At 34.4% G+C, this 72,089-nt stretch overlaps 1 protein-coding gene across 5 annotated transcripts; it reads left to right on the top strand.

The window, feature by feature from the left end:
- The first annotated feature begins 53,175 nt into the window (after positions 1–53,175).
- On the top strand, positions 53,176–56,948 carry LOC127848877 (uncharacterized). 5 transcript variants are annotated; one of them, XM_052381541.1, is made up of 3 exons: positions 53,185–53,345; positions 53,627–53,702; positions 55,673–56,948. In XM_052381541.1, the coding sequence occupies exons 2-3, from the start codon at positions 53,643–53,645 to the stop codon at positions 56,663–56,665; spliced, it is 1,053 nt and encodes a 350-aa protein (XP_052237501.1). In that variant the 5' UTR covers positions 53,185–53,345; positions 53,627–53,642; the 3' UTR covers positions 56,666–56,948. The 5 variants fall into 5 exon arrangements, with proteins under 5 accessions (XP_052237505.1, XP_052237501.1, XP_052237504.1 ...); XM_052381540.1 differs by having other exon boundaries at positions 53,198–53,238; XM_052381545.1 differs by lacking the exon at positions 53,627–53,702 and having other exon boundaries at positions 53,176–53,238.
- The last annotated feature ends 15,141 nt before the right edge of the window (positions 56,949–72,089 follow it).

Here is a 72,089-nt window from a genome sequence, read left to right as displayed (position 1 = left end):
CCTGGGGTCAGTGGTTTAAATTAAGTCCTGTTGTGGGTTACCTTTTTTTTTCTTTTTAAAATTTTATTCTTGATTTTTTACTGATTTTTTTTTCTCCAATGTTTACATTTATCAATAAAAAGCATTTAATGACAAACTTCAATACATGCCAAAATCTGTGAAAAGGCCCTTTTAAAACCCAGGGGGATGATTTGCAAAAACTAAGTGGTAGAGGACCACAAGACATTGTTTAAAACCAAATATTATAGCCCTTAATTTGTGATTTCAGAGAAGATTTTACAGTTTTAATTTTTAAAATCTACTTTATGCTCTAGTGACCTTCATATGCAATGGACTGGACCTATTTAAATAACTTCCCAAGGTCACTCAAAGATCATCTGCATGAAGTTTCATAAAAAAAATCTGCCAAGCAGTACAAGACAAGTGTTTTGAACAAACCCACACATGCACACACTGAAGAACTATGGAGAACACAGTACCCTAAAAGCTCCCCTTAAACACTAAGTGTTCAGGTGAGCTAACAATAAGAGGCCAAGATGTTCAGACTTCCAAAGTTCTAATGTTTGCAATGCTTAAATTCAGAAAAGGAAATATAAGCTTACCAGTTGGGAGTGGTGGTAGTATTGGTTCTGCCATGTCCCTTTCACATGGCGCTAGGGGTGGAGGGGGTGGTGGTGGTACACTGCAGTCTGATTGGATAGCGCAAAGACTAGATATTGGCATCACCATGTCCAGAGATCGGTGTGTGACAGGAGCTGGGGGTGCACGGGTCTTTCTTTCATCATCAGAGTCAGAATCACTGGATTGGGAAATACATGTACATTTAATTTAAAATAACTTCTAATCAGAATTTAGAAAAACATTGTAGTTCTACCAAAACATGTTGATGAGGCCAGTACTTTATTAACTGCTGTGATGTCAGTTCATCAGAATCATGCAAAAACTAAATATATTGAAAGGAATTCATTGTTTGCATCAGTTTGTAACAGTGAGCTTGACCCAACTGGCCATAGATGCAATCTTCAACATCACATCATATAAGCTTTCTACAAACACATATGGGCCATGCTCTGTGTAAAAATGGTTTAATGCATGTGCCTTAAGTGTCGTCCCAGACTAATTAGAAATTTAGGGACGACACTTTCCACCTAAACTTGATTTTGTGCTATGAAGTGACTTTCTTAAAACGAGAATTATCATAAAAGCGGAAAGTGTCGTCCCTGCAGACTGCACAGGCTTATCTGGAATGACACTTTACGCACATTCATTAAACCTCTTTTTCACAAAGCACGACCAAAATATTTAATTGAATATTTCGAGACATAAAGATATTGAGTTGTTGCGCACAATTTTCGCAGAACAAAAGTGTAGATACGCCAGCAAAAGGCCTTATAACCCAGCTAGAAAAATCCCCGACCACTGTGGAAATTAAACCCTGTTCCTCCTGATTTAAAGACAAACACTTTACCGCTTTGCCATAAAAATAGCTCCTTAGCCCTATTGCATGGAAGCATATGTGCTCAATATATGCCACCCTACTACAAACATGTTTTACTCGACAACCATGTAGTTTTTATTGAGAACTTGAACGTGCGCCTGCTATCTATAGGCTGCCTACCCTCTACGTATCCCCCCTAAAGGGGCCTTTTCATGTTTGGGTAAGTTGACAAAATTGAAACAAGAGTGCCAAACTGTCACAAGATACGCCCGTTTGAAGGTTTTGGACAACTTGATAACTTTACCATGACCCATATTTGAACTTGACCTACATATCATCTAGACACAACTTCTGACCAAATTTGGTGAAGATCAGAAGAAAACTACTTCAATTAGAGAGCGGACACCATGCTAAATGCTTGAAATGCACTAAGTGACCTCGTAATCTAGTTTTTGATCCGGCATGACCCATATTTAAACTTGATCTACATATTGTCTAGACACAACATCTGACCAAATTTGGTGAAGATCGGATAAAAACTACTTCAATTAGAGAGCGGACACCATGCTAAATGCTTGAAATGCACTAAGTGCCCTGTGACCTAGTTTTTGACCCTGCATGACCCATATTCAAACTTGACCTAGATATTGTCTAGATACAACTTCTGACCAAGTATGGTGAATATCGGATGAAAACTACTTCTATTACAGAGCGGACACCATGCTAAATGCTTAAAATGCACTAAGTGACCCCGTGACCTAGTTTTTGACCAAGCATGACACATATTCGAACTTGACCTAGATATTGTCCAGATACAACTTCTGACCAAGTTTGGTGAAGATCGGAAAAAAACTACTTCAATTAGAGAGCGTACACCATGCTAAATGCTTGAAATGTACTATTCGAACTTGACCTAGATATTGCCTAGATAAAACTTCTGACTCAGTTTGGTGAAGATCGGATGAAAACTATTTGAATTAGAGAGCGGACACTGCTGTGGACGCCGCCCCCCCCCCCCCCCCCGCCACCAAGGTGAAACTATAATACGTCCCGTTTTTTAAAACGGGCGTATAAAAATGAGTGAAAATCTCTGACCCAGCCCCACCCCAACCTCCATAACTTTTGACCCAGGGGTCAGATCAAAATTCCAAATAGTGCAGGGTCGCTCATAGCTACTATGTGTGTAAGTTTCAAGGTTCTAGTGCTAATAGTGTAGGAGGAGATAGTGGCCAGGACGGACGGACAGACGGACAACCGGAGAGACGGCGGAGATAACCACAATATCCCCACGCTTTTCAAAAAGCGTGGGGATAATAAATTTTTGATGAAACATGATGATGAATGGAAATCCACAAGAAAAGATTACCTTAGTACTTGCTATGTTAGCATTTCTGATTGCCAATATTGCCAATTGAAACTTAAAGCTGGTCATCAAAATAAAAACTTCATTAAAAACTGGTAACTGCCAAAAATAGTATTTATTTAAAAGATGTTTCCACTTTCCCCTCTTTAAATGAGCCTATGGTGCTGTCATCACATGACATGCAGTCAGTATAATTATATATATATGTAGCCATAAGGGTAAGATAATCCGCTCGAGATAACATAGACAGGACGGACAGGACGCATTTTGCTTGTCAGCATCTTTCACTTAACATGTAAGCAGACACAGCTGCATTACGGGAAATTCTAGGGTTAACTTTTATCAGCACAATGCTTATTTCAACATCCAATCAATAAAAAGTAAAATGCACTAATTGACCCTTTGACCTAGTTTTTGACCCAGCATGACCCATATTCGGACTTGACCTAGATATCAACTAGATGCAACTACTGACCAAGTTTGGTGAAGATCGGATGAATACAATTTGAATTAGAGTCCGGACAAAGTGGCGCCGTTGAAAATGCACGAATTGACCCTATGACCTAGTTTTTGACCCGGCATGACCCATATTCGAACTTGGCCTATATATCAACTAGATGCAACTGCTGACCAAGTTTGGTGAAGATCGGATGAATACAATTTGAAATAGAGTCCGGACAAAGTGGCCCCTTTGAAAATGCACTTATTGACCCTATGACCTAGTTTTTGACCCGGCATGACCCATATTCGAACTTGGCCTAGATATCAACTAGATGCAACTGCTGACCAAGTTTGGTGAAGATCGGATGAATACAATTTGAATTAGAGTCCGGACAAAGTGATGCCTTCCGCCCGCCCGCCGCCCGCCCGCCCGCCAAGGGGTTTCACATAATACGTCCCGTATTTTATACGGGCGTATAAAAAGTTGTTTCAGATTCGCCAATTTTTGTTTTAGTTATGATATTTTTGAGGAAACAGTAATACTGAACATTTACCATGCTCTAAAATAAACCCTTATATGCATCTTGTGACGATTTAAAAACTCGAAAATTATAAAGCGTTGCAACGGGAAACCAATTGATAATTTGGATAGTTCTGTTGTTGTCGTTATATTCTGTGAAACTACGAGGATTGCTTATATAAAGTATAAAATACATAAGGCATTGTATCCAGAAGGATGGCCAAGTGGTCTAAGTGGGTACTACTTTTACTCCAGGACTCCAGGGGTCAGTGGTTCGAGCCCTGCTGAGGGTTACCATTTTTTTCTTTTTAAATTTTATTCTTGAATTTTTACTGGAGCTTTTCATATCAAATGTTTACATTTATCAATATAAAGCATTTTATGACAAACTTCAAAACATGCCAAAATCTGTGAAAAGGCCCCTTTAAAATGGCCTGGGCCCGGCGATCCAAAAACCGGTTTAACCTGGAAAACTTTCATCCACACAAACATGTTTTACTCACCTGACCACCATCCCCTCCTCATATTCCTCATCTGATATGTACTCATACTGGTCTGCAAGGTCATCATACACGTACACATAGTCAGAACCAAAATTCATTGTGATCAATCAGCTTGTTTTTCTGTAAACAAAATCTCATAGTTGACATACTTATTTAACCTGTTACCACTTAGATATGTATTTTGACACATTTGTAGTCCCTTAAAAGTTATGCTGTTTTGCTGATGAGCAGAAAGCAGCATAAAAGCTGAACAGACTATCAGTTACTCGCAGGCTGTTCTGTTTTTGCTATTTGCACATAGCCATTTTCACTTTGCTTCTGAGTGGGAAAGGGTAAAGAAAAAATACAAACACTAAAAGGGCAGTTTCTGATCAACCTTCTGGCAAAATAAGCATGGAGGGCAGAATCACTTTTTTTTCAATATATCTTTTCCTATGTAAACTACCACTTGGCAAGTAGGGTAGGTTCTTGTTGAGTCGTGGTTAATGGAGATCATGTCATGAGAATGTTTCTACATGATGCCGTCATCACGGATCTTTTTTTTCTGACACAGTTTACAACATTTTGCTGATCAAAAGTGCAATTAAAACAGATCAATATTGTAATTCATCACAACTCAATACGTTCTTATCAAATGATACTATCATATAAAATGCTAAGCTTTATGTTGATGAATTTATTGTAGGGTTTCAAGAGGTTACAAAAATCATTAACCAGTTTATCTTTTGCCGCAACCGGTTAACCGACACACCTTAAGTAGTGAAAATGTTATCAATATCATACCGCTCATACCTGTACCCTCGAAAGTGTAGAAACGAAAGTAATTTGAGATCGCTTGCGTTGATATCATGTCTGTTTCTTAATAAAATGTTTTGTAACATTTATTTTAATAATTTTGTAAATATTTTCAATAAATTGTTTTTATTTTTCCTGCGTAAAAGAATATGAGTAAACAATTTAAGAATTACACAATGTTCATTTTCACGGTTCATAAGCTTTTTTTTGGCTGGTTTTTTTTACATTACGTTCGCGTCGTATCGCTCACAAATGGTGTGTTTCTTGGTTTATTCTGCTTTTTATTTTCTTATTAATGTTTATTTATTAAATTAGTCTAATTATTTGCTTTCTTAAATAAAACTTGCCTCAGACAGTAGTGGTAAAAATTGTGGATGACGTTAATTACTAACAATGATTTTAATTTTTGATAGAACAAATAAGGTGTTTTATTTCGACAAGATTTTAACTACGAATGCAATTCTTGATAAAAATGTAACTTATAAATACTGTATTTTCGCGGGCAATCAGTGTTGGATATTGGTTAACAAAACATCAAAATAAGCCATCCAATGTTTCAACTGAATTTAATCACGAGTTCGATAAACATGTCAATTGCATCTTTGCTAATAGCCCCCATTCATTGTAGATCATTAGTTAATTTTTCGCGAGTTAAACAAGTGCCAATTATCAAAACATATGCCCTGTTTGTTACCACAAAGCCAAGGTACTGATTTATTGCTTTATTGCTTTATACTGCCTTGTTTGTTGACACGTTATTTAATACCATTGATGGTGCGGCATGTTGTTCTTACTAGTTGCCAGTGCAAATAAGCAGTATGTCGCGCGCAAAACGTAAAATCGTACGAACTGTATTATGAAAAAAAATAAAATATTCCAAGAAAAAATCATACTAAAACAAGATGTGTTTGAGAAACACAATGTTCCCCTATATAACGTTTGACCTTGAAGGATGACCTTGATCTTGACCCTTCACCACTCAAAATGTGCAGCTCCATGAGATACACATGCATTTCAAATATAAAATTGCTAGCTTCAATATTGCATAAGTGACGTTACATGAGCAATTTTGACCCATATATTTGACCTTGAAGGATGACCTTGACCTTTCACCACTCAAAATGTGCAGCTCCATGAGATACACATGCATGCCAAATATCAAGTTGCTATCTTCAATATTGCAAAAGTATTCATAAATAAGCAATTTGGGCCACATATATTTGACCTCTGACCTTGATGGATGACCTTGACCATGACCTTTCACCACTCAAAATGTGCAGCTCCATGAGATACACATGCATGCCAAATATCAAGTTGCTATCTTCAATATTGCAAAAGTACTCATAAAATGAGCGATTTTGTCCACATAATTTTGACCTCTGACCTTGAAGGATGACATTGACCTTGACCTTCCACCACTCAAAATGTGCAGCTCCATGAGATACACATGCATGTCAAATATCAAGTTGCTATCTTGAATATTGAAATACTGCAAAAGTGTACATTAAATGAGCGATTTTGACCCATATATTTGACCTTTGACCTTGAAGGATGACCTTGACCTTTCACCACTCAAAATGTGCAGCTTCATGAGATACATATGCATGCCAAATACATGTATCAAGTTGCTATCTTCAGTATTGCAAAAGTTATTGCAAATGTTAAAGTTGGCGCAAACCAACCAACCAACCAACCAACAGACCAACCAACAGACAGGGCAAAAACAATATGTCCCCCACTACTATAGTGGGGGACATAATTATTTTTTCAGGTTAACCTTTTCCCGAAAAATGTAACCGGTTAACTGGTCTTTTCGGTAGGTTAACCTGTTAACCAGCTCTTGCATCCCTAATTTATAGTTCTTCTTGAATGCTCTGAGCTTTTATAAGTACATACATGTACGTACAGCTCTGAGTTCTTCCTTGCAACCCATTTTTTAATGTAAAAAAAATCAAGTCTCATGTATGTCTATAAAATCAAGTTTAATCAACCTAATACATCGTTACAAACACAATACCTGTTATTAACAATATCAATTTGCGAGTGAATTGTGTAGAAATACTAAAAACAAAAACTTTATACAAAACCCATTATAAAACTGAAAGCCGAAGTTTTGAATTGACAATTTGATCTATCTTACGGATGTTCCGGAGATAGTCCGTATATAATAATTGGTAGATTAGACACGAGATTTATATCGCCAAGGATTCCGGAGTCTTGATCGATAGTGTATTTTCAAATTCGGAATAACTCGGAATACTCGGCTTTGTCCATTGCAAAAACATATACATTTAGAATTAAAAGAACCGTTGACGTGTTTGAAACTTTGGATTAATATCAATATTATGCGGGCATTACATATTAAGTAAGTTTGTTTTAATTTGCGCATTATGGATATATTTACGATCTATTTGTGTTTATTTATGCCAGAAAATAGTTTATGTGGCTAATATTTCAGATTGAACTGCCGCCCGGATTCTTGGCTGGGGACTTGACATGGAAAATGCCGTAAGCAGTGGCAACTCACAGCGACCCGGAGGGTCAATAGCTGGGAGTTGGATTATTGCAACTACTCTAAATTTATTGCAAAAACATGAACATCCAAAAACTTCATATTTTTAAATTAGAAATAAACTAAATTAATGCTCCAACATGACATTATTGTTCGAAATTTAAACATTACTTTGGTGATTTAAACAGAATATAGAACTGCAACAACCAACAGGGGCCAGTCAAAAAAAAAAGTATATGTAAGAAAAAGGAAAAGGGCACCAACGCAATCCAACTACCGGACATGAATTCCAAGGCACTGCTTCACAGTTCTCATGTTTATCACCAAAAACTCTGCACAGATTTACAGCAAAATAAATTATTTCTCAAACGGTACCTGTGTCATTCCATTCGACACAGTATTAAACTGTCCACATGGCCTCAAACACGAGAAATTGTCAAAAATTCAGTCGATGTAGCTAAGCCTGTCCACTTGTGTTTAGACTGGAGAAGTCCTGTTAGGCATGTAATAAGCGTGTAGAATTATTTTGTGTGAAAACAAGTTGATTTCTTGGCTAATATTCGAAGACCAAGCGAGTCATTGACTTAACAGTGCTCCTTGGATGTGTTTTATATGGAGCTATAGCCTATAGACAATTTATCGGGAAATCACGTATTACGTGCCTTACAGGCATACATGCCATATGTCCCGGGAATAAAGAACTTGTCCCGCTGTCCCGGAAATCTGTCAAATGTCCCGGAATTTACAAAATCCATATATACATGTACCTTATCTTAGGCTTAACTGCAATTCGAATCTGTGTATATCTGCAGCTTCTCCATGACAATGCCTACCCGAATAGGCAGACTACGCTACGTGTCAAAATCGATCAATTAACAGCGGTCCTGTTATCATATCGATTGTCTCAATGTCTCCGAAAAGGCGGCATTGTTTAATGTGGTTGTTAATTGACTTTAATCTACTACGTCATTATTTCCCACTGCATAAGGGCAAAGGATAGTTGTTCACACATCTGAAGTCCAACATCGCTGAGTAAAAAATTAAAAGCAGTTTATGTTCGCACGTGTAACCGACAAAGAAGTTGAGTAAAAAAGTAAGCATATAAAAACGTCATCCTCACTAGGTTTATTATTGTCTTGTTCTAAACCCCCAGTGAATGAATGAATAAAGGCGTATCAACAACTACGCGTTACACACCGGTCTTAATAACAATAACGCAGTGACGTCACCATCTATGTTTATAACGCTTACACTGAAAACACATGGCTTGTATCTAGTAAACGAAGTAGTAATGTTTAATTTGACGTTAATAGATCAAGTGTATTTCGGATAGGCTTTCGAACTTTTGCAATTAACGATGCGAAACAAAAAAATGTACCAAAAATGCACATATCTATAAATATCGCTACATTTTATACATGTCCTGGAAAATCAGCAAAAGTCCCGGACAATTTAACTCAATGTCCCGGAATTGGTCTGAAAAATTATGGCATGTATGCTTACAGGACTCATTCACCAGTCTAAACACAAGTGGACAGGCTTAGCTACATCGACCGAATTTTGGACAATTTTTCGTGTTTGAGGCCATGTGGACAGTTTAATACTGCGTCGAATGGAATGACAGGAACCGTTTGAGAGATAATTTATTTTGCTGTAAATCTGTGCAGAGTTTTTGGTGATAAACATAAGAACTGTGAAGCATTGCCTTGGAATTCATGCCCTGTAGTTGGATTGCGTTGGTGCCCTTTTCCTTTTTCTTACATAAACTTTTTTTGACTGGCCCCTGTGCAACAACCCAAGTTAGTAAGGCAAATTGATGTCCAAAAAAGGCAGAATGTCAAAATTAGTACTCACTTTTTATTTGAAGAAATCTCCAAAACTCTCAGAATAAAAAACCTTTTCGGTTGCACACTTAATTTAAGAAACAACAAATGTCATCGATAGAAATAACTTAATTACCAAATAGATATATGTATATGCTTTATTACACAATTCTATTTTTGTAACATCGTCTGTTTATTTTTATTCTTCCTTAATATGAGGAAAAAATCCAAATATATCCAACTACTACAACCGGAACCATTCGGTTTAGGTTAGAAAACACTATAAAAATAACATTTTAACATATTTCTGTCCCCGATGTCCCCGATGTCCCCGAAGTAGAGTGTGCCGTGGCAAAACTGAACAACAACAAGGCAGCCGACTACATGGGCCTAACCGCCGAACATCTCAAGTACGGTGGAGCAGCGATTTACCCTGTGCTGGCGAAGATAATCAACAGAATTTTTAAGCATAATGAGATCCCAGATAGTCTGAAGAAAGGTGTAATCATCCCGGTACACAAAAAAGGGGGAGTCTGCAAAACCCTGATAACTACAGAGGGATTACCGTAACGTCAATTCTGCTCAAGGCTGTGTAACATATCCTTAACGCTAGACACAGGCCAGTTTTCATGAAGACACAGTCTCGCCTACAATCGGGATTCACGCGCGGCACTTCCTCCATCAAATCAGCGTTCCTAGTGTCGGAATGCCAACTCGAAGCTAAATCCAGGAAAAACCAGATGAACCTTATAACACTGGCCACACGGAAAGCCTTTGCCGTTGTTAACCATAATATCCTATTGCGCAACCTGATTTTAGATGGAATCGATATTTGTATATAAGCGGATAGGCATTTTTCATGTTTTTTTTTAAATTAAACTGCTTGATGTTTTACTTTTTAGATGCACTATGATGCCTTCTTACTTAATACTATGCCTCCTTTACAATTGTGTACCTATCATGTAACTTACCCTCTTAACATTGTAGCTGGTTTACACTTGTTTTATTATATACCCTTGTTGTACAATAGTCAGTTCAAAAGCTCACATGAGCTTATGTTTTGTATATGTTGCTGTCTTGCCGACTTTTAATACAGCTTATCTTATCTTATCTTATCGATCCAGCTTAATGGCTACTTCTTTGCAAAATCTACTCAAACATAAGTTCATGTGTGAAGTAGCAGGGCCTATTGTCCGGGCAATTGAACGTATGTCAAGGGGTGCGCCAGGGGGTGTCCTCTTCACAGAACACTACAAGAGATTCAATAACCCTATACTCCTTAACTTAGAAGAGAGATTTAGGGGAGCTAGCATTGGCCTATTTGACTGCCACATTCTACTTGTGCGGACGGCCTGGCGTTACTGTCCCACTCGGACTGGGAGATGAATCTCATGCGCAAAACAGTTGAAGAGTTCAGTCGAAGACACAGGTATGACATCAACCCATCAAAAAGCAGCTGCATCAGGGTTAACCCGAAAAGCACCGCCCCAAGTCCTGACTTTATACTTGAAGGTACTCGCATCCCACTAGATACGTCCACTACTCATCTTTGAGTATACCGAAATACCGGTACCGAAATACCAAGTGCAAAGTGAATACGAAAGATAAAATAGAGCTAGGAAGGGGCACAGCCTACTCGCTCATGGGGGCAGGCTTCAATGAAAAAAACGGACTGAAACAATCTGTAAAATCTCGTCTATGGTCCACCTTCGTAGTACATAGAATGTTATACGCCCTGGAGGTCCTACCCTACAGTCAAGCCGATCTCAAAGCCTTAGAAGCATTCCAGTTGAAAACCTTAAAACAAGTGCAACATCTAGCAGACAGGACTTCTAACGTTGCTGCCCTGTCTCTATTAGGTATTTTGCCTATTCGAGCTCAATTACACAAAACACACTTAATTTGTACTGCAGTATAGTTCAGACACCAGGGACAGTTGAATACAAGGTGGCCGAGAGACAGCTGGCTATGAAATTTCCAACAGATCATAGTTTCTTCTCCAGTATCCACAGACTGCTTCATTCCTATAATCTACCGACAGCGTACCAACTATTCGAGAGCCCGAATAGCAAAGAGGTGTGGAAAGCCAAACTAAACAGTGCGATGGACTAGCATACCATTGCGACCTGGCAGGAAAAAATCCAAAAAAAAACCTATCTTATGGTATATCAATACAGATGCCCTCTCTGTCGGGAAAACCCACCACCTGTACACCTGCGTGAGGCCAAACAGAATTGACATCCTAAGAGCAGAAACCAAAGCAAAGCTGTTGACAGGAACCTACACCTTACAAGCTTACACAGCAGTTTTCAATCAATACGCTGTAAATTCAATTTGCACACTTTGCAACACAGAACCTGAATGCAGAGTGCACTTTATAGCTAAGTGCCCCACGTCTAATGCCGTGAGAGACAAATACAGAGCCCGTCTCCTTGAGTGCTTGAGCCTACACGCAAGAGAAGAACCGCTGGAGCTAGTGAACAACACAGATAGCTTCACACAGCTGATCCTTGACAGCACACATCCTAGTGTCAACAAAGGACACCTTCCCCCAGAGAAGGAGGTAGATTCCATGGAGTTGCTGTTCAGATAGTACATATTGATTACCCGTCTTCTTCGGTGCCGTGAGCTAGCAAAGGGGTCATGATATCACCTTAAGGGTAATGCTAACGCATATCTGTCGCTACTCGCGATTTTATATTTTAATATATTTGCTTTTAACTTTTACCCTATATGCGTTAGCTACTAATATGCTTTTAAGCAAAGATTGTCTTATACAATAGACCGTACTTTACGGAGGCACACTAGACGATAAACTCTGTATATATCTATTTTATTGTGCCAATCCGTCGTTCCGCATTATCCTTTAAGTCGGTGAAGCGGACTTATTTTACATTTTATCGTGATGGACACTTTTTAACATCTGGCTACCTGATATAATGTACAAAGGCATGTTTTTATCGCGTACGTATATAATTTTGTGATTGTGAGGATTCATTCATTCTGTGCGACAGCATCAGACACTACCAGAGGCCTTACAACAACAACAACAAACATAGCAAAACATATTATTACAATCGCAAACATATATTATTTTTAGATTTTTTTTTACAGCTTTGTAAATACTAGCCCTGCATCCACGCTGACAATGACATCCATGAGAATCGTTTAATAGAGACTTCACGACTCATATATTACAGATAAGCGGTATTTTAGTATGGCGACAATAAAAACGTTAACGTTTACGGACATTCTTAGCATTGCTTATTCTAGGAAGATCAACTAAATAAATACCTCAATTGTAGAAATTACGTTTGATTATATTCCTCTTTTTGTTTTGAAGACTATCAAGATTGCTTCAGTACCCCAAAGAAGGTCACTTTGTAATGAAATATTGTTGCAATCATTATCAATTATTTTAAAAAGAACTAGTACATATCTATTTAAATGTGAGTATTTTACTCTGTTTCTGATCAAATCTAATGAATAAACAACGGCTAGTTTAACTACAACCACGCATTTATGATATAATCTCACCGAGGTAGTCTGTATTTATATATTTTAGTGGAGACATTTCAAGCTGTGTCGAACTAACGAATGTGGTGATGTGTTTACATAAGGGTTTATATAACGGGGTTAGACGATGACTAAATTACAATCTCAGTTTCAAGGCTTTGAAAATTTTGATTTTGATGATAAGTTAAGAATTATCTTGTCAGATAATAATATAGTTAAATTAGCTGAAAAAACCTGCTTTCTGATATTAGAAAAACGCAAAGAACATATATATTGTGAAACTAACTGATTTTACCGTTTTTACGTATCTAGTGTTATATTGTAGATATCTGATGCATTTTATGAACTACTGTGAAACTAACTGATTTTACCTTTTTATGCTTTTCTAGTGTTTTATTGTAAATATCTGATGCATTTTATGAACATGAATTCTGTTTTTAAATGTTTTATCTTGTAGATATGTAATAAATCTTGCATCACGTCAAATATTTAGTAAATGTCTTTAATGTTGATAGATAATCAGATATCAAGTGATATTAGCATTGTATTTACATTGCCTATATGATGTACTGTCTCCTATAATTCTATTATGAATGGCCATGTGTGCTTATTTTATAATGTTTTAGATATTATGTTTTGTAATGGAGTACATGTGGATGAGAAAATATATACGAAAGTGGTGATATGTTTACATACGAAAGTGGTGATGTTTTTTACATACGAAAGTGGTGATGTGTTAACATATCTTAAGGGCTTCTTCCGGTATGAAGTATATTTGTATCACATTAAACTTAATCTACTAGTTCTATGGAGATCACGCATCACTGCCCAATAAACACATTCGTTCGTCCAAATACCTATATCAAATTACCTTTGTGAATTTAGACAGTAAAACACGTCCATATTTTTTTTAAACTTCCTGTTTAAAAATGCTATGATGTGTTGAAAAATTGTGAACGGTTATGTATGTAAATCTAATCTTAAACTCCATAGCAGCGTGTTTACAATTCACTGGATGTTATAAGAATGTTAACAGAAACATAAACATTTAGCTTATAAATATAAAAAATGAACAAATTGTAAGTTTCGTTATATAACTGCTTGTATACAACCTGAATGGATATTTTGAAAATAGTTTGAAATTTGGAATTATTCAGAATGTGAAAATAATCATGGTATTGACATAAAATATTTAACTCTCCCAAAGGAAAGAGTTGATATACACATACTCTACTGACAGCATTTCTCGAAGAATTTATTTTGCGATAATATCTTGTAGGTAATTGAAAACACGAAAATGATTTCGTCTTAAACTCCCTAACGTTGCCGATATAATGATTATTTTTCAAACTTCCTGTTTGCAATGCACTGGCGCGTTTTTTACTTGTAAAGGGATATGTATTAATTCAGTTAAGCTATAAATACTCTACTCCACAATATCCCATTTTCAAATCAATGGATGTGTGTTAAGAATTTAGAAGAATTTAAACAGAAGTTAACAAAATAAAACAAATGGCAATGTTCGTGATACTATTGTTGTTTCACTTGACTGGATGTTTTGCAAATAGTTTGAATTATTCAGAATGTGATAAAAATCCTTGTATTGACATTCAATATCCAACAAAGGAAAGAGTTGAAATGCACATAAGTTGCAGTTTAAACTTAACGAAGGATTTATTTTGCAACAATGTGTGGTCAAATGTTACTGTTCTTAGTCTGGTAGGTAACTGGCACCACGAAAATGCTGTCGACCTAGACTCCAACACGTTTGAAAGGTTTGGTAATTTAGAAGAGCTCCGCTTCGTGGGCGTTCTGATCGTGACGTTGTATCCAGGCTCCTTTCGTGGATTGGTTAACCTCCGGGTCCTTGATCTGAGCAACTGTCTCAGTTTGGGGTATTCCAACTGAATGTCTGCGTTTGAATCAGACGCAACACTTCCAAGCCTTCAGGAGCTGATTCTGCATAGGACGGGATCGAACAGGAACATCGATGATAATTTTATGCTAAGAGACGCATTTGCAAAGCTTCTCTATTCTAGACCGGTGCGTGTATTAGATTTATCGGACATGCTTATAAAAGAATATGATATTGGTCAATTAAGTTGCTTTGCAAGATATTTGGAATTCGTAAATATGTCTGGAATATCTGTTTTAGATTTAGCAAACAGTAACAATAATATGGACTGCAAACTTCCATCTTTAAAAATATTGGACGTTAGCCGTATGAATGCTGATAAAAACCGCCCTGCATATTTTTGGTGCGTGAAGGAAGAGACAGGTATACAAACTAAAATCTTTAACGAAAATTACACAACCGTCAGCCTGGATGCTTTATACCTTGATAACATGTGTGGAAACACACGAAGCAGAAAATTAGTAGCCTCTTCACCTGTGGAAGTGGGATGTTCATTAGGATCAACTATTTATCTAAAGAATGCATACCTCCGACGTAACTTCATTTCGGTTCTCGATATAGAATTAGACTTGACGTGCCCTACAATAATAGACTTACTCGATTTATCGGATAACGGATTGCAATATATAAATCCAAAGACTTTCTGGAAGATAACTTCTCTTAAACAATTTCTATTGTCTGATAACAGTCTTGGCGAAATGGTCTCCTCTCAACCCGAACAATTTCAACAATTGTTTGCTCCGTTTGAAAGACTAGAAAATTTGGATCTGTCACGAAACAAAATTGCTTTATTACTTGACGGAGTGTTCACAAGGAATCGTCATTTAAAACGCCTTTACCTGTCTGGCAATGTTTTTAAGCAATTTTCTTTAAATTTGAATGAATTGACCGACCTAGAATATTTGGATTTAAGTGACAATTTACTTCTCGAATTAGATTCAACTGGCTTAGCTAAACTGAATTCCATGTCAATTAATACTCAAATGGACTTTAGAGGACGTACAATTCAGTGTTCAGAATGTGAACATTATAATACTGTTAAATGGTTGCTCGAGCACAAAGAAAGTATCTTTTCAAATACAAGTTTAACGTGTGTGAATTCAAAGGAAGACGTAGATTCGATTTCTAAAACGGTGGAAGAAAATTTGCACTATATTTGTTACAGAAACAATTACATTCGACGCAACATTATATTCTCAGTTTTAGCATTTGTGTGTTTTTGTTCTATTGTCGTTGTGGCTTTTATCCGAATTAGACGCCAACGAAATGTTCATAGGCAGCATAGGAGACGTCAACAAACCATAAGAAGATTAGATAACGGTCAACTTCAATTTGCGGCGTTCATTTTGTACTCAAGTAAAGACGAGGAATTCATGCGAAACTTCGTCTATGCGAATTTGGAAAAAAATCTTCATCTAAAAGTTGACAGCGACAGAGAGTTAGTTGGGTTTGGTGACAAGAATTTCAAGATTGGACACTGTATCATGAACGAAATCATAAGATGCTCCAAAGCTTCAGCGGTAATCGTTGTAGTTCTTTCAGACAATTTTTGTAGCAGCGATTTCTGTCTGCAGGAGTTTGATGTTGCATTCCGCGTTGGGAAGCCAATTATACTTATGCTGAAAGGTGAAGTCGATATTTCACTGGCACCAGTCGCGATAAGAGACTTGTTTAATACGTACGTGAGGGTACTATGGCGGATAGACGACTACGGGGAATACGAGCTGATGACGAGCTGGGACAACGTGTGTAACTCCATACTGGAACTTGGTGGTGTCCTTGATGGTTAGAATGTTGATTTTAACTTCAGGAAAACTCTTTTGTACTTTTGTTGCAAAGTACAAGAACATGTGTAAAGGGGATCTTTAGCGCCTGAGCTAAGGAGATCGTTAGTATTACAGTTTTCAATCTGAACTATGTACAGTATTAATTAGTTTATGTAAATAACGCTCGTTTCACTTTCCTTTTATTCGGACGATTAAATCCCTATGTTCTTGTTAATAGTTTGAACTTGAACGATGGGATATTAATATGTCTTGCAAATAATTAATGATCATATACGTATGAAATTCGGTCTTGACTGAAGTATGAATTAAAAAAGATGTATTTTTATGACTTATTTACGTATGTTTTAATGTTTTGACTCATTTATATATCTGTTCCTTTAACATATACAATCTATGCAATTATCTTTATTTTTGTATATGAGACATCAATACAATCATTCGGAGGGATACCATTACGTGACTTTGTGAGATGATTTCTCAGGCTCCAACACTACAAAAGAAAAGCCTCATAGTATAGTTTATTGTAGTAATCCATTAAAGACGCTATATTTTCTAATATATATCTAAGTTTCTAGCGGTAGTTTGTATTGTACTAACGAAATGTATATTTTATTTGCAATGCATGTATATGAAATTTTTGCTTGGGCATTGTAATTTAAATTTATGAAAATATATTTTTGCAATTATAATGGCCTATTTTTGTTTTTGATTTGAACTTATACACACTTTGTTACATTCTGAATCACTATTGATATATATTAGTGGTACCCTCTCCAACACTACAGAAGAAAAGCGTCACAATATAGTTTACTATAGTAACCATTTGAAAAATATTAGTTTTAATGAATCCATTAAGGGCACAATATGTTCTTAATAAATCTTAGTTTTATCGGTAGTGTTTCTTGTTATTACGTGATATATATGTTATTTGCAATATACATGTCTATGAAATGATTGTTTGTGCATTTTTTTAAATATAACTATGTCTAAATATATGCTTTCAATTCGGATGGATTACTTGTGTTTTTGATTTAACTTAATACGTATTGTGTTATATTTTTACTTATTATTGTCATTTATAGTAGTACAAACGTTTAAAACTTTCTGGCATTGACTTATAATGAACTTATTGCAGTTCTCAAACCTTGTTCCTGCTTTTCTCCGTAATACTATAGTATTTACCTCTGGTATTGTAACTAGGAATTGGACACTCGAAGTAATCAATCACATTAGGGCTACGGAAGGCACATCGTAATTGTGAAAGCGCGAACATAGCGAACGGTGGCGGCCTCAGAAAGTCGGCCGTGCGCCACATTGTGGTGGAAGCGGTGGGAAAGGTTACATACAGTTAAACTTCTTTTTATGATTTCAACTGCTTCAAGTAGGATTATTCAAATGATAGCTCAAAACTTGTTCGGGCCCTTGTCTGCAAATACTTACCTGAATCTAATTCAACATTCTGTTATGCATTGTTATTAAATGCCGGGAGGCTCTTTTGTATGTTTAAATTGGTTTCATGGTACTTTAAATGTCGCACATTTTAGTGGAAAGTTGCAGTTAGTATATTGTTTCTCAGGCAGAACTTACAATGTCACGTTTTAGAAAATGTATTGGTTTAAAGCAGGTGTACACGTTTACTTGATATAGCATTTAAAAGATGGTTCTTTGAATATTGGGACTTTAGTCGCATTCAAAGTCAATAAATATATGTGAACTATGTATTTTTGCACACTTGATTTGATTCCGTTTACCAAGTGTTTAATGGAATATAGTGCAATCGGTTTACCTGTAGTTCTCATATACTATTCTGACATATGCTTTAAACTACTATTTAGGTAATTTCTTATAAAGTTGTAATGCAAACTTTTAATCTCCTTGTTTAGGGAAATTTTCAATATTGCCGATATATTGCGACAAAATTATTTACAACGCGATGATTCGTTTTGCTCAATATTACCAACGATATTCGGCTTTTTCCAATGGCAAAAAAGTAATAGTTTTTCCCAAAAGTCTGACCAAATTTCCCCGCAAAATGGCCAAACCTTTCCAAAACAATCAATGATAAATGTTATACAGCGATAAATCCGTCAACTGTTTGGTAAAATACGAAAAATGCAGTTCACTCCCTTTTTCAGATTTCATACGGACTCTAAACTCTCATTTGAAATATAATTGTAATACTTGGATTGCTGATCAGAACGTGTGTTGCATATTACCAGTTTTGTTTGTAGATACATTTATTGACCAGAAAGTAGGATATTTAAGTTGGTTATAAACATATTAATTTGCAAAAAAAGAATATAGTCTCATATATTTACTGTTCCTTATTATTGAAAGCAGTTTGATTAGCTCTTCATAATATTTGGATTATGTCGTCGGTTTTGAAAGAAGCACATTCAATAAGACATTTGTAATTATATTTTAGGATTGTTTTCAATATTGTCACCGTAAGTGATTCTCGTGAAATGAAATTACATGCAGATATTCGGTTTCCAACAATATGATTAAATCACCAACGATCAGAAGAACATTATGAGCAGGCAGCATTCTTTAGTGTTACTAAAACCCTTGTAAAAAATCCAACTCATCCGCCATTAATATTTCATCAAGCAGATTTATAACCAAAAAAAACAACAGCAGGAAGAAAAAATGTATTTGATAAAAAATGTAATCTTTAAATATGATCCACATATGATATTAAATTAAATATTCTCATTTAATAGATTGAATTCATAACATTACAAAAGGCTTTGTTTTCATTGTGTATTTAATAATGTATAGATTACTGCAAATAGAACTTGCATGTAAACGAATATTAAGTTAACATTTACTTGATCGTAAGAAGAAATTTGAGCAGGACGTTATAATATAAATTTAAAAATGCATTTAAACATGTGCTTTAAACATATGGTATAATGTTATGTATATTCTTAATTATAGTGTGTAATTTTCCCCAATATCATGGTTCATCACATTTTTCACGGTGTATAACCATATCGATGCCCCTCTCGGATGAAACGCTATATCGGTACCCCTCTCGGATACGGTACTGGTTATTGTGAGATAAAAACATGTTTATGTGTGGATGGTCATCCACAAAACAACAATTTATTTTTAAAAAGGGCGAGTGGTTATTCAAAGAAATTATTGCACGGATCATAAGAACCATTCTGATTTGTAGCTATATGTTTATTTTATTTTCTTCGTTAGTAATAACTTTTATATAAACGACCAGTCGAAGAATGTCCCGCTATTCAATATGAGTTTTATTAGTTTTAAATGTTTAATACAAACATCTGATCGCCTTGATTAAATAAGTTGCACACATTAATGGTAAGTATGGTTTTAAACGAGAACAGACCCTTGACATGGTCAAAGATATTGTCTACTTTCTGTTCGTATGAAGAACGGATATCACTCTCCAATATGTGATTATACCTTCACAAGCAACCTCTTGGATGCAGTTGGTCTACTGTTGCCTAAGTAATTAGTTTTAACTATCAATTAATTAATGATAACCCTTCAATTTTGATTTTAATTCTAACAATAGTTTTAGCATTTACAAAATGAAGCTAGTTTTTGTTACATGCTATTTAATTTTTTTGGTGATACAAATCAAAATCTTAAAAACATGCTTTGACTGACATTTAAACCATAAATGAGTGTTCAATTTTTAACATCAGACGAAGCTTAACTAAGCTCACATTAAGAACATGCATATACTGGTATATCCGTCGCAAACACGCCAGATTAACTTGGAATACATGTACACTTAAATCAGAAATACAGCCAGTGGCATTCACAAAAGTACGACCATCTAGCTACACAATTCAGGATAAGGAAGACACAAATTTGTCGTATTTCTGATTGCCCGACCGGCCTAAATTTGAATACATACTCTTATAGTTATAACTTAACTTCCAAAACATGTAATCATTACTTCTGCGCATAAGATTGTACAGGTTATAAGCATGGTTACATGGTTTTAGTGATGTTCGATCAAGTGTTGAATGTCATGCGATGGATATACCAATTAAACGTTACTTGCTTTTTTTGTTATCATGTCTTCATTGAAATGTATTTTATTTTCCTATCACCAATAAAGCGGATGGATATTGTTTGATGTTGTCCGTCCGTTTGTCCGGAGCTGTTTGTCAGCAACTACTGCATGCAATTTCAAGAAACCTACAATCAATATGTATCATCATACCGCGGCGCAGCACGCGTAAATTATGTCGGGATCGACATTGTAATTCCAGAATAATCCCCCTTTAATTAAAAAAATTCCGAAGCTGTTTTCAGCGTGGAATTAACGCCTGCAATTTCATGAAACTTATAAATGTGTATTATCATGCTGCTGTAGTGCAAGTTGAAGTTTCGACGCGTTCGACTAGGCATTTCCAGAATTATGGCCGCTTAATTTATTGAAATTGAGGAGCATGTCCGTACAGACATCTCAGTAAATTGTGTTTTAAGTTTCATGACATTTAATCTAAATGTATGCCATCATTTTGAAGAAGTGCGCTTCCAACTTTTGTAGGGATCAACTCTAGAGTTATGGCCCCGTAATTGATCAAAGATAAGGAATTATTTATCGGTGGTTTTTATTCAAGTATTGCTAGGATGACTCGGACATGTCAGAGGTATACGCCTTTAATTGATAGAACTTTAAGGATTTGTTTTTCAGTTTTTTTAATTGTATTACCATATTCATGTGGTGAGACAGTTCTAAGTAAATAACTATCTTTTTCACAATCAATAATGTTCGGCGTGGGATTTTTATTTGTAGAATTTGCTTGATGATAATACTTTTTAGTAAATGAATATCCGCTTAAGATACTGATATGGGGCGTAAGGTGTGTTGCCCGTTGCATAATCAATAACTTTCATAACGCCCATTACATCTTTGATCAGATTTTATTGAAGTATATATTACTACTATTGTATTATAACTCATATAACAATAATAGGTTTTGCTTGAAATAGAACATCATACTTATCATTTCTTTGAGAAATAAAGAAGTATACATAGTTCACAGTTTGAAAGGTCATATCGACGGCATATCCACTGCATGAAGCATGTATAACAAAGAAAAAATATTCCAATGTTTGCGAATTTATATTACTAGAAATAATACTACATGAAATAATACTACATTAATCTAATTTAAAGACTAAAGTAAATATAACGCTTGTCCCAATGACTAAAGATTCTTTAAAAACGAGGTCTGTGTTTTAAGCGATCATTAAGTAAATGCTGTAAATGCATTTATTGATTCCTGAAATAACGCATTGTATTGCCGTCGGTAGGCCCTTTATAATTTGGTACATATATAGATATATTTAGATAAGAACTATCTTTTTTCTGCGTGTAAAATGTTAAATTCCTCAAAATTCTCAAGTGCAGTTCATTTATAATTAATTTCCTGTAGTAAATTAAAATTATTCTGGTATGGTAAAGTTGTGTTTCGTCGCACTTGTAAGCGTACGCCAGATGGCTTTGATACCTCTGATCTTTTCGACGTCTTTTGCTTTTTGCTTCGTTTTTTTCTGGCAAATAAAGTGCATGGTCCATGCAAATGCATATCGAATCCGAGTATCCGAGAGGTTGCCTGTTCGCCGCAATCCACTATAAATTAGGGATACCTGTGCTTCATGAAAACCAGAAATGACAATTTTCTGAATATTTTCTATACGTTCTATTTATGAATATGAGTTTTAAATATAAGATATTTACAACAGATTTACCTCTGATATACATTTAAGGCATACGTGTATTGTTTCGAATGTAAAGTCATATTAACAACACACCGATGCGATAGCCAACAGTGCAACGTGAAACTGTGTCTCTTATATCTAAACTCCATTAAATGGAAAATTAAAACGAAGCATATTAAAACATAAGTCAACAATTGTAACGTTCAATGCAACACTTACTTTTGACAAACTGCGTTATCTTTAAGGTTGAACACACTTTTTGGTGACCACTCTTCATCACAGAACCATGTTTCTATCCGAGAATGACCGGTACCGCATCCGAGATGGATTCCGATATAGCGTTTCATCCGAGACGGGGCCGAAATGGTTGTAAACCATGTTTTGTCCAATCCCAAAGCTAAAGGCTCTAAAAGTTAAATCACAAAATAAGTAAGTGCAACCAATTAGTCCCCTAACATAAAACACGTTAAAATTTACTGTAAACCTAAACATCGGGTATATGTGATCTGCCGGTCTAGAAAGATCGTGTAAGCTCAGTAAAACCGAGTGCGCTAGAAACCAGCGAAATCGGCATCACCTGTTGTGGTAGATCGATACTTCGAAAATTTGAAAAATGTTATTGAAGAAAACAGTTCGCGTGACAAGCCTCAAATCTTAAGTAAATAGACGACTAGCATTTAGCCAGAGCACCGCCATCCAAATAGTATTGCTCCCATACATAAAAAACAGCAGTTTGTGACATCCCCCGCTCGACAACCACAACTGTAATGGGTCGCGCAAATCGGTATTCATTTGCCTAGTAATTAAGGGTTGGAGATTATTATCCTGATACTTTCATATTTGTGGCAGCACCCTAATGTGTGTGCTTCGTTAAAAACGTCACTGCCGTTTTGCAGTCATAGCTCACACAATACAGCATTGCATTTCTGATCGCCGTTGAGTTATAAACAATCACTCATTATGAATTTCAAAAGCGAGGCGAGACTTGAGCGCTGTAAATCAGCATTGCAAAAGACAACACCGCCGCCAAGATGACGTATCGCCACCAACAGTTCTTACCCCTGCGAGCGGTGGTTCAGCTCTATGATTCGTTCTTTGCAGGTACATTCTTCATTTAAATGATGTCCATAAGCATCAAACGAATAATACACAGCTTGTCGAAGTTGTGTATAGAAGAACTTTTATTTATATTGCACTTTGGGAGGCGGAAAACTTCAACGGGCGAGGCATGGTCAGGGGTGATAACCCCAAAAAAGGGTTAGGGTAAGGGTTAGGATTAGGGGTCGGGTTAGGGTTAGGGTTGGGTTTAGGCTAACCCAAATCCTAACCCGACCCCTTACACTAACCCTAACCCTAACCCTCTAACCCCCCCTTGCGCAATACCATACCATGCCTCGCCCGTTGTAGTTTTCCGCCTCCCGTGGTTTAACTGCCATCGTAATGTCTGTAAAACGTCCACTTATGAAGGGGGCATCGCATGTTCTATTTCAGCTATTCCATGTGTATTGCTCTCTAAAATCGTATGTGGTAAGGATAAATAAAATACTGCCTCTTTGTATCATGTATCGTAAATTATATACCTACGAACATGCACAAAACATGTTCTTTTAACACAATTATGTTCTTGTTAACAAAAGTTTCACGATTCAACATGTTAATATTTTTGTCATATATAAGGTTAATTTCAAGACAACTTATTTGTAGAATCTCCTGACAAAGGTTTTCTTTCAACTATTATGTTTCCTTATTCACTTTCGTTAGGTTGGTTTTGACTTTTTAATATTGGCTCGATGGAAATATAACCCATGTCAATTACTTCCTTCATTTCACCTCGTCAAAGCAATAAACAAAACTACAAGTGTACTTAATTAAAGATACAATTCAGACATGCTGAACCAAACTAAATTGTCAACTCATCATTGATCTCAGCATTACCTCCATAAGGAATATAAGGTGTACAATATAAACCCAACATCGCTTTACTGTCAATTGTAAGGAATGATAAATTGTCGTGAAAATAACTTCCTCATGATAGATACACCAAAGACAGAGGGAGTTTACCATCTTTGTTATCTCAGCGCTTGATTTGTCGCCTCGAGTAAGGGTCGACGTGAAATCGAAAGAGGAAGTTTGGGTACGGCGAGTGCATTATATGTATCGTTCAACAAAACCTGTCCAGTGAATATATGCGTGTTATTGAACCTTGGTTAAAAAGCATTATATAAAAAAATCCGTAACTATCGACTTTTTAATAACATATATAGACATAAAATTACTACTACTACTACTACTACTACTACTACTACTACAACTACTACTACTACTACTACTACTACTACTACTACTACTACTACTACTACTACTACTACTACTACTACTACTACTACTACTACTTCTACTTCTACTACTACTACTACTACTACTACTACTACTACTACTACTACTACTACTACTACTACTACTACTATTACTACTACTACTACTACTACTACTACTACTACTACTACTACTACTACTACTACTACTACTACTACTACTACTTCTACTACTACTACTACTACTACTACTACAACTACTACTATTTCTACTACTACTACTACTACTACTACTACTACTACTACTACTACTACTACTACTACTACTACTACTACTACTACTACTACTACTACTATTATTATTATTATTATTATTATTATTATTATTATTATTTTTATTTTTTTATTTTTTTTATTATTATTATTTTCTATTATTATTGAAATAAAATTAATAAATACTACTACTTTTATTATTATTATCGTTGTTGTTCTTTTTGTTATTATTATTTTAGCGGTTTTTAAATGTTTTCGTTTAACACAGTTATCATTTGCACGAGAAATGCCTTAATGTTGATTATTTATTTATGATGACCACGAGAAAGGTTACGATTGATCACAGGCACTTGTTATTAGGGCTTATTAGTGCTTTACAAAATTGTCGATAGCAACAGTGTTATTAATGTTGTTAAGTATCGAATTTAACGCGACGGCTTGAATGAACAAAATCAACGCTCAAGCTTTTTACAGTAGGTTATGGCAAACGTCTATGATAGATATTTGGTGTGCGTTAATAGTAAAGAGTATCTTACACTGTCTGAGTACTGAATTGGGTTATTAACTGTATTTATTGTACGAAAACAAAAATCATTTCAAGTACTTTGAATAACACTTAAATTTACTTAATAATGTTTCATTTATTTTGAAGAAAATGACATAAATTCGAAAATAGGTAACAAAATACACATCGGCCGGACAATACTACGGTCCGGAAAATACCCGCTAACCAGTATCGATGTTATCTAAGACGTGTAGAACTTTTAATGCATGAATATCAAAATATGTCATTTCTATGTTAGTGTTAAATCACATGCAACAATTACAATACGCAACCTTAGAAACTCCAAGTGTTATACATTTAGTTTAAAACAAATACACTCAAGCTAATCAAATTGTAAAAATATTATATTATTGTAGATGTATATCTGTATTTACGCTACAAATAATACAATATCAAAACACAACTTTTGAAAAATAATTTTTAAATTAACAAGTTACTGATTTGCATATGCTCGTTTATCTCTGTAATGTTAAGTCAAGCTTTCGTTACATTTATGTAGTCAGTTTTTTCTTGTATGAATATGTTTACTGTTTATTTCTTTTTTGTTGTTTCCGTTCACTCCATGACTATCTATAGAAGCACTTGCATTTACATATTACTACAATCGACTGGTTCATGCTTTTTATAAATGTATTTTCAATCAATCTTTTAACAATAAAAATATTGTTGAATTGTATAAAAAGGTGTCATAATATACATTAATTGCTTGTCAACGCTGTACGATGTGGAGTGTGATGCCCTCGATCCACACACACCCATTGACGAGTTCATTTGAACTGAGAAAAAACAACATTGCAAAACCAATACAAAGGATGATATTATTTTTATTAAATCATATAAGTGGGTTTAAAATACCAATTAATTACTAAATAGTATTGCGTGCCCAAGTCTAATTATATCGTTTATGCAAGACACACTAGTTTAAAAACAAGCCACACACGCTATTTGTTCAGTAATAAAATTATCTTAGAGTACATTCAATAAGATCAGATACACGTAATCTTATATTCGGATCTCGCAAATTTAACATTTTTGCAAGCGATAGTAAGTGTCCGTCTACTACGAAGAGAGTCAATCGACGTAAGCGAAAGTCGTCTGTGTTTTTACACCGATTAAAATAAAGCGTTCGTTGAAATTGAGCAGCGCCAAATCGGATCACTCGACCCATATAAGCATATAAATGCTGTCATTTCAAATCTTTCGATTTATTGCGCTATATAGGTTGACATGTATTTAACGTATGATGAAAAGTGTTTAGCCGCTAATAAATAGGAATAAACTTCTAAAGAAACCTAAAACCTGTATTAGCATCTAACTTACATAATAAACAAAGGCATCTACGTATTTTCTGTTTAACTGATAAAAAGGCTATCGTTGACGAAACATATACCGACAATTATAACCTGGTTATGCTTTCGCTGTGTCTATGGGAATTCCGGTGCACAATAACAGACGTTGTGCAAACAATCAACAATTACCTTGATGGCTCATTGATTAGTGCTTTATTACATCAAACAGTGATTGCAAACATTCGTTGAACGATGCAGAGAATAACATTTCTTTGAATAATGTATCAATCGTGTAGATATGGTCTACGCATTCATCAGACAAACATTTTTCTCGTTCAAACGTTATGTATTTCTAAAAATCAGATGGTTACGGACCATTTTGCAGGTACAGTAGGTTTTGGTTGATTTGTCGGTTATGAATGTGTTGAGGAAAGTACGTAAAATCCGTGTCCTCTGTCCATAAAAGCGTCTTTACTTGGGGTTTGGGTGTAAAAGAAACTTCCTTTTTCATTCAATCTTTAAACTCGCAGGTATTATTTATGACTATACCAACTTGAGTACAATCAATACGAAACTCCTGCGACGTGTAAACACTTAAATCCAACTGTTCAGTTTTATATGCACACGATAACAATCTTTGGCTTAATCGCAAACTTTCTGCTTAAAATACAATTTATTTGCTTTTAGAAGAGGAAGATACCGAGCATGAATATATATTTTATGATAAGAATAAAATAAATGAAACAAATTGTCATTTTCGTAATAGTATTGTTCTTTCACAAACTGAATGGATATAACGAAATTACTTTGAATGAATCAAAATGTGAAAATTATCATTGTATTGACATCAAATATTTAACTCCAACAATGGAAAGAGTTGATATACAGCCACAAAATATGTAGACTGTTTTTACGAAGGATTTATTTGGGATACTTTTAAAACTTTCTGTTTGAAATGCACTGGTACGTTATAAAATCGTAAACGGATATGAATGTGTACATCTAACCTTACACTCCACAACTTCACGTTTTCAATGTATTGTATGTGTTTCAATAATGTAATCAGAAATAAAAAATAAAAATACTTTATACATATTTTTAAAATGACACGAATTGCAATTTTCGTGATTGTATTCTCCTTACACAACCTGAATGGATGCTTTGCGAATAGTTTGAATTATTCAAAATGTAATAAAAATCATTGTATTGACATCAAATATTTAACTCCAACAAACGAAAGAGTTGAAATACACATACATTGCAGTGTACATTTCACGAAGGATTTACTTTGCGACAATGTGTGGTCAAATGTAACTGTTCTTAGTCTGGTAGGTAATTGGAACCACGAACATGGTGTCGACTTAGAATCGAACACGTTTGAAAGGTTTGGCCATTTAGAAGAGCTACGCTTCGTTGGCGTTCAAATCGTGACATTGTATCCAGGCTCCTTTCGAGGATTGGATAACCTCCGGATTCTTGATCTGAGCAACTGTGTTAGTTTGGGTTATTCCAATTTTTTGTCTGCGTTTGAATCAGACGCAACACTTCCAAGACTTCAAGAGCTGATTCTGCATATGACAGGGAACAGAGCGGATAATTTTATGCTACGAGACGTATTTGCAAAGCTTCTCTATTCTAGACCGGTGCGTGTATTAGATTTATCGGACATGCTTATAACAGAATTTGAGTTTAGTTCAACAGGTCGATATGCAAGATATCTGGAATTTTTAAATGTATCTGGAATATCTGTGTTGAATTATGCAAACAGTAATGGTATTTTGGACCGCATTATGCCGTCTTTAAAAATATTGGATTTGAGCCGTATTGATGCTGATAAAATTTTCAGCAAAGTTTCACATTTTTGGTGCCCGAACGAAAAGCTGTGTATACCAACTCACATCTTGGTTGACCGTAATTACTTAAATGTCAGCCTAGATGCTGTTTACCTTGACAACATGCCTGGAAACACACACCCAAGACATGTAGTGTCCTCTTCACCTATTGAAGTGAGATGTTTATTAGGAACGACGTTTAATCTAAAGAATTTATACCTCCGACGTAACTTCGTTTCGGTTGTCGATATAGAACTCGACTTGAAGTGCCCTACAATAATAGCCTTACTCGATTTATCGGATAACGGATTGCAATATATAAATCCAAAGGCTTTCTGGAAGATAACTTCTCTTAAACAATTGTTTTTGTCGGATAACAGTCTTGGCGAAATGGTCTCCTCTCAACCCGAACAATTTCAACACTTGTTTGCTCCGTTTGAAATACTAGAAATACTGGATCTGTCACGAAACAAAATTGCAACATTACTTGATGGGACATTCATCAGTAATCGTCGGTTAAAACTCCTTAACCTTGCTGGCAATGTTTTTCAGCACTTTTCTTTTAACTTGAGAGAATTGACCAACCTTGAATATTTGGATTTAAGTGACAATTATCTTCTCGAATTAGATTCAAATGGCTTAGCTAAACTGAATTGCATTCAAATTGACACTGAAATGGACTTTGGAGGACGTACAATTCAGTGTTCAAAATGTGAACATTATAATACTGTTAAATGGTTGCTTGAGCACAAAGAAAGTATCTTTTCAAATACAAGTTTAACATGTGTAAATTCAAAGGCAGACGTCGAATTGATTTCTAAAACGGTGGAAGAAAATTTACACTATATTTGTTACAGAAACATTTACATTCGAAATAACATTATTTGCTCATCTGTAGCATTTGTGTGTTTTTGTTCCATTGTCGTTGTGGTTATTATCCGTATTAGACGCCAACGAAATTTCCATAGGCAGCATAGGAGACGTCAACAGACCATACGAAGATTGGATAACGGTCAACTTCAATTTGCGGCGTTCATTTTGTACTCAAGTAAAGACGAGGAATTCATGCGAAACTTCGTCTATGCGAATTTGGAAAAAAATCTAAAGCTAAAAGTTGACAGCGAAAGAGAGTTAGTTGGGTTTGGTGACAAGAATTTCAAGGTTGGACACTGTATCATGAACGAAATCATTAGATGCACGAAAGCTTCAGCGACAATCGTTGTAGTTCTTTCAGACAATTTTTGTAGCAGCGATTTCTGTCTGCAGGAGTTTGATGTTGCATTCCGCGTTGGGAAGCCAATTATACTTATGCTGAAAGGTGAAGTCAATATTTCACTGGCACCAGTTGCGATAAGAGACTTGTTTAATACGTACGTGCGGGTACTATGGCGGATAGACGACTACGGGGAATACGAGCTGATGACGAGCTGGGACAACGTGAGTAACTCCATACTGGAACTTGGCGGTGTCCTTGGTGATTAGAATGCTCAATGCAATTTCATACAAACAAGTTGAAACTTTATTTGTAGAAGAAAATGTGCGTAATATGAAGATAATCTTTACCGACTGAGTCAAGGAGATCGTTAATTATTCAATTTTGATTCTTAACTATGAAATGTATTCAAAGTTCTATAAATAATTCTGGTTTCACTTCGAATATATTCGGATAATTCAGCCCGTTCTTTTTTATTTGTTTTAACTTAAACTGTTAAAATTAATATTTAGGTAGTGGACAACTATATATCGTATGCTTGAATGAGGTACGATTAAACAAAAATATTGTATATTTTAAACTTGGACACATGAAATATTTAGGGTCATTAAACTTTTACAATGTGTGAAATTATTTATACAAGTATGTGAGACATCAATACACTAATTCTACGGAACACCATTCCGGACATTAAAGAAAAAATTTCACACGCGAACACTGCAGACGAAAACAGTTGCATTTTCTTATATTTTAGATAATGATAGCAACCATTCTTATAATAACAGTTTTTTAATCCATTCAATCTCAATATTCTAACATAAATATTATTTTAGCGGGTTTTCCAGTACTTACGTAATGTATATATTGTTTGCAATACATTCATATGCATTTTTTTGTTTGAACGTTATCAATACAAGTTCATGTAAAAGATGCTTTCAATTTTGATTGATTCTTTTTTTGTTTGATTTAAATTAAAACGTATTGTTATATATTTACTTTTGAATTTAAGTAGCAGTGCAAACGTTCAAACTGTCAGACATTAGAAATATAGTGCTCAAATCTTGTTTCGGCTATTTTACGTATTAGTATATAGCTTACCTCTGGTATTGTACCTAGTAATTGGACGATTGGGGTAATCAATCCAATTTCTTAAAACAACGGGTCTTTAAATATCCTTTTAACTACACTCCATTCCCTTTATTGAGCTATGTCAGTAAATTATTTACCTCACTGTTAAATATATTTTAGAAAGAAAAAAAAAACATGATGAAACATGGAATTATTGGTATAAATTAACCAAGATTCTGTTAGCATGTTTCGACAGTTGAAAATTTGTTTTTCTTGTACCTTATTGTCTGATAAATATTATCAGAACTAAAACGAAAAAGCATTTTCTAAGCATATATTAATTTAAATGTTGTATAGTATATGATCAATTATGATGGTATAGGTTTAGCCAGTACAATAGTAGTAGTAGTGGGAAGTTGTTCACGTTGTTAAAAATATTACAATAACGCCATGTATTATGTGTCAGGGAAAAATATTAAACAATTTTTGTCGTGTACTATTTGGATTTACATCGAGAAAATATATACCCTGTACTATTTCCATTCTTTGTTAATGACCTCCATACTAATTTTGTTGATAGCAGATAAATATCGACGGATTTACATTTCTCAATTTCTCATTAACAAAAAAATGTATAATTCATCAGGCAAAGTAACATTCCCGAATATTAATAAAAGTTTAAATGGACAAACTTATTTTAATTTTATTATCTATTCTTCAATTAAATTAACAGAAGTAAACAAGCTTGTTCTTAATCATATCCTTTTCTGATTATACCTTTAATGCAGAATGTTTATATTGGTAGGAAATATTTGTATACATTCTTTATTTGTGTACATTCTTAGATTCGTCTACTTAAATATTGCATGCACGATAAAAATAAATACAGTATTAAGCTAACTTACTAATCTATGTTATCAACGACGATTTTAAACATTGCAAATACTGAAAATTGTATTATCTGCTCTCGTATGTAATGTTTGTAAAACTATATTATGAGGAATAAACATGCAGTATTGAATTATTTTGACGTTCCGCTGTAAACACGTAGTGTAATTTTACGTGTACATCCTTCAACATTGTAATGCAAAGCAGACGCGTTTTAAGTGGACAATTCGGTCTTTCCGAAACTACATAAGTTGTCTCCCATTCGGGTAGGTATTACGAGTATCCCGGGTAAAAAGCGGTCCGTCTAAAATGCGTATATGACTCATATCCGCGGATATGACCGAAAAGAGCGGATATGGACGAATATAAGCAATATCGACACTTTTTCTGCAATGTTTATTTCAATGTTTTATGAAAAATACACAATATGTATTAAATATGCAAGATAAAAATATCTTATATTTGATTTTTACTATATATTTTAGTTTAGTGGTACGTAAAAATATGCACGTTATTTTATTTATTCAAATTAACACAGGATATCGTAGTGCTACATTTAAATGTTTCAAGAATGATTATTACCATTATAGTTGCGCTGTTATTGAAAAACAATGCATGTCCCGGTAAAATTTTAGATTTTTCGTTAATATTTCAACAGTTCATATCCAATATCCCAATAAGTTAAAATACGAAGCCTATATGTTTAAGATTAATATTACAGCTGTTACATTCACTTATAAAACATAATATTAACGAAAAATCTAAAATTAGCGGGACATGCATTGCTTTTCAATAGAAGTCAAAGTTGATATGAAGCTGAATCTTTATTAAATTGAAATCGACAGACTATATGTACTCCTAGTTTCTTTTCCTGATTTTATCTCAATTTGCGTTGGCTCGTGTATTATGAATTTTTACTAAATAAAACCAATGGTGCATGTGTTTTGTACATATGTCTAAGCCGTTGACAGTGTCTGATATGATCCCATACATGTAAGCTTAAACAAGTGGAACATGTATTAACATTCCGTAACATACGACAGACACGTTTACCCAAATGATACGCTACGTATTTGTTAAAGTAAAACTGATTGTAATATATTTGTATTTATAATCAGTGTCCGAAAAAATTCTTATTTTTCAGGTAGCCCACTGGGCTACCAATAAAAATATTTAGTTGCCCATCAAATGTACCTACACAATGATAAGTGGCAAGTTTTCATCTTTATTTTATTTCTTCATTTACATTCATGATCTTTATAAACAAATAAGTATTTCTTCAGTAAAGTGCAACCGCGCATTTGTAATATGAAGTCCCCACACAGATCCGACATTTTTCTAACCGTTCAAACGCTTGGTTGCACTTTACTGAAAAAAAACTTATTAGTTTAAAAACATCATGATACCTATAGAAAACTCTTACGAATGAGCGGGCTCTCTACATAATCCCATTAAAATGGTGAAATATTTAAAAGAGATCCTTAAAAATGTTAACTGAGTCGTTTTTTTTTCCAACACAGATCCGAAAAAGTCACGTGGTATAGGCACCGTAATGAAGGAACTGATACAGCGTAACGGTAACGATACAGCGTGTTTACATTATATTTTATTAAGAGGAAATGTCAATGCCAAATAATTCGCGAGATACCCCGGTACTTTAGATGAAATTCACAACGAAACTTTTAATGGAAATTAAATGATCTCAATTTTGTACACGCTACGAAATTTTTATTTACTAATAAATTTACCCACGCCAATTTTCGTGCGCTTTTTATCTGGACAAAGAAATTCATTTATTTAATGTATAATTTGTAACTTAAAATAGCTGTACACGACGCGTGCAAACCGTGTCAGGTGATTTACACATGTTGCAATACAACGGTCCTGATTGGGAGCTTATTTCATCATATCTTTAAATAGAGCCATATGCCGAAATTCAGCAAATTAAAATGTATTTTGTTTTAATTGATTACAAATTACCATTCTTTTATGCATTATTTAATTTTGATTCTAAAATAAAAGCATCTGATGGTGGCATTTGTAAGTAGGTGTGTGTTTGGCACATATGTTTTATCCGCTTGTATTATTACACCGTTTATTTTGTTTGTAAACCTAAAAAATATAAGGTGTCGTTTAATGAATTTCCATTTTCACATAGTATAAACTATAAATCAGTAGACATATGATGCACAATATATTAATATTTTGTACAACATCTTCATGTATTGTTAGAGACTATGTCTGCAAGATATTTTATAAAGAATGTATCTCTTTATGATCAAATCCGTCATTTTTAGTAACCGTTCGTACCAAAACACCGAACCTTAAATTATACTCGATGAAAACATCATTTACACATTTAAGCGCTCTGTTCATAGCCACTTATCTTTAAATTCAGCAAGTGGTTTAAGTTTGGTTAAACAGACATCAAGTAGATGAAGTGAAATAAAGTTTCCTAGTATAAGAATACAAATGTCATTTTTAAAGAATTCGCACTCTGTAGTTTGAGTTGAACATTTCTTAAGAAAATAATGGCCCCACTTTTCACTTTGCATCAGCGTCCTACATTCATTTTTTACAATTACATTTACTACACGTTATTTCTGCTTGACATGCTCATATCTATTGCCAACGATCTATATTAAGACAAAGTATACTTCCTTTGTGTAAAGATAATTATATGACAACTTTATGGACACATATTTACGTTCGACTAGTTCAATATCGATATTGGTTCAGGTCTTTTGTCATTTAATACCTTGATTAATGACTGAATCAAGTCGATGCTGGATACGTAAATAATTGTAAAATGAACACATCGTGAACATTTTTTCATTTCATTTTTAGAACACACAAAAACTTCTCTGCGAAACGTTAGGTTGTGTTTTGTTTGAAGAATTCCTAAAAAAGACAGTACCACTGAAGTGAAATTATTTGCAAATTATAATTAAAACAAAGGACAAAATTGTCACAAAACCAGGTTTTCATTGTGAAAAAAAATCTGATAAAGGGAGACAACTCAAACTGAACTTTTGAAATGAACAAACAAAATTAACCCCCTTTGTAAGTTTGTTTTAAAATAAATCTATTTTTAGTCGTGGCGACCTTGACATTGGAGATATTGACGTGATTCTTTCGTGCGACACACCGTCCCATGATGGTGAACAAATGTGCCAAATGATTTTAAAATCTCATAATGAATGACATAGTTATAGCCCAGACAAGCTCATTTATGGCTATTTTTTACCTTTGAACTCAAAGTGTGACCTTGACCTTGGAGATATTGACGTATTTTTTTCGCGCGACACACCGTCTAATGATGGTTAACAAATGTACCAAATGATTTTAAAATCTCACAATGAACGACAAAGTTATGGCCCGGACAAGCTTGTTCCGCCCGCCAGCCAGCCAGCCAGCCAGCCAGCCAGCCAGCCAGCCAGCCAGCCAGCCAGCCAGCCAGCCAGCCAGCCAGCCAGCCAGCCAGCCAGCCCGCCCGCATTCGCCAATCTAATAACCAGTTTTTTCCTTCGGAAAACCTGGTTAAAGATAACTTTCTAGAAGATGTTCATTGATTTGTATTTCAGGAAACAATTTATTGTGTTGTCGTAAGCGTGTTGATCATCAATGTAAAACACAGTTATCTTGAAAATGACATAATAAATAAATCAGAACGGTACAAAGTTTGAACACTATTAACCGAACCATTGAGCCAATTCGCATCTTTGTCATTTGAAAACATCTGTGCATCTGAAACGGTTGCTAAACCCTACAGAAGTCTTCATTTTTATCTCAAATATGGAACATATTGCTACAAAAATTTGCACAATTGATTTACCGCTGGGTAGGTTTTCCGCCACTGGTGTACGATTAGTGACTGTAAAATGACACATACATCACCAATATTAATGTTCTATTTACATCCGTTGGCCCTTTATATAGGGAACAAATCAATTGCACGTACATCGCTTTTCAATCAAAACCAACAACACGACAATTTTTAGCAACTTGAGTACAGATGGTGTTTCCGCCTTGGAACGGTTTGTTGTTAAGAATGCGATGAAAACAAATCAGACAATGATATTACCAAAATTGTCAAATCCGTTAGAAAAACAGTTACCGTTGTATGAAGTAAAGAACACTCAAAACATCAACTATCAAATACTAGCACATCCGGCTGAAATAAATTGTTGATACTACTTACGAGCAATTAATTTGCATACCCCGAAAACACATTTTACTTTGTGTCTAATATTGCAAGCTTTTAAAAGTCAAACGAAACAGTTATCCACTGTTTACCTATTCACAAATGTTCATTTTGTATGTAGTTCAAGACACGATATTCCATGAAAAGTCTTCAATACATTTTTTACCGTGTCCACCTGTTTTTTTTGCAATACAGCTTCTTAAAATGATATTAATAACGATTTATGTGGTTGCAAAATGCACAATATCTACTAAGTTTAGCAGCATTCACAGTGTATTTATACTCTAATACAGGACAATTCATTGAAATTAGCAGAGTTCATTTTAATTAAGTATAATCAGAAAACGTTTTATTGGATGCATACCTGTGGGCGATATCACGAATTCTATTAAATACCAATATCAAAGTCTTCAAACTACTGCTGTAAAATGTTACGAAAAGCTTCAGGCCATAAAACATAATGTATTGATTTTTGATGAAAATTTAAAAGTGCACATTATTCATGAAATGACCAGATAATCATTGCAAAGAATAGTTATTTCTATTTCTGATAGCATTTTAAAAAGACATCCGGTGAATAAAAAACGGAAAGTTGTCAAGTTATATCTAAGCTGTATGAATACATATCCTTTGACGATTTTAAAACGCACCATTGGATTTCAAAAAGGACGTTTTCAAAAATAATAATTTTATCGGCAACTTTAATTTTTTACACCGGGTATTCTGATCATTTTATGCATGCTCTTATCCGTCACTTTGACAACAAATATCCGGAGAGTTCTCAACAATGTGTGTATACTGAGTACAGAGGAAAACAATAGTTGTAATGTTATGAAACTTAATTTCGTTTAAAAAACAAAACACGCAAAGCTTGATAGTGTGAACACTATTATTTAGATAAGTTTAAATAAATGACTGAAATGTTTGTCCTTAATTTATTGTATATTAAGTATATATAAATGTTATTTTCATATACGATAGAAACTCTTTATGTTGATTAAACAGCACGTCGAATACCAAAATTTACAACTACGTGAATTGCCAAAATACATAGGTTCCAATATCAATATCATACCTCTGTCATTGATGTTTAAGCTATACACAAATACTAAGTTTGTCTCCAGAAATGTATCTTGGTAAAAAACCCTAAATGACGGACATGTATAATATTGTGTTGTTCTTTCGTTTGATATAAATTCTTATTTAAAGAGTTTAATAGATGTAAATAGCATATTTAAAAACGTTATTTGTCGTACAAAAATAAACAGGGTATCTCAACGGTAACTTGATGATAAAAGCATATCCAATATACCATTTGTTTAGGAATTTGCAAGGTCATGTAACGATTTCAGAATATATAAAACGGGACAGCTATTTGTTGTGAAAATGATACGATGATGTGGTGTGTGTTTGATGGACTTTGGAAGAGGTGTAACAAATCTTTTTTTACGTTTCATGGAGCTCAGACGCCATGCATATAATTAAAAATACAAAACGACCTACTATAGTCACATTACAAATATCCCGATGCTATATCACAACCTTTAGCTTATAGGAACACAGAACGTCGCATGCCAGTGATATATTGCCTAAAGGAATATATAAAGGGATACTTTTTGTAAGGAAGGAAAAGATCGATACACTATTTATTTGATCCAATTGTATAATGCAAGAGAATGTAATGTATACCTTCTAAATATGTGATAAGGTCTATGAATCATCTCTGTCGCTTAGTACAATCGGACCCAGGTAAAAGATCAAGGTCACACTGAGGTTAAATATCATCATCGCTTTATGTTTAAATCAACTCTTATTGGCAATAATTCAGGTACATATTAATTGATCCTTTCATAGAATCAATAAACGATTGCGAAAGCTTGAACTTGTATTGTTATGACCAAACAATATTTTATAGAGTTGTTTAAGACAACATTTAAGGCCCTTCTTTAAGATTACAAGTTTTTGACAACCATTTTAATTATTTAACTGTATCAATATAAATTCAACATTACTTTAACTGTCGAATAAATCAATGAATTTGAATAGTTCATAGCGAACGACTTTGAATATGTGTGCAACTAACAATCTGTGTGTATAGCAATGCAACATATGCTTTTGTACTTTGCCACCAGAAAGTCATACACTTGTATCTCTACGCTGCATGTGACTCATAAATCATACGAAGCACATTGTTATCCTATTATATCCTTTTGAAGGCAACATTGCTGGATTAAAATGATTAACAAATTAAATTAATTCGTTAATTTTCGCATTTTTGTTACATTTTAAAATTCAAAGCTATGTATTATAAAATACGTTCTGTGTCACGAACCACACTTTATACAGATTTGACAAACGCTTTACAAACTATATTTATATATTTTCTAAGATTTTATTACCAAAGGTTTATATGGGTTTTTATTGAAAGCAACTGTCAGATGAAGTGCTTGCAATATAATTTTTTTTGTATCGTCATATTTTGGTTAAACATACATATCTTATTTCATCCATAAAATGTATAGCATGACGATCTTGTTCGAAACTGGGTGTAATTGATGATCGCATATCAGGATAGTTTATGTAGAGGATATGTGTTAGTGTCGGCACACTTGTTCATGTTGAGCTCACATCACAACATTTTGCTCAGTGGGAGATTTTATGACACCTTGTAGGACAATTGTCAGTACATTATCATCTGGAGTAAAGTCGTGCTTTTATTTCTGGACAATTACTTAGATGTGCAAAGCTTGACCGAAAAAGCGTGCGTATGTTATTACCTTTATATGACTTTAAAACTTTACAAACTAATCAGAATGACTGTTGGAAAGAAATTTTATCATCTATACAGGCATATATTTGATGACCAATTTAACATGACAATCACTGGAATGTATATATTTTTTACAATATCATGACCAATGTCAGGTACTGGAAATGTAGTATTTTCAACGTACGGCATTTGTTGAAAAATATGTAACACTTTTGTTTCTTCTTCTTCATTAAAATCTTGCAGCGATGACATGGTAAATTCGAATTTTGATCTGGGAATTTAGCTAATACACTAGGCATTAGTTGGATTGCGCAACATATTGAAGTGTTGACATGCACAAATTCACCTTTAAGCTGTGCCAGTAACATCAATATATTCCACTATTTTGATACTAAGATATTATTTTATAATGGAGTCAAAGCTTACGTGTATACCTGAACCCTTCATACTTTCCCTCTAAAGTATTTGTCGTACGGTACAAATTATTCACATACCATCCATACTATTTAGTTATTTTAATCTTAGGTTTTAATATTAATTTGACTTTAAATTATCGAGTTAATAAAATAAACCTGACTTTTAAATTGCTAAAACAATCCGATCACTTATGATAAATGTAAAATAATAAAGTTGACATAACATAACTAGAAAAAGAGCAACGCCTTACGGGTGAAGGGACTCTCAATTTCAATCACAAAGGAGGGAGGGGTGGAGTGAAGAGGGGTGTATAGTGTGGGGGTGTGGACATTTATTACATTATCTTCCAAAAATGCAAAAAAAAATGCAAAAAAAAAATATATATAAAAAATCGGGGTGGGCGGGGGTTGGGTGGGAGGGAGGTGATTCTTGGGTGCGAGGGTTGGACGGTATTTAAAAAACAAAATAATAAACATAAATATTTGCGTTTTTTAACCATTTGAAAAAAAAATTGGAGGGGTGGGGCGGGTGGGGGGGGGGAATATTGTGTGAGGGTGTGGTGGTCATTTGTGAGATGATCTTAAAAAAAAATAGGGGGGGGGATTCGGGGGGGAGGGGGGGAGGGCATACGGATGGTTTGGGTGGAGTCTATTGTGGTATGTCAGTAAGAGTAGTTTTGTCAAAGTATCAATCAAATCTTATCATAAATAAAGAAGTTATGGCAATTTTAGCAAAATTTAATAATTTGACCTTGAGAGTCAAGGTCATGCAAAGGTCAAGGTAAAATTCAACTTGCCAGGTAGAGTAACCTCATGAAAGCATGAAAGTATTTGAAGTTTGAAAGCAATAGCCTTGATACTTTAGAAGTAAAGTGGATTGAAACACAAAATTTAACCATATAATCAAAGTTACTAAGTCAAAAAAGGGCCATAATTCCATAAAAATGACAACCAGAGTTATGCAACTTGTCCTTTTACTGTACCCTTATGATAGTTTGCGAGTGTTCCAAGTATGAAAGCAATATCTATGATACTTTAGGGGTAAATGGGACCAAAACACAAAAGTTAACCAAATTTTCAATTTTCTAAGTATAAAGGGCCCATAATTCCGTCCAAATGCCAGTCAGAGTTACATAAATTTGCCTGCACAGTCCCCTTATGATAGTTAATAAGTGTTGCAAGTATGGAAGCAATAGCTTTGATACTGTAGGAATAAAGTGGACCTAAACACAAAACTTAACCAAATTTTCAATTTTCTAAGTATAAAAAGGGCACATAATTCTGTCAAAATGCCAGTCAGAGTTACATAACTTTGCCTGCACAGTCCCCTTATGATAGTTAGTAAGTGTTGCAAGTATGAAAGCAACAGCTTTGATACTTAATGAATAAAATGGACCTAAACACAAAACTTAACCAAAATTTTCAATTTTCTAAGTATAAAAAGGGCACATAATTCTGTCAAAATGCACGCCAGAGTTATCTAACTTTGCCTGCACAGTCCCCTCATGATAGTAAGTAAGTGTACCAAGTTTGAATGCAATAGCATTGATACTTTTTGAGAAAAGTGGACCTAAACGCAAACCTTAACCGGACGCCAACGCCGACGCCGACGCCAAGGTGATGACAATAGCTCATTTTTTTTTCAAAAAATAGATGAGCTTAAAATGCATTCATCAAAATACAAAAATTTAAATACAGTTTCATGAAACTGAAAATAATTTAAAACATCACTCACCGTACCTTCTAATCTTAATGAAATTTAGCACTTAAGAAGTCTTAAACATCACACAAATTAAAACAAATAAACAAATAAACGGTGTAATACAATTGGTTTTGTTTTAAAGTTCAGCTTGAATCCCGGAACCTCCGGCGAGACTATGGTTCCGCGAACCGGAAATCGGTCGTCGCTCCTCGTCCCAAACCGTCAGAAACGTATATGGTGCACCACGACTCAAAACGTCAACATGCTTCAACTTCACATGTCAGCCTAACCCGGTACCGTGTACAGAGACAGTTCCGTCAAAACACGTCTTTCCAACTCACATCAGATCAGATGCGGTGGTCAGTCAAACGACTGACTTCCTTTTCCATACTGACTAGCAGCAAACTCACAGTTCCCATGAGACTTAGTTTGATGGATATCGCATCCAGCTTTGCTCAGCGTCACTTGTATTTCGTTTTATAACGTCCGACATCGAAGGTCAAGCCACGTTGGGCGCCATTTTCGGAGTTCGTGTTCTGCGAGGATTTATTTTGACCAAACACAGAAGCAATATCAATGATTTTATTGCAGTTGACCGTATTAACGATGTTGACGTTTAGGATTTCTCTGAAACAAATATTTAATAAGATAAACACATGAAAAAGAATACATATCTTTACACAACGATAGAACAATACACATACAATATAAAGTAGGTAAGGCGAGTCAAAATACAATAAACGCATTATTTATAAGGACTGCGAACAATACCAAATAATACATGCATATCATAATAATATGTTATTTAATAGTTACTTAAGACAATGAATAGTATACCTGAGTAAATATATAATTTTCCTCCAACAAATAGAAATACGACCATCTATGACAGTTGAAATTTATGTGCACGTGCATCACGAGCAAGGATAAGATAACGCTAATGTTAGTAAATCATGCATAAGGATAAATTGTTAGGTTGCTTCCCTTTGACTATCGAAATGTATTCAAATTAATATTAAAACCTAAGATTAAAATAACTAAATAGTATAGATGGTATGTGAATAATTTGTACCCTACGACATATTCAATGCACTACATTTCGTGTTGGCGGATCATCAATAAAGTGTAGTGTAGCTAAGTCTAGTTGCCGTTCTTTGCGATAGTCTGATGTATGCCTTCCGATCAAATGAGTCGCGTTCTGAGAAAACTGGGCATAATGCATGTGCGTAAAGTGTCGTCCCAGATTAGCCTGTGTAATCCGCACAGGCTAATCAGGGACGACACTTTCCGCAAAAACTTGATTTTCGGTAAGGAGGGACTTCCTTGAAACAAAAAAATCCATACATGCGGAAAGTGTCGTCCCTGATAAGCCTGTGCGAACTGCACAGGCTAATCTGGGACGAAACTTTACGCACATGTATTAGGCCTGGTTTTCTCAGAACACGGCTCAAATTTTAGCCACGCAGACATATGCAATCCCTGACGTTTTCCGACTTAGACATACTCCCTCTTTCTAGTTTGACTCCACGGATTCTACTGTTACTTAGGTGTGATTTCTCAAGTGATTTTCAATAAGCGTCAGCATGTTCACACACCAGCTATAAACTTTTTACATTCCTTAGTATTCTTATTCTAAGCCTATTTGCTTGAATATAACATATTGAATTGATTACACGATGTCTGATATGACGTGTGACATTTCTTAAGTTTTTTCTTAACTTAATGGCATCCGCGACAGATGCGTTTAAATATATTGTAATATTATGTTATACACTAATTCGTACGTGTGTAGCAATACTTTTATAATTTTAATTCATGAACTTAAATGTGGTTTTGTTTAATATTATTTACTACATAGATTCCTGGAAATTATACATCCACGACGTTCTCATACTTCTGAACCACGTGTAGTCGTGGTTGCAACTTACTGCACGTGCAAATAGATACTTGCATTTTATTGATTTGTGTTCGCATTTTTTCTTTCTCCTTGACCCATGTAAATAGACAAAAGCTTAAACAAAAATGTTCGCATTTTGGTAAAACATTAATGCACAATAATATATTATAAAACTGTCGCGTACGTCTTAATTTGTTTCATGCATTCTGTTATTTTGGGTATTTTGTTTTATATTAACCGATTTTCTCTCCCGAATACATTCCTTCGCCTTCCAGATTCTTTTATTTATTTTTTTTTAAATATTATAGTATCGTTGCATAAATACAAATGATTAGACAATCTATTTAAAATGTATTTTGTTTTCATCACATAAAATATACCACTTAGTTTTAGTTTTCTTCCAGTCCGCATCTAAAAGAAAAACATTATTGTATGAATGTAAATAACATTTCATGCTTATATTTTCATAAAAATAAATACATTTTAAACAAAAAGAGAAACATAGAATGGTAGTATATAAAAAAAATTAAGTGTATTTGTTTTCGTTACACATTTTACACCCGGCTTGTTTATATTAAATCTATTATAAAGTGCTTATTGATGGTAAACATGTGTGTAAATCTCGATCACTTATCTCTTATCTTAAATCTCTTATCTTATCAAGTAAACCCTCGTATAAAACCCAATATCATATTTAGATGAACACATAAGTACCGCATTTTACCGTTATGAACTTTATCAAGACGTCAATTAAAAATTATTCAAAAGCCTGTCTTTTAATGAAGCGCGAGGTTTGAATGAAGTTTGGATTAACACACATTAAGAAGAGAAGTCAATTATGGAACGCCATAACTGCCTTAACATGACAAAGTATATTACATGACTATCTTTATCAGTATATGATGTTGATTTTACATTATATGATGTTACTTTGGCATTATACGTCAATAATTAATGATAGTATGATGATAATTTGCCATTATGTGATGCGAACGGTCCATTATATAATGTTCATTGTTCATTATATGATGCTTGCTGTACATTATATCATGATTAGTGTCAATTATATGATGCTCATTGTTCATTATATGATGCTCATTGTTCATTATATGATGCTCATTGTACATTATATGATGCTCATTGTACATTATATGATGCTCACTCTCCATTATATGATGCTCACTCTCCATTATATGATGCTGACTCTCCATTAATATGATGCTTACTCTCAATTATATGATGCTCATTGTACATTATATGATGCTCACTCTCCATTATATGATGCTCACTCTCCATTATATGATGCTGACTCTCCATTAATATGATGCTTACTCTCAATTATATGATGCTCATTGTACATTATATGATGCTCATTGTACATTATATGATGCTCACTCTCCATTATATGATGCTCACTCTCCATTATATGATGCTCACTCTCCATTATATGATGCTCACTCTCCATTAATATGATGCTTACTCTCAATTATATGATGCTCATTGTACATTATATGATGCTCATTGTACATTATATGATGCTCACTCTCCATTATATGATGCTGACTCTCCATTAATATGATGCTTACTCTCAATTATATGATGCTCATTGTACATTATATGATGCTCATTGTACATTATATGATGCTCACTCTCCATTATATGATGCTCACTCTCCATTATATGATGCTGACTCTCCATTAATATGATGCTTACTCTCCATTATATGATGCTTACTCTCCATTAATATGATGCTTACTCTCAATTATATGATGCTCACTCTCCATTATATAATGCTAAGTGTACATTATATGATGCTCACTCTCCATTATATGATGCTCACTCTCCATTATATGATGCTGACTCTCCATTAATATGATGCTTACTCTCAATTATATGATGCTCATTGTACATTATATGATGCTCACTCTCCATTATATGATGCTCACTCTCCATTATATGATGCTGACTCTCCATTAATATGATGCTTACTCTCAATTATATGATGCTCATTGTACATTATATGATGCTCATTGTACATTATATGATGCTCACTATCCATTATATGATGCTCACTCTCCATTATATGATGCTCACTCTCCATTATATGATGCTGACTCTCCATTAATATGATGCTTACTCTCAATTATATGATGCTCATTGTACATTATATGATGCTCATTGTACATTATATGATGCTCACTCTCCATTATATGATGCTGACTCTCCATTAATATGATGCTTACTCTCAATTATATGATGCTCATTGTACATTATATGATGCTCATTGTACATTATATGATGCTCACTCTCCATTATATGATGCTCACTCTCCATTATATGATGCTGACTCTCCATTAATATGATGCTTACTCTCAATTATATGATGCTCATTGTACATTATATGATGCTCACTCTCCATTATATGATGCTCACTCTCCATTATATGATGCTGACTCTCCATTAATATGATGCTTACTCTCAATTATATGATGCTCATTGTACATTATATGATGCTCATTGTACATTATATGATGCTCATTGTACATTATATGATGCTCATTGTACATTATATGATGCTCATTGTACATTATATGATGCTCATTGTACATTATATGATGCTCATTGTACATTATATGATGCTCATTGTACATTATATGATGCTCACTCTCCATCATATGACGCCCACTCTCAATTATATGATGCTGATTGTGCATTATATGATGCTCACTCTCCATTATATGATGCTCACTCTCAATTATATGATGCTCATTATTCATTATAAGATGCTCACTCTCCATTATATGATGCTCACTACCCATTATATGATGCTCATTCTCCATTATATGATGCTCACTCTCATTTATATGATGCTTACTTTCAATTATATGGTGCTAATTGTACATTATATGGTGCTCATTTTTCATTATATGATGCTCATTGTTCAGTATATGATGTTCACTCCCCATAATCTGATCCTCATTGTTCATTATATGATGTGCAAATTTCATTACACGATGGTCGAACGTAGAACTAGTGTATTTCTCGGCAAAATGAATTATTTACTGTACTAGTGGCGCGAGCAAGCACATGCTTTTTATCAAGCGTCTCAGATCTCCTATGTATAATACATGAATATATAAGGGGATTATTTTGTGTAGAAAAGATGGTTGAAACGTATTTTTAAATATTTCTTAACACCTAACATCCTTAAATAGAATCTGAGCATTGCATGATAATAAATAATGAGCATACAACAAAGAACTAAAATCATAATATAGCAAACGGACCAGACATTATAATGAACCATACATTGAACAATGAGCATCATATTATGGACAGTGAGCATCATAGTTTGATAGTTTATTTCACAAGTTCCAAAAGGTCAAAAGACCCATGAGGACAACATATTTACAAGCAATAAATGGCAAGACAGCGCTTACAAAGTATATGATAATAAACATATACATGTAGGTGGTAATAGTGCAAAAAGAAAAAAAACAAAAACATTTCAATACATAAGAGCAGGATGGCAGAGGGAAGATATAAACTTATAAGTAAAAAGCGGAGATCTTTTAAAACAAAACCCATGAGGACAATACATTTTACTTGTACAAGCAAAAAAACAACAAAAACAGCGCAAACAAAGTACATAATAATAAACATATAGGTGGAGATAGTGCAAAAGACGTTTCATTATATGAAAACAGGGTGACAAAAGTTTAATATAAACTTATAAGGTGATAGTGGAGATATTTTACAACAAACTTATTAAGCAGATAAGCATGTATTAAAAGTGTACCCGTAGTATGTTATTGAGCATGTTATTGATACAAGTACTGTTTTCTCAACTCAAAAGAATAAAATATACAATAGCCGAAGTTTCTAAGTACTTTTCTGTTTCTTGCTTGAAGTAATTGTATGAACTTATGCATACTTGATCTTGTGCGAAAAAACTTTGATATATATTTATCTCGTAAATCTTAATATAAATCGCATTCCATAATAAAATGGTATTCATCTTCAAGTTTATCACAAAAGGACCATGCTCTATTTTCAACTGGTGTAACTACTGATTCGGCCTGATTCAATATGTAATCTATGTGATGACACACAAGTGCGAATTTCTTATAATGTTAACAAGGTTAAGATATTCTTGGATTTCAAAATTTTTAATGTTATTATAAAATAGGGCCCTACTGGAGTTAATCGACCAGTTTTGCACAAACGTGTCTTTAAGACGCCGATTGACTGTCGACAAGAAAAGTTTTACATTTCCGACGCCCTGCATTATCCAGACATCCTGAAATCCCATGGAACATAATAGAGCTTTTTCAGCAAATTGTAAACGTTTTGGGCAAATTTGGTTTCATTGCATTGCAATAGTTTTATCCAGTATTTGATTATGTTAAAATGCCTAATATTCTGCATTGACACCCTCTCCAGCTCACCATATACAACATAATTCTGCGTACTTCTCTTAACGCATAGAGTAATTTGCAAAATTGTAAATGAATACGTTCAGTGGCTTGGCCTTTGTTAAATCCCCAGACTTCGCTTCCATAATTTAAAATAGGAACAATAAGTTTTTCTAATAAGTCTAACCTGTGTTCGAAAGTCACATCTGTAAATTTGTATAAGTATTTTTTCATTATAAATATAGCTTTAAGTGCTTGCCCTGAAGGGTGATTTGTGCTTCATTAAAATATAATGAACAATCGGCATAATATAATGGACTGTGACCATCGTATAATGAACAATGAGCATCATATAATGGAGAGTGAGCATCATACAATGGACGATGAGCATCGTATAATTGAGAGTGAGCATCATATAATGGACAGTGAGCATCATATAATTGAGAGTGAGCATCATATAATTGAGAGTGAGCATCATATAATGGAGAGTGAGAAACATATAATAGAGAGTGAGCATCATATAATGGACAATGAGCATCATATAATGGACAATGAGCAACATATTATGGAGGGTAAGCATCATATAATGGACTATGAGCATCATATAATGGACAATGAGCAGCATATAGTGGACAATACGAATCATATAAACGACCTTGAGCATCATAGAATGGTAAAATATCCTCATACTATCGTTAATTAACAACGTTTAAGGCCAAAGTAACAGCATATAATATATATTCAACATCATATAATAATATATATAGTCATGAAATATACGATGTCATGTTAAGGTAGCTATGGCGTTCCATAGTAAATTATATTTTTCAGGCAGACCTATGTACATTTTGTCTGTTAAAATCAGTGGAGGAATCGTTTAATGCGCTTTGTGGTATGACGTGTATAAATAGTCTATGAACAGAGAGGACACAATCGTCACTGTAAATAAAATAAAACGTTTGCATATGCATCGAATAGTAATGTTTTCAAATAGTAAGGCTTATTGCTGTTAAACTGGTCGAAATTCTATGAATGACGATACATTTGGACCGTGCTCTGTGATAAAGTGGTTAAATGCATGTGCGTAAAGTGTCGTCCCAGATTAGTCTGTGCAGTCCGCACAGGCTAATAAGGGACGCCACATTCCGCCGAAACAAGATTTTTGCTAAGAAGATAATTTCTTCAAACAGAAAATATCAGAAAAGCGGAAAGTGTCGTCACTGATTAGCCTGTGCGGACTGCAAGGCTAATCTGGAACGACACTTTAAGCACATGCATTAAACCCTTTTTTCACAGAGCACGGCTTATTTTATACACAAGTGTACCCATTGTATACTTCCTCGGTGTATTAAAGTGATATTATGAACATCTAACAGTATATGCTATGTTTATAGGTGTCTATCGCAATCGATGATTTAATATTTTTGGTGTTTTTACTCCATATACACGTATATTTGTAAATGCAGCATCAACATACTCAAACAATAATCCGGAAAGAGAAAAATAATTCATTTGAACATCAAGCTTACTTACGTTTTAACAACTGACGACAGAAATGATTTTATGTAGGATGTGAATCTAAATTTAGTTTAAGTGCAGATTCGTTCATACGAAACAAAGACACAATTTTGTTTTACGGATCATTTCGGCTTAGAGGACTGGGTGAGTCATGTAAATTATCGAATATATATATTTATATATTTATAAACAAATGGTAGCAAGATGAGTTGTAGATAATTGGTCAGTTACCACATTTTAACTAACTCGTTTGACCGGTTAATTCTTTTCAGCTAAATTCAAAAGTGAAAAATGCCCATAAGCACTTTAAGCAATGCTGGAATAGATGTATTAAAGGGATCTTTTAACGTTTTGGTTAATTGACAAAATTGAAAAAAGTTGTTACAGATTCGCAAATTTTCGTTTTAGTTATGATATTTGTAAGGAAACAGTTATACTGAACAAATTTACCATGGTCTAATATAGCCATTATATGCATCTTTTGACGATTTAAAAACCTGAAAATTATAAAGCGTTGCAACGCGAAACGATTGAATAATTTGGAGAGTTCTGTTGTTGTCGTTTAATTTTTTGAAACTACGAAGATTGCTTTTATAAAGTATAAAACAGTCTTTATACATACTTGGCAGGATGGCCGAGCGGTCTAATTGGTTTTTACTCCAGGACTCCGGCGGTAACTGGTTCGAGCCCTGATGCGGTCTACTTTTTTTCCCTTTTTTAATTTTATTCTTGATTTTTTTACTGGAGCTTTTTAGATCCAATGTTTACATTTATCAATATAAAGCATTTAATGACAAACTTCAAAACATGCCAAAATCTGTGAAAAGGCCCCTTTAACCAACAGACCATATAATGTATGAATAATGTTTGAATAGTTGAATAACATTTTGTTCAGTGCGCCTGTCATTTGACACATTAATTAATGACGGGTATGGTCGATTTTTGATACAAACAATCGTTCTTTGTCTGTTAATAATATACATAATTATCGTGGATATGGTAAAAACATTCTCGAGGCACGCATTTTTAAGCGATTTATTAGTGTGTTTATTATCCGTCGAATATGTTGTGGATTTTGGATAAAGATCAAGTTTATCAATCGCTTAGAACCTTGGTAGCGCGATGTATCCTAGTATTTCCTCCCGTTTTCCATAGCATCAAATTATGATCAAGTATCGAATTTTGGCATTTCGTTATTCCGTAGTTGACGCAAACAGAGTTTCAATTTGTTGGAAAACCCCGAGTGTAATCTAAAAATACCGATAGCTCAAGTTTATACGATCGTTGTTATGCTATCGATTTGTATCTGGTAACAGGATACATATATTTATATTCCACTCAACAAAAAAGTTTCATCAGTTATTATAATGTGATGTGCATCATACAAACAGAAAGAATAAGAAATGGTAAATCAATTATGTCTCTGTAAATATCATAGGTGTTCAATAATGAGAGTGTTTACCTCATTTAGTGATTTATGTACTTTAACGTCCGTATGTTCCATGCTTTAAAGGAGCATTATGGTGGCTAGTGCGAATTTGTATTTGAGCCGCGCTCTGAGAAAACGGGGTTTAATGCATGTTCGTAAAGTGTCGTCAAAGATTAACCCGTGCTGTCTTTACAGGCTAATCAGGGACGACACTGTCCGCCTTAACAGGTTTTTTTTAATATAAAGAGTTTTCCTTACAACAATTAAAACAAATAATGAAAAAGCTGAAAGTATCGTCCCTGATTAGTCTTTGTGGACACTTGCGCATATGCATTAAGAACTTTTTTCCCAGAACACGATTTTATATTTACAAAACGACCATGAAATAAGTGCTTGTTAAATGGTAGCTTACCACACATATCTTGTTATGATTAATTGCTCATAAAAATATAATGATTGTTATAATGATACAATAATGTACAGATTTCAGTAAAATCGATATAAAAACATATACATGACGTTCCGATGTAAGAATACACACGATTAATATAATAAACTGTTGTAATGTTAGGTTTTAATTTAAGTTGGCTTAAAAGCACATATTTATACATACATACATGCATATAATATATATTATGATATATTTTAGCTTCTTGATATAAAATTAATAATACAATGCTTTGCTATATGCATGTCTGATGGGTGAAATATCGTCGACATGCCGCTTTAAATGATTCTTTTAATTCAACATTAATGTGTTTTTAACATTTTAAAGATTTAAATGAGAACGTATTGTGAAACCTGTATTGTATTATTTATCAGTTTCTATGTACATTCCAAGAATCTTTTTCACATACTGTGACAGATTTGATTTACCATTTGTGAATCTTCATCAGACAGTGACTTCGTGAGAAGTGAATGTCACAGGGCGGGCTTACTGCCGGACTGGTTCCCAGCAGTTAAAGGCCTGTAGATGGGGCTCAGTTGATAGCCCCCCCCCTCGTCCCTGTTTATCACCCGTCTCTCCTTAGCTATCGCTACCGATTCCCTAAGTACTCTGAGTGCGGTGTTGTTTTCCTTATCTATCCCTTTCAAGGTGCAAGTTTCAAGTTCACCCTTCCCAGGCAATGACATGGTTGTGCCTCGCTATATGGTTTATAACTGCACTGTTGTTTCCGATTCTCTCCTTCCTGACCGCGTGAAAACTTGCGGGCTTTGTTGGCCTCTTTTTTGTGCTCATTGATCCGAGTTCCAAGTTTGCGACCTGTTTCTCCTATGTACACAGTTTCACAATTCTTGCAGGGGATCTTGTATACACAGCCGCACACCTCTTCTGTCAGCGTCTTGTCCTTAGGGTGTACAGGCAAGCGTCTGGTAGTGCTGTGTGGTCGCATTGCTACCCTTATGTTGTGCTTTCTGTAGACTCGCGCCAGTACCTCAGATACATTTTTCACATAAGGAATGACTACCATACCCTTCGACCTGTTCTTGGTTTTATCCCTTTCTTTCCTCCTTTTACCATTCCCCTCCTGTTTTTTCTGATATCTTCGTTTCAGTGTCTTTAACTGGTATCCGGAGAGGCGCCCCCCCCCCCCCGGAGAGGTGCTCAGCCCGGAGAGTTGCCCTCAATTTTAATTACAAACAGCTTGTAATGATTGATTGCTATTGGAACTATGTTTTGAACATCAAGATTTGTTATGATTATACTCCTAGTTTTTCATAAACCCTTTTAGTTTTTCCTAGTTTTCCCCTAGTTTTTTGTTCAGAGCACTCCTAGTTTTCTCCTAGTTTTTTAAGACAAGCTGGAAAGCCTGGATTATCAAGATGGCGACGTCCATGCCGAGGCAGGTATTTTTCGCTGTTTTATACCCTTTATTGCTTGTATTTATTTTTTAAATTCCGCTCACTTTCCAGCCATATTAGCAAGAAATTTACTGGCGTTTTTTTCATCGTAATATTCGCTCTATATATCGCCTTTACTCGCCGCGAAATTTCTTTATTTAGGGGGCTCTTCTCCGGATCATCAATTCTGACAAGAGGGCACTTCTTCGCCATTATTTTTCAGCAGCAGGGCAGTTCTCCAGTTCTCCGTCCAATAAAATCAGTTAGGGGGCTAATATCCGCCCAGTGAAAAAATGAGATGGCACTTCTCGGGGGGGGGGGGGGGGGTAGGCTATCCTAGACTATCTTTAACCCTTTTGTTTATTGTCAATTGTGGATAACCGCACACTTTCAGTGCTCCCCTGATGTGGTCAAGTTCCCTTTTCTGATCACCTTTATCAGTCACTATTGTAAAACATCTGTCGAGTGTATTGCATTGTTAAAACGATGAAGGCATGCTATTAGAAGCGATTGCGATAAAAATTATGAACACACCTGTTACAGCAACAATTACATGCATTTCAGAGGTAATCAAATAAACAATAAAAGGATATTATTAATCAACTCTTACATTTACAGCCACTTGTAGACTTAACACATACACAATTTTAACGGCTGTTACACTCCGGCACATGATGTACATGAAGTAAGCCTACCGCTTTACTAAGTTGGTGATTTAGAAGTACCTTTTAATCGAAAAACTTTTTCGGCACTGCGAGGTATCAACTTAAAAGCTTACTTTATCATAACTAGTTTAGTTTTTATGAAATTAACCCACTTTATACAGCAACAACATGGGGAAAGCATGTATTAAACAAACACTCAAAACATTAATATAATAAAAGGTATTAGCATGTATTAAACAAACACTAAAAACAGTAATATAATAAGAGGTTATTGCTCACAATAAACATGAAGAATTCTCTAGCGCGTTCCTTCCTTAGTGTTTCATTATTCGTAAACTATATGCAACTTGTACTTAACGTGTTATCAACAACTATATGTACTGCCAAAACGTCGTGCAATCTCATATACGCGAAGGTACCAAAACGTGTCCGTAATAATAACTATGACTCTTAACGTTTACCGTATCCTAAAGTTAAGAGGCTATAGATAAAACCTCATCTTACGGAGCATTCCGGAGATTGTCGATAAGTCACGATTGACACAATAATAATAAGACAAGTGGAAAGCGGATGTGTTTATTGTTGGAATACACACTCTAAGATAACGTACGTTTTATTTTAACTTTTCGTATTAAATGTGTTACTTAAACGCGTAATCTTTGTAAATGCACGCGTTGTATTAAAGCAGACTTTTCGACGAAGAGTATAAACTTGTATGTATACAAAGTTGTATTCAAAATAGTATTTCTACTTTCGATTTCATTTCATTGCAATTACACATGATATGTTTCTACATGAGGTCACATAATGTGCATATTAATAATCTAATTTAATTCTAGGATTGAATTTAAAGAAACACATTAAAGTACTTTAGTAAATAGAGACATTTAATTCAGAGCCCGTATATTTCATTAAACCATTGTTATTTAAATATTTATCCTACTTTCGATATCCGATATCGACATTAAGGTATACATGTATTCGATTCTCTTAGTGATCTTTAAGAAGAGATGGGATTAACACGCGTTGTATTAAAAGCAGACGTTTCGACGAAGAGTATAAACTTGAAGGTATACAAAGTTGATTTCAAAATAGTATTTCTACTTTCGATTTCAATTCATTGACATTGCACATGATGTCGTAATTCTATACATAGATGGTGACGTCACTACGTTTTACTGTCATCTGAAAGATCGTTTGTTAACACATTGATGATCTCTCTACATGAGGTAACATAATGTGCATATTAATCTTCTTATTTAATTCTAGCATTGAATTTTAAGAAACACATTCAAGTACTTAAGTAAATAGAGACATTTAATTCAGAGCCCTAATATTTCACTGATCAGTGTTAAAATATTATCCTGCTTTCGATATCCTATATCGATATTAGGATATACATGTATTCGATTTTCTTAGTGATCTTAAAGAAGTGACGGGATTAACACGCGTTGTATTGAAAGCAAACATTTCGACGAACAGTATAAACTTGTATGTCTACATAGTTGTAGTCAAAATAGTATTTCTATTTTCGATTTCAATTCATTGACATTAAACATGATGTCTCTACATGAGGTCACATAATTAGCATATTCATATTCTTATTTAAAACAAGCATTGAATTTAAAGAAACACATTCAAGTACTTTAGTAAATAAAGACATTTAATTCAGAGCCCTAATATTTCACTGATCAGTTATTGAAATATTATCCTACTTTCGATATCCTATATCGACATTAGGATATACATGTATTCGATATATTCTCTTAGTGATCTTAAAGAAGTGATGGGATTGACACTGTATCCCATTTGATACTAGTTATTTGAAATTATACTCATGTTAATTTATGGAATATAATTGTATATGAGGCATAATTATGTCCCCATGGATAGAGAAGAATTATTAAGCACTTGCCCATACGTACGTTTGTCCATCCGTGCGTATATTACCAAGCTTGTATTTTGAACTCCTTTAAAGAGGCTTGGCTAATCTCGTAAATATTTTCACATCAGAATGTCCTTAATACAGTGGCGTTAGTACATGAAGGACTTACAGGCAACCGCTAGTAACTGTTTCTTCAATTTCAAATTCATTCATAGTTACATGCAATATAATTCAATGACTAATTACCTTAATGGTTAAACACTATACTCCAATAGGAGAGATCGATTACAACACGATCAATTATTAACAAATTAACAAAAAACCGAGTTATTGTAAAACATTCAAGCCCGTGCAATTGTAAAGACAAATCATAAGTATTATTGATTTTACATGACAAGTGTGAGATTTGTCAAACCGATGACCGTAAAGTTAAAGATTGATGTAAAATAAAAATGCTAAGGTTGAAAGCACTCAATAATTTTTAAGATTGTGTTTACATTTCAATGTTCCGTGATATGGCTTTCACGCGACACCGGTTATTATTAAACAGTGTATAAAGACATTGGAAAATAAGCCAAACGAGCCTTTGGGAGACTTACACGATATCGGTTTAAAGAAACACCAGCTGTAGCAGTATTAAAAAACAACAACTTTGGTTCGTGTGATACATTGATACAGTAAAATGCATTAATTTAGGATCGGCAAAAGTATATTGGGGATATATTCTTTTCAAAAACCTTTTGCTCATAGGACGGAGTAGGGTTGTAAAACATACTGCTATATCTTTGGAAAAGGAAATATGCGAGTAGTTCTTTACCCGTGTAAAGATGTTATTTTTTTGTCATAATGACCACAGGTAAACTACATTGAGCCTTATAAAGATGCAAATAAAATGGAGATCTGATAAATGTCCTTAAAACCATTAGTCACGCTATCCTTCAGTTAGCTACTTAAAGCAACGTAATTGCTGTTATTTCATGTAGTATTTAATTTCATCTTCTTTGTTTGCAGATAAAACTAAATGGCAAAATGTACAAGAACTCGCCGCAATATAATATTGTCCTGCATCTTAAGATTTCAGTGACCGTTTCCAGAAATATTTGGTATTTGTGTTGATTTCGGCTAGACACATTTTTTTATTTATATTTTTTATAGACAATAATCATCATGTCGGAAAACGAAAATAGGGATATCAGAACGATACCTGACAAGGATTTCAAAAGCGAAACGTATATCATACGTAAACCTGTTCTGGTCACCTTCATAGCTCAGGACCACCCCATTGGTACCACCAACAACTCGAAACTAAAGAGCATGGTTGTAGACAAGAATTCGAAACTTGTAAATCGCGAAGTAGATATTGACATGAAGCTTTTAGACGAATTCTTCAGAGAACAGTTAACCATACAGCCCCAGGTCGAATTTCTTGTAAATCACAAACACGACGAAATTCATGAGTATATGAAAGCAATAGAGGCGGAGAAGTATGACGGTTTCTTCTTTGTTTTCTTATCTTACCTCTCCCTCAAGGAACGAAACAAAAAGGGCGAACTTCCGTGCCTTAAAGTGGAATGTTACGACAAAGCCGTACCGATAGAGAATTTTATGGGTATGGTAAAGGAACGTAGACACATGGCACTGAAGCCGAAAGTATTCATCTTCCAAGCAGACGATCTGGATCTCATGCAACCAAATATAATAAAGAAAGCGTTTGGTTTTGGTGAAACGGTAGAACTAAAGACAATGACGATACCAACAGATGCTGACCAGCTCATGATGCTGTCAACACTTCCACAACGGCTTCCAACACTACGACCGGAAACGAATGTCGCCATACCAACAGCGTCCGAGGGAGGAGGGGTGGTGGATCAGCCAAGCGACGTTAGTGAAAAAGTCACAGTCAGGAAAGAGAATTCCTTGCTGATCAAAGCTCTTGTGGACGTTCTCAAAGCAAATAGAGATGTTGATATCTTAAGCTGCACTCCGCTGATAAATGGAAAGGTAGAGAAGCTTATAGATGCACTAGGCCTTGCAGACGAGTATGGGAAAGATTTCGTTAAAAATAAACTAGTGTTGCCTGTTGTGTACTCCACGCTTACAAAAGATCTACATTTCTACAACGTGCGAGACAATCCAAATGGACTGTAACCGTCAAACTTCCGAATGATATCATTACACAAAATAATTCATGTATTGTTTTCGAAAACATTGACATTGTTGAATACGTAAACATAAAGTTAATATTATAATCAGACCTTATACACGATGTGCTACAGGCTATATTTGATTCTGTTATAAATATATTGGCTGTTTGGGGTATAAACACTTAACAAAATAAGTCTGTGTGTTTTATAACACATTTAACTGTGTTTTAATATTTTAACATTGCATATGTATTGCATATGATGTATACACTAAACTATTTAATTAATGATTGTGTTGTCCCTGTTATAGCATATGACGCCTCTGTATGGGGAGTAACGTCTTACTCTTGCATCAATGCAATTCAGTATAGGGCAATGAGGTTCTTCCTGGGCGCGGGCAAGTACACACCGAATACAGCTGTACAGGGTGAAATGGCTTGGAAGCCAATTGTAAATGAACAATGGAAGATGATATATAGCCATTGGCATAGATGTTTAAATTATAATGAAAACAGAGTAAACCATAAGACATGTATATGGACTTTACAAAAGGGCAATGCTAGATGTAAAAATTGGTGCAAAACTGTTAAATGAGCTAAACAGTTTTAGTTTAGAAGGCTATTTTCATCTGCCATTCTCGCATATAAAGTTTCTACAAGGTATGTCTGAAAATATAATGCGAACCCATATTGAATCTTGGGAAACAGACTTGTCGAGGGTAACAGCTGTAAATGGCCCAGGTAGAAATAAGCTTAGAACATATAGTCTTTTTAAATCTGATTACTCTGTGGAACATTATTGTAAAATACAAATGCCATACAGTCATAGATCAGCACTGGCCAAATTCAGGTGTGGAGTGACTCCACTAAGAATTGAAACTGGACGTTATGAAAACTTAGCACCTGATCAAAGAAAATGTCCTTTTTGTGTTAACACTATAGAAACTGAGATGCATGTAATACTTCATTGCCACTTGTATAGTGTAGATAGAGAAGTACTGTTTGAAAAAGCAGCCTCCATATGTGATACTTTTTTAAACTTTTAATGACAAAGATAAGATGAAATTGATTTTCACACACCCAGATATGGTTAGGTTACTAGCAAAAACTTGTTGTAATATACTGAAACTTAGAAATAGCCATTTGTACAGTAAAAATAATTGTATATAAAATAAATATGAATTTTAAAGAAATGTATGTTTTATATGCTATGTAATGCTTAGTGTTTATTAACATTTTCTATACTTTTATCTATGCTGGAAGTCACTTGCTAATCTGTTTGCTTCTAATCTGATTAGAGGTGATACATGTTTTAGATTTGTTTACCTGAGCATGTCTAGTGCACTATTCACAACGTTGTCAAATTTTATCTAAAGTTATTGTATCCTGTTTTTTAGACAGTAATCCTTCTTTAATTTGAGTGTCAACATTTTGGAGTTGGATGGATGCCATGATTAGAAAGTCAATTTCAGTCCTTTTATCATGTAGAAATATGAAAAGAATGTCGTTTGTATGTGCTGATGTCAACGAGCTATGTCAAACAAATTTGAATGACCACACCAAGATAAGGATCCATACCGGCTAACATTTTACAATATTTGGTATGACAGCAAGGGTTCTATGGTTTGTTTGACAGTGCTCGGAAGCATTACCAAGTACATTGTATTACAAAATGATGCATGTATGTATGTGAATATGACTGAAATAAACTAATAAAATATGTTGTACAGGTGTTTAAATAAATACTTCCATAAAACATAAGTGTACTATAGGTAATTTTCCAATATCTAAATTGCCCATGGTTCTTACACATGTATTTACCAATTCCAGCAAAGAAGTCCATTAAGAAATCAGTCAGTGTATTAAACGAAAATACAAAATCTTTGAAGTAAAACATGTTAAGGTGGTTATAATTATGTAAGAATGCTGTTGTATTCACTAAATTTCATAACATAACGCTTAGTGAATTTCTATTATTGATTATTGTAATTCACATGTCCGAAACTTTGTCCGAAATTATTTTCCGTTTGAAAACTATTTTTACGTAATAACTTCATTTCCAAGATGATTTCTAGTAGACATTGCTTGTTGTTCTTATAATTGTATGTTTTAATATGAAAGTTCACACGGAACTATTTGCAACAGAATTTCATTATTCATCATTTATTGTTACAAAGCATGTAACGGAAACTAATTGTTTTAATGTGCAAATTTTAACTTCTATAAGTAAATAATACATGTTTATATAATTGTAAATGTATTAATATTTCAGTTCTCGTAATTTAATTTCATAGCCGCTGCACTTCCATATAAGCTTCATGGTGTTGAAAGGTGCTGATTGGTTGCAGCCAAATCTGAAACCTGCAAATGGTATATAATGAGGTTCTCGCACAATTTTAGCAACAGTCGCTAACATCAAAATCCATGTTCATCTCTTAAGAAAAAACAATTTAAAAAAAGAAACATGATAAAATTATTAAGGACAGTAACAATCTCAAACTGATCATTTTATAATGGAAGAACTATTTTTAATTATCGTAAAACAAAGCATCTATTTACTCAACGGTTATAAGTTTAGTATTGTTGATTAAACTTAAATAAATACTATGTTATCGATTAAACTAAGTAGCTTCGAATACATGAGAATACTAAAACCTAAATACATTTCTGTATTTACTACAGTTCGCTGCCAGACTCAACCACACACCGACCCGGAAACTTTCGAGTAATGTGTCGCTTCTCTGTTTCATGTATGTTAAACATGACACTACTTCAAATGGATGTTATAATCAAGTAAAACGCGTTTAACCAATTAGATCTTTAAGAGTTTAAGACACCGAATTCAGATAGGCCGTACCGAACGGAAATACATTCGACTCTTTAAGAGAATTCATTGTAAGGTCGTTTGAACAATTGACGTTTAAAATGTACATTCCTATACTGCCGTTATGATGTTTGTTATGAATGCGTTTATTGATGTATTACTCATAGTAATTTATGAAAGGTTAATACATGATCGGAGTGAAAAAAAAATCAATAACGCGGTTGATTCACATTGGTCTGTTAAAAAATTGGACACTTAACAATATGCAATATCAGCAATTGAACAACTTCGTCCCTTAATAAGCCCCTTAATTATCCCCAATCGGATGAATTATTATCATGAAACAATGATGATTAACGTTTACGTATAAAACGCTATCGATGCACTTTTGCTAATGGAAAACGATCTGATAATGAATATATGTGTCTTGTTCTGTGAAAGCTGGTCATAATGCATGTGCGTAAAGTGTCGTCCCAGATTAGCCTGTGAAGTCCGCACAGGCTAATCAGGGACGACACTTTCCGCCTAAACTTGATTTTCGGTAAAGAGGGACTTCCTTGAAACTAAAAATACCATTAAAGCGGAAAGTGTCGTCTCTGATTAGCCATTGCGAACTGCACAGGCTAATCTGGGACGACACTTTACGTACATTAATTAAGCCCAGTTTTCTCAGAACAAGACACATATGATATTAAAGAGAACAGCACCTTGTGTTATTGTGTAAAATATGTCATTATTAGGCACATTAGACGACGCAATCATTTTGTTTTGCATTTAATGTTTCGAGTGATAGCTATTTCGAGAAACAAGTACGTATAAAAACAGAACTATTAGAAGCCTGAGGTGTCAAATGGTGGGGTTATATCGCACAGATGGACTAATTTAAACATATAAATGTATATATAAGTGACAAAAGATAAATATATTAAAGATACATGTATACACAAGGGTTGGGTCCCAACTGTCGTCAATCTAATCTTATTAGGTAGGAGTGCTGGACACACTCCGGGTCCCAACATTATGCAGCCTCAGCGCGGAGGTAACTCATTACCTTGGAAAAATACAAATACACACACTGGGTGCAGCCTAGGCGCGTATAGACTCAAACAAGGCAAAAAACTCAAGTGCGGGCACAATCATTTAAAATTTACATATTGAATACGATATTCTAACAGAAATAACACAACCACCTAAGTGTACATACCATGTTTGATATTTCGTTCGATTGTTAGATTTCAGCATATACATGTATAAGGTCATTTCGCTATTAGTTAACTTATCCATATGTTCGTGGGCGAACTCGGATAGTCAAGTGCTCATACGATTGAGCTCACATGGTCCGGCTATGTGCTCATACCTACTTTCGAGAATCATCATGAATGTATTGCCATACTTAATGAACAAGAATGTGACCCGCCTCCCAGTTTCGCTCAATGGGTCAAGTTACCCACGGGTACTACTTCTCCGTACCCCTAAGCTTTTTCTCGTACCAAAAATGTTTCGTACGCAAATTTTTTTCGTACCAAATTTGTTTTCGTACCCAAATTTTTTATCGTACCGTAATGTTCGTATCAACATACACAATTGTGGTGATATAGATAAACTTAAATTGATGTTTTATATCCATCCTCTTCAAAAGCATCGTCACACCAGTACTGCCAGTACTTTGATTTAATACCATTGTCGCATACATTATTTCTTACAATACATGTTTTATCGGTATGTAATGTATTCGAGTTATGCTATATATTTTCTTCAACGTGCAGCATTATAGATATACTTAGAATGTAAGTTTATCAGTTATACGTACATGTACCGAGTACTGTTTCGTAGTCAACTGTTGTACTAAATACAATCAATGATATGTGATTAGAATGTGCTGGGCGCAGTCTAAAATACAAACGTGTTGTGGTATAAACAGCGTTTAATATTTCACTGTTGTTTTCAATGTATACACACAGCTCTTATTGCACGGAATGCTTCCATATTCGACAACTCTAAAATTGTAATGTTCATACATTTTGTGACTCATCTCATGTCATGCATGATATTTTTGTACGCCAAAGATTTTTAGAAAACAAAGGGCGATATTACATAGCGTTCGATTTATGATAAATTTAACGGCTGTCATGTTATTTATGAAAACCTATTAACTAAAACCGACATAAGTTGCCAAGTGATTAGCCTGTGTGGGCTGCAAATGTTAATCTGGGACGAAACTTTATACGCACATTCATTTAACCCCCTTTTCACAGAACACGGCTTATTTTAATTAGTATACATCTTTACTCAATATATAGAGGATATTTGTTGGATTCGGTGGATTATCGATTTTAATTCACGAGCGATCATAGAAAAAATATATTTTTATGATCACGAGTGAATTAAAATCGATAATCCACCTAATCCAACAAATTTTCTTTTAATTTTATGCTTTTTTCACAGTTTATGCATTGTTAGTTTAACTAAAGAATTTCGCTGGGATAATAACGTCATTTCGTAAAAAATGACGTCATTTCACAGTAAACAGTGAAAATTATCGACAATTTTCACTGATAATTTTCATTGTTTGAAACAGTGAAATTATCAGTTTTAATTCACTGATATTTCTCTATAAACCACCGGAAAGCATAAAATAAATACAACATCAACAAATGTTAATCTGGGACGACACTTCATACGCACATTCATTTAACCCCCTTTTCACAGAACACGGCCTATTTAATTAGTATACATCTTTACTCAATATATACGACATCAACAACCACGTAAAGTTTACCAAAAACATCATAAGCTTAGAGCCTCCTAGTCGATTTCCATATCGAATACACGCTCTTCCACCCGATCCTGTTTTATTAGCTACTACTAGTAGAAACTTATTAGACTTTTTAGACTACTACTACTAATAATAAAAGATGCCTTTCCTACCGCGGTAAAATTTTAGTACTACTGCCAACACTAATAAAAGATGCTGTCGCTAAACGGTGCTTGTTCATTTGGCGGACAATGGTGTGCCACGTGTGAGGAATTATGCCGTTATTGCATAGCTGATTGTATTTCCTGCCTTTAAAATGCTCGAACGAATATGAACTCTGGATGTTGGGTTTCAATAAATTATAGCAGATTACACGATTTAAGCACAATTTGATACCTATGACGAGAATTCAGTTTAGTGCTACTTCTAAAATAACTATATAAAATATATAGTTTCCGGTTATGTAGTATTATGAATAAATATTTTCGAGATATCGCTGTTCTTTTTTACAAATGATATTATTTTTAATTAAATTTGCCTGCGCAGTGATAAGCATTTAAAAGCTATTGGAGTGGTTCGATTGCGCTTCGGCTTTACGTCAAGTCTTATCTGGCCGCAAATTATACCTTTCTGAAAGGCGCTTATACAGTCAATCGTCTGATAATGCTGACGTACCGGCGTTCGCGGAAGAAACGTGTCTGTGTTATTTTAATTATAGAATACAAATAATTATGGGATAATAAAGTGATCAGCCTAATTAACTAAACATCATGCCAATGATCCGGAAGCTTCTATTAAAACTGTGTACAAGGGGAAAAGCCGGCGAACAGTAGGCCTACATGTCACCGAGAAGTGGGGCAGTAGGCAAAAGCTTGGAACGCAATCACAAGAACTTGCAGAAGTTCAGATTGAGAATGAGAAACCAGAAACAAACTTAATTGCTAACTGTACTACAAATAGCAGTTCAGTATCAGACGTAGATACTTCGGTTACATTTGGTAAGTAAACAACAACCTAATTGGTGCATTGATTGAGATTAATTCCAGCCTCCGTCCGGCTCTAGTCACATGTCAGCTGTCCTTGGTTTATGGGTGTGTGTGATCATATATATCTATTCACAAAGTAATGTTTCCAAAACCAATGATACAGTATTAAGGAAAGTTTAAAAATCTGTAGTTAATTATTATTCCAGACTGATATTTGGATCATTTTTTAGCTCAGCGTTTTTCGGAGAAAACCAGAGTTATTGTCATAGCCAGCTCGTCGTCCGCCGTCTGACGTCCGCCGTCCGCGTCGTGCTAAAACCTTAACATTTGCTCTAAAATCAAAGTGATTCCACCTACAACTTTGAAACTTCATATGTAGATGCACCTTGATGAGATCTACGTGCCACAACTATTTTGGGGGTCACTAGGTCAAAGGTCAAGGTCACTGTAACCTTTTTAAAAAAAAAAATAATCTGACAAGCCTTCATTTATTCAAAACTGCACCCGTAGCCGAGTGTGGCACCCGTTATGCATTGCTCTTGTTTTTAATTCCCAGCATTGTCGCACAACTTCTGACATTACCTTATAAGATCACACAGCTAGTATAAATATATCCTCCAATTACCTTCAGTCAAGCGGTTAAGGAAACAAATAAAATAATTTCTGAAATAATTCAAACATTGCCCCAATAAACGATGTACCTCAAACAATTTATTTCATTCCCATTAAATCCATGTAAAAATTGTTTATTTACAGCGTGTTAAACTACGCAAAGTCAATAGGTCTATGCACATCCGCAAATAATATACACTACACGCGTTGTCTACCTTGAGTCAAAAGGTTACATTAAAAAAGCTATAGTACTCGATTGCAATAGACATGATGTCAATTAAACTTAGAAAATTCGATTCACTGAACAAATTTAGAGAAACTGAAAGATTAATTTAACTTTTTTATAACTTCTATTTACCATTTAACAAGTTTCTGTTTTATCGGTAGATCTTCTGTTAAGCAACATATACACACAAAAAGTGCTCAAGAATTGGAAAAAACAAAAACGTTCGCAATTTGTTCAAATAAAATTTTGGCATATGTGTTACTATTAAAAAATTTGATAAAAATATCAAATCGAGACAGTGTATACCCACTGAACATGTGGATAAGGGATGTCACCTATTTTTGTGATGTACCTGCAAAGATTTTTCCATGCAACATTTTCTGGGAATTGTGAAAAAGTAAAAGAATTTTCTTTAAAATAAAACAAATACATGAAATTATGTGTTTACACAAGCGCAGTGGTCTGCAATTTCTGTGCAAGTTTATTGATGAGTAGCAAAAACATGAACGTAATCAGCATACAATTAGAATATAACAGTTGAAGTAAGATTTGTAAATGTAATTTAACTTTTTTTTTCCTTATTTTAGTTGTGTCTGTAGTTTATATTTTCAAGCGTAGTAATGTTAGTAAAACAAAATACTCGGAACGCATGCATGTGACGTCATCATGAGAGCCGCAATCTTAATGTAAACAAAGTGATATAAATGAGGTCATGCTCAAAATAAGGGAATCGTACGATACATACTCATGATATTAATTAAAGTGGGAAAGTACCCCATACCACGGGTGTGTGGAAATGTATAAAAAAAAAACACACACTACAATTATGTTTCAGAATTTTGCGACTCATTGAAAAAAAAAATTGAAAAGTTCGCAACTCAAAAAAAAAAGTTAGTGGGCCAGGGTCCTCACAAAATCATGGAAAAAAACTTGGAATATCTGAGAATACAATAATTGAGGTCTACTTATTTGTCTATAATCAATAAAATTTACTGTCAACTCGAAACTCCTCAAAATATTAAAGAAAGATATGTATGCGTTGCAGATGAAAATATAAGATACAATACTGAAAAGGCCAAACGTCTTGAAGAATGGAAAAGTATATCTCCAGAAATTATGTCTGCTTATGTACAAATGCAGACACCCAATAAGGGACAATGTGCTGATTGTTGTCTCTCCACAGATGAACTGTACAGGTGTTGTGATTGCTGTTTATGGGAGACTACGTGCCTCACATGCTTGCGGTTGAGGCATAAACATCCTCATCTGCATTTGGAAGGTACAATGTTAACAAATACAAGAGAAAGCATTTATCATATCATTGAATTTGAACATAAATCATCTAAGACAGTGTACTTTTTTTTCTTAAAGTGGTATGACTTCATGTATTTAAAAAATCTTTGAATGTGTTAAGAGATATTCAAAGTACCATTTTAGAAAATTATCATTACATGAGCTTCATACAAATACGTTTATTACAAATGTGGTCTTTTTCAATACATGGTTTCAAAACCAACCAGTTCCAACTGCCATCAAACTCAAAAGCTGTTGTTATCTTGAACTTTAAAACTGCCAGGTGTTTTTAAATGCTTATTGAGCATTTGTCTTAAATGCCCTTTTTTACAGAACATGGCTTACCTTTCTTTCATTGATGATGATGAGGCTTGGAAATTGAATGACCATTCCTGTAGCACTACTTACCTGAAAAAACTCGTGGTCGGCGATGATAAAGGTAATTTTGTAATCCTATCATGTCTCACCCTCATCATTGTTCTTATCTTATAATTTCTCATGCTGACAATTGTTCTTATCTTGTCTCATGCTGATAATTGCTTTTATCTTATCATGTCTCTTGGTGATATTGTTATTATCTTATCATGTCTCATGCTGATAATTGTTCAGATATTGTCTCACACTGATCATTGTTCTTATCATGTCTAATGCTGATAATTGTTCATATTTTATATCTCATGCTGCTAATTGTTCTGATCTTGTCTCAAACTGATCATGGTTCTTATCTTATCCTGGTTCATGCTGATAATTGTAATTATCTTATCATGTCTCATGCAGATCATTGTTATTATCTTATCATGTCTCACGCTTATCATTGTTCTTATCTTATCATGTCTCATGCTGATAATTGTTCTGATCTTGTCATGTCTCACACTGATCATTGCATTGTTCTTATCCTATAATGTAACTTGGTACGAAAGATTTGTTGCAGGTTGTTTTGCTGTCCTGTTACTTTGTGTTAAACAGTAGTCAACTTATATTGGAATCTAGCTACATTCTCGCCAATATTAATATATGCACCCTGTATCAAACTGGGTCATTAAAAGCCAAGTAACTAATTATTACAACTGGAAATGCCCAGCATGGTTACAACTAAGTTGCAAGTTAAAGTGAGTTATATGATCCCAATAAATCATGGTTTTGCCAATTTGCAATTACTAAAACACTTTTTATAGTTAACAACCATAAGTATTTTTTAAAAACCTTGTAATCTTTTTTAAGGTCGACAGCATTTGAAGACCCTGCAATTTTGCAAGTGTGAAGTTGAAGCTGTACGCTTGATTAGGTTCAACCTGTGGCCATCTTCAACCAAATTTCCAAACATGGCATTTCACTTTGACTTCATGCGCTGGTTATGTGGTCTTCTTCTTGAAAGCTCGGTGTCATTTAAAAGTTTCTGCTCCGCATTAGACGCGTGGACATCAAAGCACATGAAGACATATATTCATCACCCTGTATGTTTGTACATGATTTTTGTTTGAATTGCTTTTGAAGTAACACAAAAGTATAATATTTTTATATGTAGTTAATACATAAAATAAAGCTTGTTTACAAAATAATTTATGTATAAATATTTGATTTACTGATTCATGTGAATGATTTGCTATACTAGTATCAGAAAAGCAGGAGGTGGAGCCTTCCATTTTTGTGCCCCTCTCTGTTAAATATGTACCATCCCCCTTCCATTTTTATGCTCTACTTTTTAAAAGTATGTCTCACCATTGTACACAAATAATTACAGAAAGACCCTATGTGTTATAGTGGCTATTAACAATTTTATAGATTAACATACATTATTATTTGATATGAAAATTATCAAATTCAATTTGATTAAGAGCAGACAGCATGGAATTATGCTGAATGGATGGATGATTGAATATAAGTATGTAAGTGGAAACACCATACTGAAGTCGCTAACACAGAACAAAGTTTAACATCTGGAAAAGTTTCACAAAAAAGTTCACACTGCACCGACAATATTCCACATTGGGGGCATATGTCAGATCCTATGACAAGCCTTATTTTTAATTGCAATGTGTAATTGCCTTATGTGTATGCTTTAGTTTACCTTTAAACGTTTATTTTAAGTTCTTACAGCTTGCTTTAACTGTTGGTTTTGTCTCTATATTTTATCATGTTTAATAAATTTTGAATAAATGGGATAAATCACGGTTATATTTTTAGGTCAAAGATTTGTACAAAGTGCTTGTAGGAGGAACAGCCGATGAATTTCGACATTTTATCTACCAAATGGAAAACATCCACGATGATGGATCCAAATGTCCAGCTTGTTATGAGGTAATGTTAAAAATAGTGATTGTAACAGAAAATTATCCCACCATTTTACAATTACAGTATTTAAAATAAATATTAATCAATGAATTGATACTTTGCTTTTTAGCTCACCTGATTGCTCAGGTGAGCTTTTGTGACCGTTCTTTGTCCGACGTCTGTCCGTCCCTCCGTCCGTTCACATTTGTTCATAAACACTCTAGAGGCCACATTTATTGTCCGATCTTCATTAAACTTGGTCAGAAGCTTTGTCCCAATGAAATCTCGGTCGAGTTTGAAACTGGGTTGTGCCGGGTCAAAAACTAGGTCACTAGGTCAAAAAAGAAAAAACTTGTAAACACAGTAGAAGTAACATTTCATGCCCAATCTTCATGTAACTTTGTTTGTCTTAATGATATGATGGTTGAGTTCAAAAGTGGTTCCAGTCCGTTGAAAAACATGACCGCCAGTGGGCGGAGCAGTTTTCCTTATTTGGCTATAGAGAAACCTTGTAAACACTCTAGAAGTCACAATTTTTGCCCAATCATCATGAAAGTTGGTCAAAACATTGGTTTTATTGATATCTCGGACGAGTTAGATAATGGTCCAGATCGGTGAAAAAACATGGCTGCCAGTGGGCAGGACATTTTTCTCTATATGTATATAGTGAAAACATGTGAACACTCTAGAAGTCACATTTTTGGCCCAATTTTCATGAAATTTGGTCAGAACATATGTTTCCTTGATATGAGAGTTGAGTTTGAAAATGGTTCCGGTCAGTTGAATAACATGACTGCCGAAGGTGGGGGGGGCAGTTTTCTTATATTTATCTATTTAAAAAAGCTTGTGAAAACTATAAGTCACATTTTTTGCCCAATCATCATGAAACTTGTTGAAAAGATTGGTTATCCCTTTCCCGCTTAGAAGCAAAGTGAAAAAGGCAATGTGCAAACAGCATAAAACCAGAAAAGCCTGAGAGTAACTCGCAGCCTGTTCATGTTTTATGCTGTTTGCTGCTCATCAGTATCTATGGTTTAGATATGAAGTCTTAAAATCTTTAATCTAGTAAGAAAGGTCTTCAATGAAATATTATTTTATAAGGAACTACAAATGCGTGAAAATACGTATCTAAGTGGTAAAGGGTTATATATATATATCTCAGACGAGTTCACAAATGATCCCAATCAGTAAAAAAACATGGCTGCCAGGGAGGGGGGCAGTTTTCCTTATGTTACTAGAGAGAAACCTTGTGATCGAACACTATAGAAGTCACAATTTTGCCTAATCATTGTGAACTTATTCAATACATTGGTTTTATTGATTTCTCGCATAACCAACAGAGGCTTGCTAGCTGACTTTGTAAATAATACAATTCCTAAGATAAAGGGTTATATTGTAAGTCTTGTAACATGATGTGAAACAAAGAGGACATAATGAAAAGAAAAACGCTAACTTTTACTTACTGATGGAGACAAAACTCCATGTGCTAGTATTTACCACTGATTTGAATTAATCTTTTAAAGAAAGGATAGATAGCAGTTTACTGTTCCCTCAACGAAGTCGTTAGAAGTGTTGACTGTCAATTTCTCATGAAAGGTGTTTTCTTTTTTGAAAATGGATGCTAGTTTTCTGTGACAATTTAAACTTCTGGGTATTTTCTTATTCAGGATTCTCCCTCCCTGATAAGCTTGCTAGAGCAGAGGATATAGAAAAAAAAAGCAAGGAGGCTCTTCAAGAAATTTTGGAACCTTTTGCAGGTAAGAAAACATGGACAAATGCAGATTTTCTACAAGTGTTTGTGTCATTATATAAAATATCCATCCCATATTTGTTTTGCAGTTTCCAGTGTTTAATTAAATGATGCACATGTCAATACCAGTTGTGAGATGAACACCTTTAATTGCTGGCTTGACAGAATTCGACTAATTGCCATCTCAGAAAATATTGTCCCAATATTAAAAAAAAACAAAATGTTGTGCATAACAATATAGAATTGAAAGACTTTATGTTAAATCAGAAGAAACAAAACTATAAATGTCCCGATAACAAAATGAACCATTTAAATAATGTAGATGAATTTAAAATAATTATTGTTTTCTCTGTGTAAGTTCACAAATATTTATTAAATTGTTCTGTTGATTAGGATTAACAACTGAATGTCTACAGGAATGGATAGATTATGAGCGGGTTGTGTGTATCCGCAGCAAATCAACTGGTATGTTATATGATAATTATTTGATTCATAAGTAGCTTAGTGAGTTTTTCATTTTCTCGCAGCATTCAATTGTTTTAACAGAAATTCAATAAGTGTTTACAAGCCACATAATTTGCTTAACATGGTCTTTGTGTTTTAATGATTTGCACTTCACATTTTAATACAGAAAATCACTCCTTGTCACCTGCTGAAGAGTATTGTCTAGTCCTGGAGGAGCTAACAAATACAGGTACTTTTAATAGGAATAATGCATTTGTTACTACGTTATTTTATACAGATTCTAAGTAATGTTATTAGTTAGCATCCAGTCTCTTTGTGGATAAATAAAAATAAATGAAGTTGTGATGTGCAAGAATAATGAGTTTTCAATCATAACACTTAACCCTTTTTTTCTCAGAATGTTTTTTTGGGGAGATTTTGTTTTGTTGTTAGCTCGACTATTATATATGAAATATATATAGTGGAGCTATCCTCCTCACCTGGGCGTCGGCGTTAGCGTGAGCGTGCAAATGTTATAGTTTGCTTTCATATTTTGCAAACTTCTTTACCAACATGACCCCAATCTATAAACAAGAGCAGACAACTGTAGCAAGCATTTTGTAAGAATAAATGGCCCTTTTTTGTCTTAGTAATTGAATATTTTGTTAAATTGTGTGTTTAGATCCACTTGACTTCTAAAGTATCAAAGCTATTGCTTTCAAACTTCAAATATTTTCTTACTATCATGAGGGTTCTGTACCTGGCAAGTTCTATTTGACCTTGACCTTTGAATGACCTTGACTCTCAATGTCAAAAGAATAAATTAGTTAAATTGCCATAACTTCTTTATTTATGATCAGATTTTATGAATACTTTTACAAAACAACACTTGTATGAATACCACAATGGATTCCGTCCAAACCATCCCCCACGCACCAACCCTGAATCCCTGCCCCCCCACCCCCCACCCCCCCAAAAAAATTTTTTTTTTCATTTTTTTATTTTTGAAAGATCGTCTTATAAATGACCACACCCCACATTATACCCCCTCTCAACCCCCTCCCCTACCCCCACCTGAAAATATACCTGAACTATTAACTTGACCTTATTGAATTATTTGAACAATTTCCCCATGTTGTCTTACGTTATACTGTTAAGCACTTGAATATTCGAGCGCGCTGTCCTCTGACAGCTCTTGTTAGATACATAGTACATTTACATAATGTTCCTGTAGTGGCCAGTGGTTAAAAATCATATGCTCTATGTATATTAAATATATAATTATATCGCTAACAATTTTATGAAATCTTAATTTTAGGGGTGTGTTTGCGACGGATGTAAACAAAGATAAGAAAAGGTATATTGCATGTATATATTATGCATGGCCTTTTTTAATTGACCTTTTTCCATTTGATACTTATTTATTTATCTAAACATTCTGTTCTATTTCTGTCCTCTAAGTAAGGCAAATTAAACTCTATCCACTTATAAAAATACGATATGTAAATTACCCCCAGACAAGTAGTTTTTTAAATGGTCAAAGATTAATGCATGTTATAGATTCTTTGCCTAATGGGTGTATAAAATAATTACTTTAAAAAGTCATTTCACCTTTAAATGCCAATCTTACATACAAGAACATATACATCAATAGGATGTAATTTTATCCAATGCAGGCTAGAGACAAACTGAAAATGAAAGGGAAGAAGGCTGGTGTCAAATGGGACTCAACAAATGTTGATTACCTGCGGACACTCAAGACTGCACAAGAGAAACTAAGACTTCAGATACTGGAGACCCTTCAACAGACCACTGCAGAGAGGCTGTTTTGTTAGATTAATGAAAAGTATGCAAGTAAGTATAAAAATCCATTTCTATATGATACAAGTTATTGTCACCTTAAATGTAATACAAATATCTTCCTAAGACCTTTCAGTGTGTTTTTCATTACTGAATATACTTCATTATTTTTGTCTAATCAACAAAGTTGGAACCTGGTTATTTATTGAGAATATGAGCCATTTGGTGGGCAAGAAGGGAAACAAGCAGGGGGTTCCAGACAAGCACTTTTTTTTGGCCTGAGCCAATCGTGATGAAACGTGTAATTGCACATTGAAGTTTTGGGGAATTACATTTGGGAACCAGTAAGCAATCTTAGCTTGTTACAATTAACATAGAAGTGTCCTCTAAATAATTTGAGGGTTCATGTGGGGGGGTATTTTGTACAGTTAAGTGTGCTGGTAGTTATATGCAGACTTAGATTGAGAT

The sequence above is a fragment of the Dreissena polymorpha genome, chromosome 10, assembly GCF_020536995.1.
Source record: "Dreissena polymorpha isolate Duluth1 chromosome 10, UMN_Dpol_1.0, whole genome shotgun sequence".
Classification (NCBI taxonomy): Eukaryota; Metazoa; Mollusca; class Bivalvia; order Myida; family Dreissenidae; genus Dreissena; species Dreissena polymorpha.
The sequence above is the reverse complement of the archived record's forward strand: the minus strand, read 5'-3'. Positions and strand labels throughout refer to the sequence as shown.

Excerpts from the sequence above, each read along its gene's own strand:
- LOC127848877 (XM_052381541.1), top strand. The coding sequence starts at position 53,643 with ATGGGATTAACACGCGTTGTATTAAAAGCAGACGTTTCGACGAAGAGT. Across the intron at positions 53,703-55,672 it reads CGAAGAGTATAAACTTGAAG|ACAATAATCATCATGTCGGA; the intron begins GTATACAAAGTT and ends TATTTTTTATAG.